Here is a 72,089-nt window from a genome sequence, read left to right on the forward strand (position 1 = left end):
CTAGAAAAATTTCGGCATGACCTCCCCGTAAATAGGACATCCCGAAAAACTCAAGCAGCAATTTATATCAAAATATACTCCCACTAGAGTAATTAAAACAAAACCGAAATTAAACAATATATAGCCGCACTGGCCAGGACTAAACAGAAATTAAAACTTACCAAATACTCACCAGATCATAAACATCACATAGTCGACTCAAAACATCACAGAACAACCAAATACTACTACAGATACACGGGGCATCTCCCCGGCAAATAAACTACAATACAAGACTGAAACAAACCCAAGACATACATATAGACTAACTGGAAGACTCCACTGAACAGAACCAAGCAATCCAACCTCAATCCCGAGCTCCACTGGCGGAACCTCGGCCTGATGCTGCAAAACGACTCGGGAGATCTACCATGGTGCTCAATAGCAACCACAGTAACCCCCCCAGTAAACAACTGAGGTTAGGATTCTGGTATGACACAATCCAACAATAACAATAATAACATAAAATCATGCATAATCATATAATGAAATGTGATATGCAATGCATGAAAGGCTCAACGAATAAGCGGGATAACATGAGCCAACAAACGGTACGATAACAACTGGAATAATGCTCGAGCAACAACACAGGAGAGCTACATCGTCATGCGGCTAAACCGCCCTGCCAAGTATGCGAGGTATGCCAAGCTGTGCTGAAATAACACCCCTGACTCGACCTCCATACATCTGATACGATATAACAGGATGACACAACATAACGAACTAGATGACACAACCCCAGCGCTCACCTCAAAAGGCTGCACTAACCACGGGATTGTTCAATCACATCTACGGTCTCATGTGTATAGGCCTATCAGCCACACAATGATCCCGAGATAAACAACAGTGCCAGATAACAACGGATATCAACAATGGCTAACAAGAACGATAGGGCTCAACATGAATGTCATAACTGTATGCCCGATGCTAAATGCCAATAATATGTCATAATAATAAACATAGATCACAACGAAGACATTTAACAATTTACAACAGTCAACAAATCATAAACACGATCCATGTAACACAGAATGACAATTAAACATAATTTATGTTTTACCGTCGTATATTACCGAGCGGTAACATACCTATACCACGAAAATGATCTTCAAGAATAATCAACTGAACTCTCTTAGCCTAGAATAATAAAATATTCCGAATAAATCCACAACTCATCATTATTTACATTCCAACCATTATCAACTCGATAATCCTTAGATTAATTCCAATGATAACAACCATACTATAACATCTTTATAAAACAACAATTCGACTAATTAATAGGCTCGCCAAAATATACCTCGAAGATTTCCAATGACCGAACCTACAATAATTATCCAATAAATATGTCAATAAAACGCTATTCGAATGACGAAAACAATTTAAATCGAAATGGGTAAAAATCCAAATTTCAGCAGCCTACGATCACGCTTAGAAGCTGAAATTTTGGACTAGGAACTCACAAGGTCGAAGTTTATTCTAGTCGCTAGCGGTCTCGAGGCGATAACCCACCGGAAACTCGTCGGAGTTACTGTTCACGAGCTGAAAATTCAGAAAACTAGCTGGAAAAATTCAGAAAGCGAGCTGGAGTTAAAGGGAAATCACAAGGCTTAGAACCCACTCCAACACACAATAAAATTCAAAGGAACTAAACGTAAATCTCACCTAAACCGAGCCAACAGCAGCAGCCACGAACAGGCCTCGATTTGAGCTGAAATGAGCATCAAAAGTAGCGATTCATGGTTAAAACGAAGCTACCGAAGTAAGGAAGAAAACCCCTCTAACCGTTCGGGATTTCGACGTCGGACGGGAAAGTTATGGCTTCTCAAATTTGAAGGTGTTGAAAGTGACGGGAATTGGGTTGAGGGAAATGGGTTTTCTTCTTCTCTCTTTCCTTTTTCCTTCTTTTAAAGGTAAGTTGTGTGTGTATGTATATGTGTATATATATATATATATATATATTGTGTATTTGGTTACTAAAATAGTAACTCAAGCCCATCTATCCTGGTCTGTATTTATTTTGATCTAGTGTGTTATTTAAACTCTATATGTATTTTATATCGTTAAATTCTCCGATATTCTAAAATACATATTTCTAACAAACTTCTCGAATTTATTTGGCATAAATAATTATTTTAATTTACAACTCAATAATTATTCTAATTATGCCAAAATTACCGGATAATTAATTTCAGGACCTTACAAAAACCGTCGCTAATAGCGACAGTGTATGACTAATCGTCGCTAATCGCGACGATTTAATCAAAAAGTGTCGCAACTTGTCTATAAATACCCGCGTTTTCAATCCATTTTTCTCAACACCACTTTATAACGCTTAAAATTTTTCTCCTAGACGATTTTAGTTTCGATTTAGGGTAAATTTTTTCGCTTCAATTTATTGTAAATTTTTAGGTATTAGTTAAAATCATGAATGTTGTTAGCATAGTCAGATTGTAAATTTTTTTTTTAGATTTATTAAATTATTAAAAGTAATTTGATTTTTATTTTATTGAAAAAATTAGTGACGGACATCATGACAAACTGTCGATAACGGACGCTATGGAAAATAGCGACGGTTTATTTAAGCGTCGCTAATTGTCAAGTTTTCCGTCGCTAATTTTAGCGACGGTTTGTCATAAACCGTCACTAATTAGCGACGGTTAAATCCATCGCTAATGTCAAAATTCCGTCGCTAATGTTAGCATTGACAACAGTTTTAAACCGTTGTCGTTGAACGCACTTTCAAAAACACCCTCAGTTACAACAGTTTTTAAATGGCCTACGACAAAGATAAAATCCGTTGTCGTTTTGTGTTTTTGTTGTAGTGTAATGATAAGATTTATCGATCAAGTTTTCTATCAACACAACACGACACATATGATGAATCAAGACTCCTCTACACAAGATACAACACAATAAATTACGTGGTTCGGCGATGAAAACGCTTACATCCACGGGAGAAAAAGTCAAAACTCTTTTATTGATGGACTTCACAATCAATTTTTCATGTGCACAAACAATAGCCAAAAAATGAATCACAATTGATCTCTTATTACTCAAATGCTCTCAATATTTCCTCCCTATCAGTGCACTCTCTTGTGGTTTCTTTCTGTGAAGTTATGATCCCTCTCTTGTGCCTTTAATCAAGCTATATATGCTTGTCAACAAGAGATAACTACCGGTAGATCTTTCCCAAGCCTCTGTCAGTTGTCCAACTGAACCCCTACTCCAAGCCTTTAAGTAACTGAATTACGGTTATGACATTAACCATCAGATAAGTTTATCCTTGGTGTATACTAACAATTAACTAACTTGTGAGTCATCTTATATTCTAAAAATCTCCACCTTGGCTTCAAGGTTGGCTGCCTCCTCCCTGTTACCAGCTCAGTTCCAAGCTACTACCTTTACCAAGTTCATGCAATGCACAAACATGCTCTGTGTCAGTGACTTGGTCATCATATTTGCTAAGTTATCCTTCGTATCAATCTTCTCCACTTGGACATCTCCTTTGGATATGATATCCTTTACAAAGTGTAGTTTCACCTCCATGTGTTTGGACCTTTCATGGTACACTTGATGTTTAGAGAGATGTATTGAGCTTTGGTTGTCGCAGTGCACCACAACCTTATCATGTCTTACCCCCAACTCAGACACCATTTCTTTCAGCCAAAGTTCTTCCTTAATTCATTCAGAAAGGGCTATGTGATTGGATTCTGTGATTGACAAGGCTACCACTGATTGTGAAGTTGCTTTCCAACTAACCGTTGTACCATACATAGTGAACGTGAAAACTGAAAGGGATTTTCGTGTGTCTATGTTTCCAGCAAAGTCTGAATCCACATACCCAGCTATGGGATTCTCCAGACTATTCTGCTTTTCAAACATTAATCCAAAATTTGCAGACCCCTTTAAGTATTTGAACACTCCCTTTAATGCATGTCAATGAGTTTCGCCCGGATTAGACATGTATCTAGACACAACACTCATGCTATAAGATAAATCGGGTCTACTGCAGACCATTCCATACATTAAACTTCGAACTCCACTGGCGTATGGGATGTGTAACATACTCCTTTTGTCTTCCTCATTAGCAGGAGATTGATCCTGAGACAGTTTAAGGTATTGTGGCAGAGGTATACTAACTGGTTTGGACTCATGCATGTTAAACCTTCGGAGTACTTTGCAAATGTATGAGTTTTGGCACAAGAATAATCTGTTACTTGGCCTATTTCTCACAATTTCCATATCCAGAATCCGTTTGTCTTCTCCTAATTGCTTCATATTAAACTCTGAACCCAAGAGTTGTTTCACAGCTTTCCATGTTGATCTTACTTGTGCTGGCAACTATCATATCATCTACATACAATAGGAGATAAGTTTTAATCTCATTTTCTTGCTTGTAGATATTCACACAGTTGTCGTAGCTACATCGTTTGAAGTTGTTGTTCAACATGAACTCATCAAACCTTTTATACCATTGCCTTGGGCTTTTCTTAAGTCCGTAAAAGGGACTTTGTAAGTAGGCACACTTTATCACTTGCTTCTGGAGTGACATAGCATTTATGTTGATTCATATAGATGGTTTTCTCTAGTTCTCAATGCAAGAAAGAAGTCTTTACATCAAGCTGCTCAAGTTCAAGGTTTAATTGTGCTTGTCAATGCCTAGGATCATTCGAATGGATAAGTGTTTGACCACGGGGGAGAATATTTCATTGAAATCTATTCCTTGTTGTTGAGAGAAGTCTTTTGCTACTGGCTGTGCTTTGTATCTAGTTCTTTCTTCACCGGGCATTCTTTCTTTAACTCTGTATATCCATTTACATCCAACCACCCTCTGATTCTTAGGCCTGTCCACTAATTTCCAAGTTTTATTTTTATACAGGGAGGTTATTTATTCATCCATGGCTTTGATCCACCTTTGTTTATCTTTCCCTGAAATAGTTTCCTTATATGAGTTGGGTTCATCATGTTCCAGATGTTCTACTACTGACAGTGCATAGTAGATCATATCAGCTTGACCAAACTTATCAGCGGGGTCTGATTTCTCTTCTTTGTCTGTCTCTTGCTAGCTTGTAGGATCTCAAATCATGATCGGTCTCGAAGATTTGGTCTTCTTGTTCTGAATTTTATTCATGGCTAGCCTCATTGTCAAGAGTTGAGGTGTCTTTGGGCGGCTCCACCTTGACTAGTATATCATCTGTAGTCAGTTCATTGCCTCCAGGTTTGGTAGCTTTCTGTTGGTATCCCATTTTGGATTCATCGAAGGTTATATCTCTAGTATAGAAACACTTAGGACCCGTGCTTTCTAAGTTCTAGACTTTGTATCCTTTAACTCCTTCAGGATAGCCTATGAAGATGCATCTTCTAGCTCTTGGTTCCAACTTGTTTTGCTTAATGTGGGCATAGGCTAGACACCCAAACACTCTTAGCTTTGAGTAATCTGCTGGTCTTTTATTCCAGAGTTCCATTGGAGTTTTAATGTTGATAGCACTAGATGGGCATCTATTTATTAAGTGGACCGCAGTGGTAATTGTTTCTCCCCAGAAGAACTTTGGGTGTCCAGAATTTAGCATCATGCATCTCACTCGTTCAAGGAGTGTACTGTTCATCCTTTCGGCCAAGCCATTTTGTTGAGGGGTACCACTCACTGTTAGGTTTCTTGTGATCCCCTTTGATTTGAACAGGTCTTTGAATTGTTGTGACAAGTATTCTAGTCCATTTTCGGTCCTCAGGTACTTTAGCTTCATGTCTTGTTTATTCTCTGTCACGGTGAGCCACTCTTTAAACTTGGTCAGTGCCTCATCTTTAGTCTTAAGCACAAACAGCCAGAATATTTGTGAAAAATCATCAATAATGGACATAAAATACCTTCCTCCTGCATATGTTGGATTTCTCGAGGGACCCCATAGGTCTGAGTGTACATACTCAAATGATCTGGTTGTGTTGTGGATTCCCTTTGTGAACTTTACTCTTTTAGCTTTTCCAAGAATGCAATATTCACATAGGTCTAGTCCAAGGATTTGGTCACCACACAACAAATTTTGCTTATATAGGTGAATTAATCCTTGCTGACTTACGTGTCCTAATCTGAGGTGCCACAACTTTGTTGCATCAGTGGTGGTTTGAGCCATGGCAGACCTATCTATTATTGTGGTACCTTGTAGTATGTACATGGCATTTCTTTTGTGTCCCTTCATGACCACTAATGAAACCTTTTGAATCATGAGCATGCCATTTTCAGACTTGAACTTATAACCATTCGAGTCAAGTGTCCCTAAGGAGATCAATTTTCTTTTAAGATCAGGGACAAATCTTACTTCAGTTAGCACTCTCTCCATTCGATCATGCATTTTGAGTCTTATTGTACCCATGCCCTTCACTCTGCAAGATAAGTCATTTCCCAGCAGTACTAATCCTTCTTCTACTTCGTTGAATGTTTCAAACCAAGATCTGATGGGGCACATGTGGAAAGAACACCCCGAATCAAGAATCCTATCATTGCAAGGGCTTTGTTCTGAGATTGCCAGTACATCTGCAGAGTCATAGCCATCGGATGCCACCGCAGCCTCAGCACTTTCTTTCGGTTTGTCTTGCCAATGCTTCCTCCTTTCAGGGCAATTTCTTTTGTAATTTCCCTCCTTGTGACATTGGAAGCATTTAAATTTATTTTTGTTTTTGGATCTTGAGTGGTTTCTTTCGTTTCTTGAGGTTCTCTTCTCATTTCTCCCACGGATTGCAAGGCTTTCACCTTGCATGTACCTTGTAGATTTAATCTTCTTTTGTAATTCTTTGGCTTGTACAGCTGATTGAACTTCTTCGAGGGAGATAGTTTGTTCTCTGCCATATAACATTGCATCTCGTAGATTTTTGTATGAACTTGGGAGGGATTTTAACAGTATCAGAGCATTGTCTTCATCCTCTAACTTCACATCTATATTCTCAAGATCATCGAAGATTTTGGCAAATTCATCTATTTGTGTTGAGATCTTTTTATCGTTTGTGATCTTGAAAGAGTGTAATATTTGCTTCATATACAATCTGTTGGCAAGGGACTTTGTCTTGTATAGATTTTCCAGCTTGTTCCACATAGCAGCTGCAGACGTTTCCTTCGAAACTTCCCTGAGAGGTTTGTCACCGAGGCATAGTAATAACACTTTGTGCTTTGGCAAGGATTTGTATCTTCTCCTTTGAATCATCAGGGAACGCATCTTCTCCCATGAGTGCTTCTGCAGCCCCTATTGAATTAATATGGCTTTCATCTTTGTTCATCCAAAGCCCGAATTCATTGCTGCCAGAGAACTTCTCGATATCATATTTCATCGAGCTAATCTTCTTGATTTTCGTGGTCGTGGCTTCGTTTCCATCCCACGGACGGCGCCAATTTGGTAAGATTTATCAATCAAGTTTGCTATCAACACAACACGACAAATATGATGAATCAAGACTCCTCTACACAATATACAAAACAATCTGTAATGTTCCGAAAAATTTGAAGGTTCACGTAAACCACATGTATGCAAGTTATTAAATTTCTTTGGTATTTTATTAAATTGTTTTAAAGCATTGAATGCATGTTTATTTCATTAATTATGTGTTCAATTATTTTTATGCATAATTCATGCATGATAGGATTTAATTCATGAAATTTTAAAAGTTCATGCATTAGGGTTTCTAGGTGCATTTCACGTTCGAACGAGGATCGGAGACCGGAGAATTTTCAGAAAAATTATTTTATTTCACGATTTTTTTTATAAATTAAGTTGAAGCGTTTTAAGTGTATTTTTCAAAAATTGGGAATTTTTGGGTATTTTAACCCGCATGATTTTAATTTTTATCGGTACGCAAATTTTATCGAATCGGGGGACGTTTTGAGATTTTGGCTAATATTTTCAAAACCTTTTCAACACGATATATTTTTCGAGAGTACGTTTGGATTTAACGGGCCAACTTTTAAGCTTGTTGGGCTTAAAACCCTTTTCATACCCTTAATTATCATATTAGGCCCATTAATTATTTGTTTAACCATTTAATTATTATATATTAACCCTTAACCTAAACCTAATCCACTCCCCATCAGCCGACACCCCATTCTGATTTTAGTGCCCTCGGTTTCAGAGAGAAACACCAGCTGAAGGCACGGTTTTGGCTTGTTCTTGCTAAGAAACTCCCTCCGGCTTCCACCTCGAGTCCCTCGTGTTTGTGCGTCATTACAAGCATGCTTTGTATCCTCTTTTGCTGCATCATTCACGTATATATATATAACAGATGTGTGTATGATGCATGAAACTATTCGATCGGTCTAGGAGCAGGAAGGATTCTTTCGATTTTCATCCATGCCATGCATTTTTTTTAATTGTGACTCACGTTTTCCTTCAGTTTGTGCAAGGGGCCTGCTGTAGGGTGTGTTCGAAGGCTGTTATCAGCGTAGGGAGTGGAATGGTAGGCTGGAAACGAGATCAGCACAACACTTTGTAAGAATGGTCTCGGTTCATGTTTATTGGTTCGGTAATGGGTTTGGTTGATGTAGGGAGGATTCGGCTGTGCATGGACCCTAACTTAGCCATGTTTCAGACCTTGTAGACGCTAGTGAGATGTTAGGAAGCAGCCATGGGTGTTTGGTTGAGGGAGAAGCCGATCCTCGGAAGCATGGCGTGAATCGAGGGGGATGTGATAGTTTCGGCTGGTTTTATACGTTTGGCTGTGCAGCGGCTTTTGCTTGGATTTGGCTTAGTTTAGAAGGATAGTTAGGTTCCTAATGGTGAGTTTAATGGTTGGACAGGTGGTTGTAGAAGGGAGGACCGAAAGAATTATGGTTTGGGGGCCATGTGTTGTAATGGGATTTTAGGAAAGGGGTTGGTCGAGAGTTTGTGAGGTTCTGAAATTTTCATCTGTGAGTTCAGGGGATTGGTTACCTTGATTTAGGAGCTTTAAGTGTTTGTAAGATATTGTAAAAAGTTGGGAAAAATTTCGGTTTAGTTTCGAATCGATTCAGGTTAAAACCGAGACTTTGGTCCAGGTTTTTAAAACGAATCGGTTAAGTTGTGATTTGGGCTCGAGTTACGTCTAGAAAATGTTTTTAAATATGTTTTAGGACATTTTAAGGAGTTTGGTAAGCTTCGGGTCAATTTTAAAGGTTTAGGGGTGAACGGTAATTTTTGGGTTTCCAGGGGCAAAATAGTCATTTTGCATCCAGAGTGAGATTTTGATCCTGGCAGCGTCCTGAGCATAAATTCATGATATTTTAAATGTTTATGCATCATGTTTACGATTTTTACGCAATTATGATAAATACGTCGCATGCTTGGTTTTAAGAAAAATGTTACGTATATGCATGTTTTTATTAAGTGGTGAATATGATGTTATTTTTGAAGGATGAGATTTGGTTGTGACTGACGATGTATATGTATACGATGACATGAGATATGATGAGCTGAGGCTCGGGCTCAGTGGGCAGGTAATGCTGTGCTGATGTCCCCTACCGCCGGGTACCACGGTTTATAGATGGATCCATCGAATAGAGCTGATACGAAAGTCACAACTAATGAAATGAATTCAATTAAAAAGGAAACGTACACGTTTACGTTTACGAATATGATGACATGAGATGACATGCTTTAATGCGATATGATTTTACACGACAGGTTTACGAATATAATGACATGAGATGACATGCTTTGACGCGATATGATTTTACACAACACGTTTACGTTATGCTTTTAAGTTCATGAAATATATTTTGAGTATGATATTTTTCACTGCTGTATGCTATGTATATGTACTTTTTATTACTGGTACAGGTGTGTTGAGTCTTTAGACTCACTAGGCGTGTGTGATGCAGGTGAATTCGATATCGAGGAGACTGGAGGTGCTGGACTCTGAGTCAGCGCACCAGGTGGGCGACACAATCTGAGGAGCTATGATTTTTCCGCACATTATGATTTTTGTTATTGGAGAGGATACGATGATTTTACACGCTGTTTTTTTTACAGTTGATGTCATGATTTTACTCATCTTTATTCCGTCTTATTTTATTGGTAATTACTCGTGATAATTTTTAAATGATGTTTCTAAGTAGGGTTGTATGCATGCGATTTATTTAAATGTTATTTTTAAATTGAGAGTTTTTAAAAAATATATATTTTTCGCATGTTAAAACGAGTAGTTACAGTTGGTATCAGAGAAAGGATCCAGTATAGGGTTGTGCCACCACCAGCTTCTGTCGCTCAGTCTTCAAACCTCAAGTTTGTAAGTTGTATGATTTTACATGTTTTAAATGTTTTAATGCTATTACATGCATGTTTACATGATATATGCTTACAATACATGTTTATCGGTCGCTATGTTTTGAGATTTAATGTTTTAAAATTTTTTATGCATATTAGGACATGAAACGAGAAATTATATGATTTTCATGCATGTGCGGGCCTTGTGGCGGAATTGGACATGAATAAGAATTTTTCTAATGGGCATTAAGAAAGGATTGGAAATGATTTGACTATATTAATTTTTGGTTAGTAGTATCGATGTTCTACTTATGGGTCGTAAGTTAATCTTGAAGATTATGAATGTTTTTGAGACTTGTAGATTTTCTAAGAAATTACTGATGGTTCGTGATTGCTAGTTGAGTTAATTTTTGAGGATTTCTTGTAAGGATTAATGATTCGAAGACTATGAAGATCTTTGAAATTATAAAAACGTAGAATTCATTTAGGATGCATGCTCTACCTAGTTGGATTTAAGGATTGGATTGCATGAATTGAGAATTTTAAGGATCTAATTGCAAAAACCGATAATTTGAGGACCTAAGTGCAAAAATAAAATTCTATTTTCGAATTTTAAGGTTTATTGAGGCTAAAATCAAAAAATTTTATGGAGACAAATATGCAAATTTCGAAGAGTTGTAGAGCAAAAAATGTAATTTTCGAAAACTTTAAGGGCCAAGTTGCAAATTCTGAAATTTTTGAGAATTAAATTTGAACTTTTGAGGAACACTTGGGTTAAATTAGTAATTTTTCGAGGTAATGAGAATTGATTTTGAGTCTGATAAGCTTAAAATCATTGAACTTTATGTTACGAGAAACCTATAAAATGAGATTAAGAACGCCAAGAACTTATGAGTAATTGTTTGATTCTCGAGATTAAAGACGAATTTGGATAATATTCAAGGAAAGTAAGAACTAATTTTGCAATTTTTAAGAAATTTGGGGATTTGTTTAGCAGTAAGTGAGAAGCAAATGGTTTAAATGATCGAAATTTCTGATGATTTAGATTTGAAGGGATATTTGGAACCTTGAGATATTTGGATTATAATGTTATAAGATGTAGAGGCCCGAAATTCGTATTTAAGAATTTGCGGAAGAATTTAAAATTTTCTCTTTAAATAAAAAAATGTCTCATTCATGAAATAAACTGATAAAAAGTTTAATGTTCAAAATAGCAGCGGAAGTAATTATTGTTTGCAAAATAACCATTTAAAATAATCCAACAAAAGAAAAAATGTTTGGGCATAAAAATGGTAAATGCTGAAAATGAGGTCCTCGGGTTCCACTACTGACGACCCAAGATGGCTCACTGGTCCTCGCCCTCGATCCCGACCTCATCAGTACCTACAACAATCAAGTCTAGTGAGTCTAAAGACTCAGCATACATATATCATAAGTAACAAGTAATAATAATAAAATTTCATGCAAGGTAAAAATATCATGAGTCTGGCGTAACATAAAAATATCATGTCATGAGTAATTATAATACATGCATAACTGAACTGAAAATCATAAGTGAAATGTTTGTTCCATCGACCCCTGTCATAAAATAACATGTCATAAATTTTCTGTTGAGAATATATATGTTCTACGCTAGTGGCCCCTGAACTGAACTGAACTGAACTGAATCGCCTGATCAGACTAATCCACAGTATAATGGGCGGTAGAGATCTACCAATACATGAACATTAACTGAGCCGGTCAGTGACCACCGGATGAAGTAATAATCCCATGATAAGCTGCTATCCCATGAAGTGAGGTGGCCAGAAGCAATATCGCATATATCTCAAAAATAAACTTTTATATATTTTTGCAAGTACTAAATTAAATAACATAATTAAATATCCTGTATTATTTTACCAAATGGGTTGGATCGTTCCGAGGCTCGCTGCGACCTAGTTCTAACATGAAAAATATGCAAATGATTTAACTTGACCAAAACTTGTAATTGAATCCAAAAACGAGACAATTACGCCCAACAACTTATTATTTAATCATGACTCTGTGCCAAACCGAACCAACACCAAACCATCATTTAGTCATGATTAAAATACCCCAAAAATGATGAAATAATGCCCCTAAAATTACCGTACTCGAAATTTTGGTAAATGGAGGCCAAAACATGAAACGCTCTTTCGAGAGTCACTTTGGTTCATTGCACCGTAAATTCTCGTACGACCTCTAAACTTAACCGAATCACGAATGGCCAAAAACCTGACCTTTCTAACTCAATGAGCCACTGTCCAGTTTGAGTCCATAGGCTAAATGCCAACCAAGAACTCAAACGAGCCTCTAAACCGAAGCACAACTTGCTGTCACAAAAATACAGCAGCAGCGCTTGCGTTCCTTTGCGTTGTTTGCGAGGCTAATGGCCATTGGGGCTTGAACCACCAACCAGAGCCTCTTCCCAACATCTTAATGTGGCTTGAACCATGGCTAAGGGCCCTAGGCCAGCCACAATCCAAGCAACACCATGGATCACATGAAACTCCCACCCGAGAGGCGAATCTGCGCGCATGGGGAGAGTTGCTTCGTTTGCTGTCATGGACCATTCCAGTGGCCATTTGATTGACCATGGCATGATCTAGACATCAAGGGGTATAATATGAACCGTGGCTAAGGGCTAAGAAGCCAACCAAGATCCACACCAACCCACCAAAACCGAGAGTACACATGCAGAAATTGAAAAAGGGGTCGAAGGGGGTGCTTGTCTTGTTTTATTTTGAAAAACCGATGTAGCCATGGAACAAGTCTTGAAAGGCCGACTTGGTCTCGTCTTCGACGTAACAAGGAGATGTTCTAACCATGGCTATAGCCCCTAGGGCAGCCAAGATCAGAAACATCACCCTTGACAGCAAACTGAAAAATTCGAGACTCATTGTGACACTAGGGAAGAGTTGCTGTCATTTCTGATTTGCAGCATGCATGGGGCTTGAACTAATGGACCAACATGGTCTTGACACACCCTAGTACGTGTCTAGGTGCAGCCTGTGGAGCCTAGGGTTGAGCCACCCACCTGAAATCATCAAAACAGCCGAAACCGTGAAGAGCACAAGGAAGACAAGAAAATCTGTACAAGTTTCAAAGAAATGCCTTGAACAATTTCGGTTTTTGCTTCATAAAAATCATGATCATGAAATGTTTAAAAATCATATTATGACTTGATTGAAGAGTGAAAGAAAATATAAACTTTCCTGGATTTGTTTTGAACGAAAAACAAATGAAAACAACGACTACGCGGCGCGGAGGAGGCGGAGTGCTCTTCACTTTCTCACTCGATTTTCTCTCTTGTTTTCTCAAGGCCTTCTCACGATTTTTCCTCTCTGAAACCTACTGGATTTCGGTGATATGGTGAGGGAGAAATGTCTAGGAAGAAATGAGGGAAGGTTGCTAGATGAATGGGACTTAAATGGCAAGATAAATCTTTCTATCCTAGAATTTGTTAGATGGTTTGATATCAAAAGATTTGAAGGGTATCGAGGAGTGCACTTGGTCGATTTTTTAGTCTAGGAACAAGGGAGAAAAATTATTTGATCATTTATTTGTTGGTGATTTAAAAGTGGGGGAATTATCTAACAAGAAAAGGATTAGGAAAGAATCAAAGGAATGGGTTGTCAAATATTTTTGATCTAGAAAATGAGGGGGCCAATTTTTATCAACTAAGGTAGGGTAGGAAATTGCTTAATTATTAATTAAATGAAGATTTAAAATGAGAGGATTATCTATGCCATGAAAGGATATTTAAAGAAAAATATCAAAATGGAGAGTTGGCAATTAATTAAATCCTTAAAAGTGAAATGGCCGAAAATTTGAATACAATGTAGGGGAAAATATTTCTTAAATATTGTATTTTAAATCTTTAGTGTTTTATCTACTCATTAAATATTTTAGTGAATTAAGAAATTAATTATGGAATATCATTATCTTGCATGCATGGTTAAACATTTAAATTACTTAAATAATTCCTTAAACATTCTTTTACATTAAATTAACTTATTATTTATCTAAAATAAATTCTGAGAATGTTTTCTTAATATTAAATTTTATCTCAAAACTCCAACTCCAGTCCGGCCTCACTTAAATAACTAAAAAGGTAATAACTAAACTACTGCATAAGATAATTAAATTCAAAGGAAAGAACTTAAATCTTCATGCATAAAAATTATTAAATTTAAATACTAGAAATTATGCATGGCTTATACGTAGTCTGATTTACGGGTTCTACAACTCTCCCCCCTTAAAAGAAATTTCGTTCTCGAAACTAAAACTTACCGAATAACTCGGGGTACCGACTCCTCATCTCTGGCTCAGACTCCCACGTAGCTTCCTCCTCTGAATGATTAAGCCATTTGACTTTCACTCGCTTAACCAGCTTGTTCCGAAACTTCTTTTCTTGTCTGTCTAAGATCTGCACTGGTCTTTCTTCATAGGACAGGTTCGGAGTAAGCTGCAACGGCTCGAAATTCAAGACATGCGAAGGATTCGCCATATACTTTCTCAGCATAAGACGTGGAACACATTGTGTACTCCGGCCAGATTCCGCGGAAGAGCAACACGATAAGCTAGCGTCCCAACTCTGTCGAGGATCTCAAATGGTCCAATGAATCTCGGACTGAGCTTCCCTTTCTTCCCAAATTGCATGACACCTTTCATAGGTGCCATCTTCACGAAAACATGGTCGCCAACGGCAAACTCTAGATCTCTCCTCCTCTGATCCGCGTAGCTCTTCTGTCGGCTCTGAGCAGTCCTCATCCTATTCCGGATCTTGACTACTAAATCGGCAGCCTGCTGAATAATATCCGGACCCAATTCTACTCTTTCCCCTACTTCATCCCAATGAATAAAAGATCTACACTTACGATCATACAGTGCTTCAAACGGAGCCATACCTATAGACGCCTGGAAACTGTTGTTATAGGTGAACTCTACTAATGGCAAGTTCGACTCCCAGCTCCCAGAGAAATCCATAATACAAGCACGGAGAAGATCCTCCAAAATTTGAATAACTCGCTTTGACTGCCCATCTGTCTGAGGGTGGAAAGCTGTGCTAAACAACAACTTCGTACCCATAGTCGAATGCGAACTCTTCCAAAATGAGGAAGTGAATCTGGGGTCTCTGTCAGATACGATAGAAATAGGAATACCATGAAGTCGGACGATCTCCCGGATATATAACTCTGCATACTGAATCATGGTGAAAGTCGTTTTGATAGGCAAGAAGTGCGCTGACTTGGTAAGACGATCAACAATCACTCAGATAGCATTTGATCCTCTGGCTAACTTCGGCAAACCGGTAACAAAGTCCATGGTAACATTCTCCCACTTCCACTCGGGAATAGGAAGAGGCTTGAGCATACCTGCTGGTCTCTGATGCTCTGCTTTCACAAGCTAACATGTCAGACACTCGGATACAAACTGTCTGACGTCTTTCTTCATACCAGGCCACCAATACAATAACTGCAGGTCTTTGTACATCTTTGTACTCCCAGGATGAATAGAGTACGGTGACATATGGGCCTCTGATAGAATATCCTCTCGGATAGAATCACTGCTAGGAACCCACATTCTGTCGCGATATCTCACAGTACCGTCACTAACTGTATACAAGACACTGCCCTTGGCCTCATCTCTCTGCTTCCACTTTGCCAACTGCTCATCTGCTGACTGCCCACTACGAATACGGTCTAGAAGAGAGGACTGAATCGTCAAAGTAGATAAACGGGGAACTCTACCTCGAGGATAAGTCTCTAGATCAAACCTCTGCATCTCAGACTGAAGAGGTCTCTGAATCGTCAAATGAGCCATCACTGCGACCTTCCTGCTCAATGCATCCGCAACTACATTAGCTTTGTCCGGGTGGTAGCTAATGTCACAGTTGTAATCCTTCACTAACTCCAACCAACGCCTCTGACGCATATTCAGCTCTTTCTGCGTAAAGAAGTACTTGAGGCTCTTGTGGTCGGTAAAGATCTGGCACTTCTCTCCATACAAATAATGCCTCCAAATCTTCAAGGCAAAGACCACGGCTGCCAACTCTAGATCATGGGTAGGGTAGTTCTTCTCATGGATTTTCAGCTAACGAGAAGCATACGCTATCACCTTCCCATGCTGCATCAATACTGCGCCTAGACCGAGCTTCGAAGCATCGGTATATAGAACAAACTCGCCGGGCCCTGACGGCATGGCCAAAACTGGTTCTGAGATAAGAGCTTGCTTCAAAGTATCGAAGCTCTTCTGAAACTCCTCGCTCCACACAAATTTAACATTCTTCTTGGTCAATGATGTGAGTGGAACTGCGATGGAGGAGAATCCCCGAATAAACTTCCGATAATATCCTGCTAGCCCAAGGAAACTGCGGATCTCTGATGCATTCTGCGGCACAACCCAATCTTTGACTTCTGCAAATTTCGCTGGGTCTACCTCAATCCCGCTACTGGAAACAATGTGGCCTAAGAACGCCACTTTCTCTAACCAGAACTCTCACTTACTGAACTTGGCGAATAACTTATGCTTCTGCAAGGTCTGTAAAACTGTGGTCAGATGTCTGCTATGATCCTCCTGATTCTTCGAGTAGACGAGAATGTCGTCTATGAACATTTTTACAAACTGGTCAAGATACGGCTGAAATACGCGATTCATGAGATCCATGAAGATCGCTGGCGCATTCGTCAAATCGAACGGCATCACAGGGAACTCATAGTGGCCATATCGAGTCCTAAAAGCAGTCTTGGAAACATCAGTGTCTTTCACCCTCAACTGGTGATAACCAGAACGCAGATCAATCTTGGAGAATACCGAAGCTCCCTGCAACTGATCAAATAAATCCTCAATCTGTGGAAGTGGGTACTTGTTCTTCACTGTAACCCGGTTCAACTTCTGGTAGTCAATGCAAAGCCTCATAGAACCATCCTTCTTCTTCACAAACAAGACTGGCACGCCCCATGGAGAAAAACTCGGGCGAATGAACTCCTTGTCCAGAAGTTCCTGAATCTGTTTCTTAAGTTCTGCCATCTCTGTCGGTGCTAGTCGGTACAGTGCTTTTGAGATCGGAACTGTACCTGGCATAAGCTCCATGGAAAACTCCACCTCTCTCTTGGGTGACATACCAGAGACGTCCTCAGGAAAAACTTCTAAGAAGTCTCTAACAATCGGAACATCTGAAGCTGACTGACTGGGTGCCTCGGGGACAGAAATAAAAATTGCTAAAAACGCCCGACACCCTCTATGCATGAGCTTCCTAGCCTGGACACAAGGTATAATGCGCGGTAAAGGAAAGTACCTGTCTGGTTTGAATAAGAAATGTGTCATCCCAGGTGGTCGGACTAGAACAGATCTCCGCTGGAAGTCAATCAAAACTCTGTTCCGCAATAGCCAGTCCATCCCTAGAATGAAGTCAAACTCTGGCATCGGCAGTACGATAAGATCCGCATAAGCAAGATTGCCATGAAACTCGAGGTCTATGTCTCGGATCACATTGGTAGCTGTCATCTCCTCTCCAGAAGGCAGTACTACTGAATACGCCACATCTAACCCAACGGTCTTGACCTTGAGGAAGTTAGCAAAGACCTCCGAAATAAACGAGTGAGTAACCCCTGAATCTATCAAGGCTTTTATAGCGGAACCGGATATAAAAATTCTCCCAGAAAGGTTGGAACATCAAGCTGAACCCAATAATTACTAGAACTAACTTATAGACAGGCGAAGGTCAAAATTCTTCTAACCTAATTCCCGAAAATAATACTGAGTAGAGCACGCAATCCTATCGCAATTTTAAGTTCAAAATATTAACCCAGATTCCCAAAACATCGAATTTCAAATATAAACTTAAAGCTGTAAGATACCTTTCATAAGCATGGTCTCCGGGTTCGTCTCTATCGCATGAAGGGCAAAACTCTGCCTTGGGTAGGCAAACTCTCACGAGGGCACTGCAGAAGTAAGTGGTCTGGACTACCACACTTATAACACTTCCCTGAGCTATACATACATGCTCCAGGATGGCGGCGTGAGCACTTGGCAACCCCTCTCAAACTTACGGACGAACTCCGTAACAGTCAGATCTCCTTGTCTCAGGGTCATGAACTCCCTGGTCAACCTGGAACGCACCTCATCAGTAAAATATTTGGAGTAGAATACCTCCGTGAAGCGCGTCCAACTCAGTGTAGCCAAGTTCAGGGCTACTGATGCTCCTTCCCACCATAAGCGTGCATCTCCTCCGAATAGATAGGTGGCACAACGAACTCTGTCTGCATCTCAAAGCTCCATGAACTCGAAGATAACCTCGAGGGACTTAATTCAGCCCTCGGCAATCATGGGATCTGTCGCCCCTAAAAACTCCTTCGGCCGCATCTTTATAAACCTCTTATAAGTAGCCTCGGGCCCTGTCGGCCTGGCTGCCACAGCATTGTTCCCCGCAAACTGTGCGAAGAACTGAGTCATCCCAGCTAGCATCTGGGCATTCATGTCAGGTGGAGGGGGTGGAGGTTCGTTCCTCTCCTGTCTCTGATCCTCCCTGTCCTCCTGGTGAGGCTCATCATCTCTCGTACGCTCAAGAATGCGTCTAGGGGGCATACTGTTCCATATATAACCCATACGTAACTAACATGCATAATTTCTATTATTTCTTTAAATTTAAATAAATACTGCGTAATCATAATCTGATCATAAAATATTTCATAAGAACATGCTGTTAAAATATTTCATGCTTTAAACAAAGTGCGTAAACGTAAAACTTACAGACCGAAGACGTGACTTCGTGAGCTTCTCGAGGTCAGTAGTAGTACAACCCTCTACAAGAACATAGGCTCTGATACCAGGTGTAGAGGCCCGAAATTCGTATTTAAGAATTTGCGGAAGAATTTAAAATTTTCTCTTTAAATAAATAAAATGTCTCATTCATGAAATAAACTGATAAAAAGTTTAATGTTCAAAATAGCAGCGGAAGTAATTATTGTTTGCAAAATAACAATTTAAAATAATCCAACAAAAGATAAAATGTTTGGGCATAAAAATGGTAAATGCTGAAAATGAGGTCTCGGGTTCCACTACTGCCAACCCAAGATGGCTCACTTGTCCCCGCCCTCGATCCCAACCTCATCAGTACCTACAACAATCAAATCTAGTGAGTCTAAAGACTCAGCATGCATATATCATAAATAACAATTAATAATAATAAAATTTCAAGCAAGATAAAAATATCATGAGTCTGGCGTAACGTAAAAATATCATGTCATGAGTAATTATAATACGTGCATAACTGAACTGAAAATCATAAGTGAAATGTTTGCTCAATCGAGCCCTGTCATAAAATAACATGTCATAAATTTTCTGTTGAGAATATGTTCTACGCTAGTGACCCCTGAACTGAACTGAACTGAATCGTCTGATCAGACTAATCCACAGTATATTGGGCGGCAGAGATCTACCAATACATGAACATGAACTGAACCGGTCAGTGACAACAGGATGAAGTAATAATCCCATGATAAGCTGCTATCCCATGAAGTGAGGTGGCCACAAGCAATATCGCACATATCTCAAAAATAAACTTTTATATATTTTTGCTGGGTTGGATCGTTCCCAGGCTCGCTGCGACCTAATTCTAACATGAAAAATATGCAAATGATTTAACTTGACCAAAACTTGTAATTGAATCCAAAAATGAGACAATTACGCCCAACAACTTATTATTTAATCATGACTCCGTGCCAACCCAAACCAACACCGAACCATCATTTAGTCATGATTAAAATACCCCTAAAATGATGAAATAATGCCCCTAAAATTACAGTACTCGAAATTTTGGTGAATGGAGGCCAAAACATGAAAAAATCTTTCGAGAGTCACTTTGGCGCATTGCACCGTAAATTCTCGTACGACCTTGAAACTTAACCGAATCACAAACGGCCAAGAACCATGACCTTCCTAACTTGATGTGGCACTGTCCAGTTCGAGGCCATAGGCTAAATGCCAATCAAGAACTCAAACGAGCCTCTGAACCGAAGCACAACTTGCTGTCACAAAAATACAGCAGCAGCGCTTGCGTTCCTTTGCGTTGTTTGCGAGGCTAATGGCCATTGGGGCTTGAACCACCAACCAGAGCCTCTTCCCAACATCTTAAGGTGTGGCTTCAACCATGGCTAAGGGCCCTAGGCCAGCCACAATCCAAGCAACACCATGGATCACACAAAACTCCCACCCGAGAGGCGAATCTGCGCGCATGGGGAGAGTTGCTTCGTTTGCTGTCATGGACCATTCCAGTGGCCATTTGATTGACCATGGCATGATCTAGACATCAAGGGGTATAATATGAACCGTGGCTAAGGGCTAAGAAGCCAACCAAGATCCACACCAACCCACCAAAACCGAGAGTACACATGCATAAATTGAAAAAGGGGTCGAAGGGGGTGCTTGTCTTGTTTTATTTTGAAAAACCGATGTAGCCATGGACCAAGTCTTGAAAGGCCAACTTGGTCTCGTCTTAGACATAACAAGGAGATGTTCTAACCATGGTTATAGCCCGTAGGGCAGCCAAGATCAGAAACATCACCCTTGACAGCAAACTGAAAAATTCGAGACTCATTGTGACACTAGAGAAGAGTTGCTGTCATTTCTGATTTCCAGCATGTGCAGTCTTTGGAGCCTAGGGTCAAGCCACCCACCTGAAATCATCAAAACAGCCGAAACCGTGAAGAGCACAAGGAAGACAAGAAAATCTGTACATGTTTCAAAGAAATGCCTTGAACAATTTTTTTTTTTTTGCTTCATAAAAATCATGATCATGAAATGTTTAAAAATCATATTATGACTTGATTGAAGAGTGAAAGAAAATATAAACATGCCTGGATTTGTTTTGAACGAAAAACAAATGAAAACAACGACTACGCGGCGCGGAGGAGGCGGAGTGCTCTTCAATTTCTCACTCGATAAATATTTTAAATCTTTAGTGTTTTATCTATTGTATTTTAAATCTTTAGTGTTTTATATACTCATTAAATATTTTAGTGAATTAAAAAATTAATTATGGAATAACATTATCTTGGATGCATGGCTAAACATTTAAATTACTTAAATAATTCCTTAAACATTCTTTTACATTAAATTAACTTATTATTTATCTAAAATAAATTCTGAGAATGTTTTCTTAATATTAAATTTTATCTCAAAACTCCAACTCCAGTCCGGCCTCACTTAAATAACTAAAAAGGTAATAACTAAACTACTGCATAAAATAATTAAATTCAAAGGAAAGAATTTAAATCCTCATGCATAAAAATTATTAAATTTAAATACTAGAAATTATGCATGGCTTATACGTAGTCTGATTTACGGGTTCTACATAAGAAATGGTAATCAAGGACATTGTAGGATGAATCAATCTTGGGCTTAAAAATTTAAGTGTTAGTGAAATAATGTTATGGCAAATTAACAATTTAAAGTGATGACAATTTAAGGTGAAGTTGAACAGTTAGCTAAGTTATAAGAATAGACATGGAGCTAACAAAATTTTGGGAACTTAAGTTTGATGTATCATAATTTTTAATCGTGATCTTAAGAGTTAAAATTATAATTTTTTTGAAATTTAAGTTTTCTAGAAAGTTGGGTGTGATTGATGGTTAGGATATTTGATATACGCATGTAAGAGGTGAGGTAGACACCTTGTCTTGAGAAATTTTGAAAGTCATTAAAAAACATGGAACTAAGCGGATATGTGTATTGGAATTATTTTATCCAAAGCTATTTGGATTAGGTAAGTTTGAATTTCAAATTTATGAGATATTTTTTCATACGAAAATTTTGGATGAAATAAAGACAAAAGGGTAATTAATTGTGTTCGACATAAGTTATTGATGAATAAATATTAAGATTTTTACCAAGTAAGAAAGCTAAAATCGTGATATGGGGATTCTAGAACTCTAGAGGCTATAAGCGAAGTTGATTTATTAGAGTTAGTCTAAGGCTACCATGGGATAACTTATTAAGTCTTAGGCCTCAACTATATTGTAATTGGGAAGGGAATAATTTAAGCATGCAACTGATGCAAGACGGGTTTTACTAATTAGGTAGAAGATCATTATTATATAATTGGGTTTTATGGATTAATGTTATTTGATGTTTAAGATTTGCAACAATTTTACATCCGTAATGTACTTGTAAATAGTAAGTTATGTAGGTTTGGTGCCGTAAGATAAAGATTCGATTCAAGGATCTTAGGCTAATATTATTATGGGGTTGAGATAATTTTTTACTTTTAAGTCTATTATCGAGGACAGGAATCGATCAGTAAATTTTGGTGCTAAGGTTTCTTAGGGTGAACTGCATAAATACAAATGTAATAGATCAATGAACATCCTGGGTATAGTATAAATAAAAAAAATTAAGAGGCAATAAAATTCGGACTGCCATTTCTAATATTGGGAAGTTTAAAAAAAGTTGAAATTTGAGGTTACAGAAAATTGAAACTAGGTTATCATGGGTCGTTATAAGTTGAGTTCCGCAAATGAGGATTTAGAAGGTAGAATTTATTAGAATTGAGGAGACGTAATGACAACTTAACACTTATTTTATCAGAGTAGCGCAGCAAAAACGTGAATTATTGGAATATTAGAATTAAGAGTCTAAACTTTTTTTTTATCAAGGATAAGCGAATTTCGGGGACGAAATTCAATTTAAGGGGGGTAGATTGTAACGTTCCGAAAAATTTGAAGGTTCACGTAAACCACATGCATGCAAGTTATTAAATTTTTTTGGTATTTTATTAAATTGTTTTAAAGCATTAAATGTATGTTTATTTCATTAATTATGTGTTTAATAATTTTTATGCATTTTATGCATAATTCATGTATGATAGGATTTAATTCATGAAATTTTAAAAGTTCACGCACTAGGGTTTCTAGGTGCATTTCACGTTCGAACGAGGATCGGAAACCGGAGAATTTTCAGAAAAATTATTTTATTTCACGATTTATTTTTATAAATTAAGTTGAAGCGTTTTAAGTGTATTTTTCAAAAAATGTGAATTTTTGGGTATTTTTACCCGCATGATTTTAATTTTTATCGGTATACAAATTTTACCGAATCGGGAGACGTTTTGAGGTTTCGGCTAATATTTTCAAAACCATTTCAACACGATATATTTTTCGGGAGTGCGTTTGGATTTAATGGATTATTTTTAATCTTGTTGGGCTTAAAAACCTTTTCAAACCCGTAATTATCATATTAGGCCCATTAATTATTTGTTTAACCATTTAATTATTATATATTAACCCTTAACCTAAACCTAATCCCCTCCCCATCAGCCGACACCCCATTCTGATTTTAGTGCCCTCGGTTTCAGAGAGAAACACCAGCTGAAGGCACGGTTTTGGCTTGTTCTTGCTAAGAAACTCCCTCCGGCTTCCACCTCGAGTCCCTCGTGTTTTTGCGTCATTACAAACATGCTTTGTATCCTCTTTTGCTGCATCATTCACGTATATATATATATAACAGATGTGTGTATGATGCATGAAAATATTCGGTCGGTCTAGGAGCAGGAAGGATTCTTTCGATTTTCATCCATACCATGTGATGTAATCTCGCTGAAATGGGTGAGCCGGGTAAGGAGCTCCAACGGATCAGATCAACAATTTATAATGTTTGGGAATTTTGAGTGAGAATAATGGTTGTGGTAGCACCTGCAAATAATGAAAAGAACTCGTGAATGGGCGCCGGAGGGGTATCCGGCGTAGCCACTCCTATGCTAAAGTCAGCAGGTTGAAGATGAACACAAGCAATATTTGAGAGAAAATATGTGTAATGCTTTTAGAGTTCAAAGATTTCAAGATCATTAAATGACATTAATACCTGCTATTTATAGTAGAAAATGGGGTAGGTACCTCGATTCTCGTGCCATCTACTAAGTATGGCAAGTCGGCTGCCCATACTTGTAGCTTCTGATGGCTTCTAGGACACTCCAAGCCCAAGTTGTTCTGACAGATTAGATTGCCTGTATCAATCATACTCGAGTGTGGTTCAATTCTCGAGGTGACCGGGTAGTTGGTTACCCGGATACTTGCATGAGGGCCCGGGAAGAGGAGAAGTGTCCGGGAGATTGAGTGGGAGACCGGGCTGCTTGGTGTTCACTCGGGAAACCTCGTTGTACTCGGGTTCTTGATGGTACCCGGGTCATCAATGACCCGGATCCTTATGAGGGTATCACCACCCATCTCTAAAATAGTCGGGCTAGAGTTTTTACTCGCTGTCCCGATTAGTCATAGTCGTACATTTGTTGAATTTCTAAGTGTGTTGAGAGCATCGGGGTCTTCAAATATCCCGGACTCTGAATAAGGTACCGGGGCCTCCTCTCTCCCGGGCTCTGCAATTCTTGTCGTTTAGTATTCTCGATCAGTCCAAGGGGTGTCATAATGACGTGTGTTTTAGCATTTACACCGCCTAAAATCCTTTCACATTTTGAGGCAATAATGAGCCTATTTCCTCGATATCCGTACACGCCCTTTCACATGTCTGTGCAATTTCCTAGATTCGTCTTGTTCGTCCGATTTGATTAAGATAAACGGCGGAGATTGATTCCTTCTTTTATATATAGTAATCCACCTATTTTTCAATCATATTAGCAAATTATTATCCGAAAAGTATAATGGCAGGTTCAAGTAGCTCGAAGACTCCTGATATGGCGGAGGAGTTCATGAACGCAACTTTTGAAAAGCGGAAAGCTGAAATGGTATATGAAGTCTTTCAAAAGATCCTTCGCTACTGGGAGGAGATGCAAGGACTGCAGTTTCTTTACGAATGTGGAGAAGCTACCACTCCTCGACTGGTGGCAAAGCTGGAGAAATATCGGGAACGCCTGCACGTTGCCGAGACAGTGAATCTCTTTGAATATGACTACGTCTGCCAGCTGATGCTTTACAAGGAGAGGAAGATTCTAACGAACATCACCGACTCCGATAGTTTCCTCAAGACGTCCACTGGAGAAGTAAAAAAATGGATGACCATGTGGATGGCTTTTGTAGAGGAGGAGTATTTCAATGTAATCCACAAAAATTTCTTTAAATAAATAAAATGCTTATCTAGTTTATCTTTGTTTTTTACTTTGCTGCAAAAATTTAATTTCATCAGTTGATATATATATCATGAACTGAACAAAATAACTGACATAAGACTAGCTGACAATAACTGATAAATGACGAACTGAAATGCCAGGACTTAATATCCCCCGAGTTTGAAATAAAGTGTCGAGGCCTCATATCTCCCGGGATTAAAATAGAATGCCGGGGCCTCATATCTCTCGGGATTAAAATAGAATGCCGGGGCCTCATATCTTCCGGGCTTAGAATAAAGTGCAGGGGCCTCATACCTCCCGGGCTTAAAATAATGTGTCGGGGCCTCATATCTCCCGGGCTTAGAATAAAGTGCCGGGGCCTCATACCTTCCGGGCTTAAAATAAAGTGTCGGGGCCTCATATATCCCGGGCTTAGAATAAAGTGTCGGGGTCTCATATCTCCCGGGCTTAGAATAGAGCACCGTTTTATATTCTCGGGCAACTAATATGGTGTCATAATGGTGCATGCTTTAGCATTAAACTCTCGCCGAAAATCGTTTCGCATTCCGAGAATCCGATAAATCTGACACATTTATAATTGTCCATGTCCCTTCATATGCCCGGTACAATTTTCAAGGCTCATCACGATCGTCCACGTGTTCTTAGATCAACGGGTGAGATCTTCCCCCACCGCCTATATATACTAGGCCTCCTATTTTGAAAAAAACACTTTCAAATTCACAAACTCGGCGAAGCTCTTGCAAAATTTTTTCTCGAAGTCTTCTCTGCGCAAACTCCCTCTTCTCCGGTGAACTTCCGCCGCTGCCACCACCCATCTCTCTTTGAAATCGTAAGTTCTTTCTCCCAACCATGTATAATTCTACTTCCTCTACTTCTGGAGCCAATGCGCGGGGCTCTCCCAGTGATGAGTCCACCGCGCTGCGCTCAAACTCCTCCTCATCTCCCCCTCGCGGTCGCCTTCTTTCCCAGACTTCTCAAAAATAAAAAACTCTTCAAACCAAACCCTCCTCTTCGGGCACCTCCCGTGTCTCTAAAAAGGACAAGGGTAAGGGCAAAGCCCGGGCTTCTGGCCACCCTTCTACGGAGACCCCGGGAGTTCCTTGGTTCTCCTCAATGAGCAGCTCTCTGCGCTCGGGGGCGGACGAGGAACTCAGAACTCTGGGGTTTATTCCTTTGTCCTATTCTATCATAATCCTCGGGGCCTCTGATAGGGCAAACAACCCTCCCCCGGGTTATACCACCTTTTTCCGGGACCAAGTAAGAAATGGTCTTCGTTTTCCCCTCCCTCTTTTTTATATTCAGGTCGCCAAGTTTTTTGGTGTGCCTTTCAACCAATTCCATCCCAATTCCTTTCGTATCATGGCTTCGGCCTATATTCTCTTTAAAATGAATAATCTTCTTATCATCCCCCTTGTTCTTCACTATTATTTTTCTTGCCGGCTTGGGGATAATGCATTTTCCTTGACCGCCCGGCAAAATGCCCAATTCCTTGATGACATCCCTTCCTCACAGAAAGGGTGGAAAGGAAGATATTTCTTTATTCAACTCCCCGGTCCTCTCCCTTGTCTGACCGGGTTTCTCCCTTCTCTCCCCACGCAACCCGCCCTTCCCCAGGCTTATAAATTTGAGGAACCTTTCCTCGCAAGTCAAACCCTGGTGGAGGGCCACAAATATTCATCCTCCGTTCTCAACTCCAACGAGAATCTGGTGGCTTATGGGTTGAGTACCTGGGCAGAGGACCCTTTGGACAGGGTGATCGACGAGGCTGCTGGCTCGGGTGCTCAACCTGGTACATATCGTTTCATACCCGTCTTTTAATATTTCTTATGCAAATTTGCAATTTGTACTGACGTTTCTTTTCCCTATTTATTTAGATAACTCGAGAATTCAGGAGGTTTATGCCAAGAAATGGGCGGCCGAGAAGGTGGCCAAAGAAAAGAAGCTGGCAGCCAGGAAAGCTGCTTTGGAGAAGAAACAGGCCAAGGAGGCGGCCCAACGAGCACAACGGGCTCGGCCGAGGCCCACCGGGAGGAGGAGGCCACCCATGATGAATCCCGGGATGACTCTGAAGATCACGTCCCTCTGACCCAGAGGAAGCGAAAGGCTATCACAAGCCCGGAGCATATTTTGGCCAAGGACGGCCGGGAGGTGGGTCAAAGCTCCTCTCCTGTGACCCGGTCAACCACCCCTCCCCTCCAACAATCTGACCAACAGCCTCGCCTCCTCGAGCTCGAGCAGCAACCCAATCAACAACCTCCTCTCCTCGAGCAGCCTCCCCGAATAAATATTCTTGAGGAGGGGCCTTCGGCACGGGGGATGAAGATTTTCAAACAGCTTCTCACTCCTGACGAGGAGGCTCGTTTGAAGAATGCTCGTGCTTCTGCCAAAATTTTTGAGGGCTCGAACAAGCTTTTGTCGGTAAGTTTTTTGTTAGTCCCCATAATCTTTTCTTACTCTGATCACTGTTGATTCTTATTGAACTTGTTTTTGAACAGGCAGCTCACCTGCTGATCTCGGCTTTTGAGGAGGTTGCAGGGGCTGCCACTATCTCTGGCAAGCAAGCCCGGTCTTTCCAAGATGCTCAGGAGAGGCTGCAAGAGGAGCTAGCCCGTGCTCGAGCCACCCATGAGGAAGAAGTGGCTGAGTGCGACAAGGCCCAAGAGGACATTACTGAAGGCCTTGTCCGAGAGGAACGTCTGCAAGGCTCTCTGTCTGTCTCGGAATCGAGCCTCCATGCCATTTCAAAACAGGCAGAGTTTCAATTGCATCGGGCTAAGCGAGCAGAGAGTGCCCTGGCCCTGGCTGAATATAACAAAGACAAGTGGCAAGCTTCCTTCCTTCAATCTCCCGAGTTGAAGAAGGCCGTGGTGGATAAGGCCTATCCTCTCTTTCAGACCGGTTTTGAAAAATTCCGGGAGCAATTTGAGGAAGCTGGACTCCTACCTCCAGATAGGGAAAACTTTCCCGATTTTGGTCTGGCCATTGCTTCCCTTCCGATAGGAAAATAAGAATGAAAATACAATCCTAATCTATATCTACATGTTCAGGCCCGGGCTGCAAGGTGAGGAGGAGAAGGAAGCATCCCGAGAAGAGCAGCCCGGGCCTGAACATGTAGATATAGATTAGGATTGTATTTTCATTCGTATTTTCCTGTCTTGTAATCTTTTGGCCTTCGAGCTTTTATTAATGAAAATCTTCATTTCCCCTTATCTTCTCTGCAATCATATTCCGATATGTCTTCAATAACTCGGATGATATAACTGTTTGTATGTCAATAACCTAAAAATCTTCTAAGTGCTTTGGATTAACCGGCGACTTTAAATAAGTACCCGGGATTTCTATCCCCGCAATGAATAAAATGCCTCACATTTCGTAAATGAACTGGATGTAAGCAACCTTAAACACGGATATAAAACCTTAGCGCGTATAACAAGTAGAAAAGTTGGGTAAGAGCATATTTCAGGGTTAAGGTACGGAGCCTTGGGCCGGGGAGCAGGTCCCGAGACTTGGGAGTCGTCGAGGTGTGGTTCCCCGAGCTAGGGTGTAGTGCCATGGGCTTATAAGAACCAAGGTACGGAGCTTTGGGCCGGGGAGCAGGTCCCGGGACTTGGGAGTGGTCGAGGTGTGGTTCCCCGAGCCAGGGTGTAATGCCCTGGGCATTTAAGAACCAAGGTATCGCGCCTTGGGCTGGGGAGCAGGTCCCGGGAGTTGGGAGTGGTCGAGGTGTGGTTCCCCGAGCCAAAGTGTAGTGCCCTGGGCTTTTAAGAACCAAGGTACGGAGCCTTGGACCAAGGAGCAGGTCCCGGAACTTGGGAGTGGTCGAGGTGTGGTTCCCCGAGCCAGGGTGTAGTGCCCTGGGCTTTTAAGAACCAAGGTACGGAGCCTTGGGCCGTGGAGCAGGTCCCGGGACTTGCGAGTGGTCGAGGTGTGGTTCCCCGAGCCAGGGTGTAGTGCCCTGGGCTTTAAAGAACCAAGGAACGGAGCCTTGGGCCGGGGAGCAGGTCCCGGGACTTGGGAGTGGTCGAGGTGTGGTTCTCCGAGCCAGGGTGTAGTGCCCTGAGCTTTTAAGAACCAAGGTACGGAGCCTTGGGCCGGTGAGCAGGTCCCGGGACTTGGGAGTTGTCGAAGTATGGTTCCCCGAGCCAGTGTGTAGTGCCCTGGGCTTTTAAGAACCCAGGTACGGAGCTTTGGGCGGAGGAGCAGGTCCCAGGACTTGGGAGTGGTCGAAGTGTGGTTCCCCGAGCCAGGGTGTAGTGTCCTGGGCTTTTAAGAACCAAGGTACGGAGCCTTGGACCGAGGAGCAGGTCCCGGAACTTGGGAGTGGTCGAGGTGTGGTTCCCCGAGCCAGGGTGTAGTGCCCTGGGCTTTTAAGAACCAAGGTACGGAGCCTTGGGCCGGGGAGCAGGTCCCGGGACTTGCGAGTGGTCGAGGTGTGGTTCCCCGAGCCAGGGTGTAGTGCCCTGGGCTTTAAAGAACCAAGGAACGGAGCCTTGGGCCGGGGAGCAGGTCCCGGGACTTGGGAGTGGTCGAGGTGTGGTTCTCCGAGCCAGGGTGTAGTGCCCTGGGCTTTTAAGAACCAAGGTACGGAGCCTTGGGCCGGTGAGCAGGTCCCGGGACTTGGGAGTTGTCGAAGTATGGTTCCCCGAGCCAGTGTGTAGTGCCCTGGGCTTTTAAGAACCCAGGTACGGAGCTTTGGGCGGAGGAGCAGGTCCCAGGACTTGGGAGTGGTCGAAGTGTGGTTCCCCGAGCCAGGGTGTAGTGTCCTGGGCTTTTAAGAACCAAGGTACGGAGCCTTGGGCCGGGGAACAGGTCCCGGGACTTGGGAGTGGTCGAGGTGTGGTTCCCCGAGCCAGGATGTAGTACCCTAGGCTTTTAAACTGGTACTTCCCGAGTTAAGATGCAAGAAATATAACACCTCTTTTTTGAGAAAAATATAACCTTCATTATATCTTCAATCAATCAATTACATCTGTTAGGCATAATATTGCTTTAAATTAAATACTTTCCGAGGCCTCTTGAGAGAGCGTCCTTGCGTATCCTCTAGATAAAAAGATCCCGATCTGACCCTCCGGATAATTTTATAAGGTCCTTCCCACCGAGCTTCCAGCTTCCCAACATCCACAGCAGGTTTGACTTTCTTCATGACTAGATTCCCTACTTGGAAGTCTCGGATTCAGACCTTTGTTTTATATGATCTCATAACTCGGCTCCTGTATGCCTTCATGCGTATGAATGCCCGATCTCTTTTTTCTTCCACCAAATCCAACTTCATAGCCCGGGCCTGATCATTGTTGTCCGGGTAAGATTCTACCCGGGAAGAAGTTTGCCCGATCTCAACTGGAAGGACTGCTTCAGAACCATATACCAGATTGAAAGGAGTTTCTTGAGTAGGTGCCTGGGGAGTAGCTCTGTAAGCCCAAAGAACACTGGGTAATTCTTCCACCCAATCCTTTCCTTTGCCTTGTAGCCTTGTCTTCAGTGCTTGTACAATAATTCTATTGACAACTTCTGTCTGGCTATTAGCTTTAGGATATGCAACATAGGTAAAAGATTGAGTGATCTTCATTTCCTTGCACCATGACGTAATTACTTTGCCCTGAAACTGTCTCCCATTGTCCGAGATCAATCTTCTAGGCACTCCAAACCGGCATACAATATTTTTCCATAGAAATTTCAATACCTCCTGCTCAGTGATTTTTGCCAAGGGCTTAGCTTCTATCCACTTGAAAAAATAATCAACAGCTACTAACAAGAGTTTTTTCTGAGCCCGGGCAATCGGGAAAGGAACCACAATATCCATGCCCCATTGTTCAAAAGGGAAAGATGCCCAAATGGGCTTCATGAGAGTGGCCGGGCTGTGCTTAAAATTCAAATGATGTTGACAGCCCCCACAAGCTTGGACCACTCGAGCAGCATCTTGACTTAAAGTTGGCCACCAGAAACGAGCAAGCATTGCTTTCCGGGCCAAAGACATTTCTTCGAGGTGCTCGGCACAACATCTTTCATGAATCTCTCGGAGGACATAATCCACCTCTTTTTCAGGTAAGCATTTTAAAAAAGGTCCCTGGAACGATCTCCTGTAAAAAATATTATTTAAGAGAACAAACCTGGGAGCTTGTCTCTTAGTTTTCTGAGCTCGGGCTCTGTCCTCGGGTAATTCATTATTTACGATGAACTTGATCAGAGGTGTCATCCAGGAGTCCTCGGGTTCTGGTAACATTCTTCCTCAGTAGAAAGGATCAGCCGAGATGCATGCAAGATTTCCCGGGTACTAACTTCTGACAAAAAAGCAACCATTTTTGCCACAGCATCTGCCTCGCTATTCTCCTACCCGGGGTATTTGTTCAATACCCCAATCCGTAAAAACTTCTGCTCGGGCTTTGATGAGCTGTAAACACTTTAGCATCCTGTCATCCTTAGCTTCATACACGCCCTTTATCTGCTGAGTAATGAGTTGCGAATCAGAATATAGAATAATTCGGGAAGCCCCAACTTCTCGGGCAGCTTGAATACCAGCTAGGACAGCTTCATACTCGGCCTCATTGTTGGTTACCCAGGAGTCAATCCTCAGTGCTAGTTTAATCTTTTCTCCCGGGGGAGATATTATCACAACCCCTACTCCACACCCGGCAAGGCTAGACGCCCCATCCACGAATATTCTCCATACTTCCTCCTCATTGGGTTGGACCATCTCGGATAAAAAATATGACAGAGCTTGTGCTTTGATGGCAACCCGGGGTTTTTATTCAATGTCATACTCCCCTAACTCTACTGTCCACTTGATCATTCGCCTGGATACTTCAGAGTGAGTTATGATCCTACCGAGAGGACTATTGGTAAAAACAATGATTTGATGTGACAGGAAATAGGGCCTTAGCTTCCGGGCGGTCATGATCAAGGCCAAAGCCATTTTCTCCACTCCACTGTATCGGAGCTCGGGTCCTCCTAGAGAATGGCTGACATAATAGACAGGTTTTTGATCAGAGCCTTCTTCTTTTATCAGAACTGAGCTGACAGCATACTCTGTAGTGGACAGATGAACACATAATTTCTCTCCGGGCTCCGACTTCACCAATACAGGGAGCTCTACAAGATGAATCTTCAAGTCCTGGAAGGCCTGTTCACATTTATCATCCCATCCAAATTGCTGGGCCTTCCTCAAGACTTGAAAGAAAGATAACTTATGTGCGCTGATCGGGAAATAAATCGAGAGAGGGAAGCAATCCTCCCGGTCAGCTTTTATACTTCTTTGACAGATCGGGGAGATGACATGCACAACACAGATTTGACTTTCTCGTGATTCACCTCGATCCCCCGATCTATCACTATGAATCCCAAGAATTTGCCACTCTTTACGCCAAAGATGCACTTGGCAGGGTTAAGCTTGATCCCGTACCGCATGAGAGTGGCAAAAGTTTCTTTCAGATCAACAATAAAGCTTGCAACCTCCCGGGTCTTGCCCAGAATATCATCCACATAGACTTCCACATTTCACCCCAGCTGCTTCTCGAAGACTTTGTTCATTAGACGCTGGTAAGTAGCCCTTGCATTATTCAACCCGAAAGGCATTACAATATAACAAAATGTACCTCCCGAGGTGATGAAGCTGGCTTTATCTTGATCACTCTTGGCCAGGAGGATTTGATGATACCCCTGGTATGCATCCATGAAGCTCAGCAATTCGATGCCCGATGTAGAATCCATCAATTGATCAATACGGGGCAGAGGATAATGATCCTTGGGACAGGCCTTATTAAGATCGCGGAAGTCTACACACATGCGCCACTTCCCGGTAGATTTGGGCACCAATACCACATTCGAGAGCCATGTAGGGAATTGAATTTCCCGAATGTGGCCGGCCTTCAGGAGTTCTTTCATCTGCTCATCAATGACTTTGTCCTTTTCAGGACCAAAGTGTCTCTTCTTTTGCTTTATCGGGTGAGATCCCGGGAGAATGTTCAGTTGGTGCTCCGATATTAAGGAAAAATCCCTGTCAGCTCCTGTTGGGACCAGGCAAACACATGGATATTAGCTTTTAAACAGTTAATTAAACTAACCCGGTTGGATGTACTGAGATCCCGAGCCACCCGGATTTGTTGGCCTGGTCCGACTTCTACTATCTCCTACTCTTCTTCTGCTACAAAATGCACTTCCCCTTTCTCCACCACTCTTCCTCCTGCTACATCCCCTGGCTCCCACAGGAAACTTTATCTTTTGGTGGTAGGTAGATGCCACAGCCCTCAGCTCATTCACGACCAGCCTCCCTAGAATGATGTTATAAGATGATGGGGAGTCCACCACGGTGAAAGAAGTCATCACCATTTTCTTGAGATCCTGGGAGCCCAAGGTTAGTGGTAATACAATCTCCCCTTCCGGGTAGACCACATGGCCAGCAAAGCCAAAGAGGGCAGTTTTCACAGTTTCCAAGTGATAGTCCTGCAATCCATCTGCACAAAGGCATCTTTAAAAATTACATTTACAGAGCTGTCTGAGTCAATAAAGACTCTCAGAATGTCATAATTTGCCACCCGGGCTTGGATCACCAAGGCATCATTGTGGGGTAGATTCACTCCCTTTAAATCCTCGGGGCCAAAACTGATGACCGCCTCGCTCCTCCTCATTCCTTCTACCTCCATACACTCCCTCCTACTCCTCGACTTCCTCGCCCAGTTGGAGTCTCCGTCAGTAGAGTCTCCTGATATCATTTTTATCAGCCCCGTAGCAAGGGGTGAATTCTTTTTTCTCTCAAGCTCGGGCTCTCTTCTTCTCCCGGGCTCTCCTCTCGGACTATTCCTCATACTTCCTCCCCGGGCGTTGGACCCTGGCTGCCGAGATGTCCAAGGTAGCAATCTCGGCTCTCTGTTGTTGTGACTGGGTCCGGGGATGGAAGATGGGACATAATTTTCCTTTAATGTTTTGTAATCTTTAGTGTTACGGTAACACTTTTTGTGGAAAGTGCAAAATCATCTCTTTTTCTGGCAAGGATAATTAATGGTCCGGGGCCATGTCTCTACTGCATTCTTGTACTTCCCTTTCCCGGGCAATCTTCAGAGGCACGTGCTGAGAAAAATGCCCTGGATTACCCCTCTTCCGCCCCCTCTCCTCGGGCTTAGACACCCGATCTCCTCTCTCCTTCTTAACAGCCTCCCTTCTTCTGCTTCTGAGCCTCTTCTATGTTAATATACTTCTCTGCCCGGGACAATAAGTCCTCAAAATCCCTGGGCACCTTCTTAGTCAATGATTTGAAAAACTCACCCTCTCTCAGGCCCTGGGTGAATGCGGTAGTCTTTGTTTCAGTGGCACAAGTTGGAACGTCCAGAGCCACTCTGTTGAATCTTCGAATATAAGCCCTCAGACTATCCTCCGGGCTCTGCTTGACTTCGAAAAGACTAAAAGCAGTCTTCTTGTACTTTCTGCTGCTACTGAAATGGTGTGAGAACAACTTTTGGAAGTCTCTGAAAGAACTAATACTTTGAGGGGCCAAACCTTCGAACCACCTTTGAGCCGAATCCACCAATGATGTCAGGAACACCTTACACTTGATTCTATCAGTGTAACAGTGTAGCATGGACATGTTCTCGAATCTGGCCAAATGTTCCTCTGGGTCTGCGTTGCCATCATAATCCTTTATTTTGGCTGATTTAAAGTTCCCGGGAAGAGGTTCCCGGACAATGATCTCAGCAAACGGGCATCCCTTAGAGACTGCCCGAGAAGTGCCCTGATTTTCCTACTGTCCTTCCAGCACCTTCATCTTCTGTCTCAACATTAACAACTCTTCTGTCACGGTAGGAGATTTGGACCCGGCGCTGGATTCCTCGTCTTCTCCTCCCATCTCATCCTCCTTCATCTCCTGCTCCTGCTCATGCCTCTGTCTGTCCCCGGGTGGTGTAACATGATGAGACTTCTTTTCTGGCCATAGCTTGCTTTATGGCATCGGATACAATCTTTTGTAACTCCTCTGGGCTTAAAGTAATGAGATTTGGTCCAGTGTTATTAACACCGACTTGTCTTGAAGTCTGCCCTCAATCATCCTGGGCGCGAGAATTATCTTGGTTGGTTCTTCTTGTACGAGCCATATCAACGTCTTGAACTCAAGTTTCCCACAGACGGCGCCAATTATGTAATCTCGCTGAAATGGGTGAGCCGGGTAAGGGGCTCCAACGGATCAGATCAACAATTTATAATGTTTGGGAATTTTGAGTGAGAATAATGGCTGTGGTAGCACCTGCAAATAATGAAAAGAACTCGTGAATAGGCGCCGGAGAGGTATCCGGCGTAGCCACTCCGATGCTAAAGTCAGCAGGTTGAAGATGAACACAAGCAATATTTGAGAGAAAATATGTGTAATGCTTTTAGAGTTCAAAGATTTTAAGATCATTAAATGACATTAATAACTGCTATTTATAGTAGAAAATGGGGTAGGTACCTCGATTCTCGTGCCACCTACTAAGTATGGCAATTCGGCTGCCCATACTTGTAGCTTTTGATGGCTTCTAGGACATTCCAAGCCCAAGTTGTTCTGACAGATTAGACTGCCTGTATCAATCATACTCGAGTGTGGTTCAATTCTCGAGGTGACCGGGTAGTTGGTTACCCGGGTACTTGCATGAGGGCCCGGGAAGAGGAGAAGTGTCTGGGAGATTGAGTGGGAGACCGGGCTGCTTGGTGTTCACTCGGGAAACCTCGTGGTACTCGGGTTCTTGATGGTACCCGGGTCATCAATGACCCGGATCATTATGGGGGTATCACCATGCATTTTTTTTAATTGTGACTCACGTTTTCCTTCAGTTGTGCAAGGGGCCTGCTGTAGGGTGTGTTCGAAGGATGTTATCAGCGTAGGGAGTGGAATGGTAGGGTGGAAACGAGATCAGCACACCACTTTGTAAGGGTGGTCTCGGCTCATGTTTATTGGTTCGGTAATGGGTTTGGTTGATGTAGGGAGGATTCGGCTGTGCATGGACTCTAACCTAGCCATGTTTCAGACCTTGTAGACACTAGTGAGATGTTAGGAAGCAGTCATGGGTGTTTGGTTGAGGGAGAAGCCGATCCTCGGAAGCATGGCGTGAATCGAGGGGGATGTGATAGTTTCGGCTGGTTTTATCGCGTGGCTGTACAGCGGCTTTTGCTTGGATTTGGCTTAGTTTAGAAGGATAGTTAGGTTCCTAATGGTGATTTTAATGGTTGGACAGGTGGTTGTAGAAGGGAGGACCGAAATAATTATGGTTTGGGGGCCATGTGTTGTAATGGGATTTTAGTAAAGGGGTTGGCCGAGAGTTTGTGAGGTTCTGAAATTTTCATCTGTGAGTTCAGGGGATTGGTTACCTTGGTTTAGGAGCTTTAAGTGTTTGTAAAATATTGTAAAAAGTTGGGAAAATTTTCGGTTTAGTTTCGAGTCGATTCGGGTTAAAACCGGGACCTTGATCCAAGTTTTTAAAACGAATCGGTTAAGTTGTGATTTGGGCTCGAGTTACGTCTAGGAAATGCTTTTAAATATGTTTTAGGATATTTTAAGGAGTTTGGTAAGCTTCGAGTCAACTTTAAATGTCCAGGGATGAAACGGTATTTTTTGGGTTTCCAGGGGCAAAATGGTCATTTTGCACCCTGAGTGAGATTTTTGTACTGACAGCGTCCTGAGCGCAAATTCATGATATTTTAAATGTTTAGGCATCATGTTTATTATTTTTACGCAATTATGATAAATACGTCGCATGCTTGGTTTTAAGAAAAATGTTACGTATATGCATGTTTTTATTAAGTGGTGAATATGATGTTATTTTTGAAGGATGAAATTTGGTTGTAACTAACGATGTATATGTATACGTTGACATTAGATATGATGAGCTGAGGCACGAGCTCAGTGGGCAGGTAATGCTGTCACTGATGTCCCCTGCCGCCGGATACCACGGTTTATAGATGGATCCATCGAATAGAGCTGATACGATAGAGCTGATACGAAAATCACAACTAATGAACTGAATTCAATTAAAAAGGAAATGTACACGTTTACGAATATGATGACATGCTTTAATACGATATGATTTTACACGACACGTTTACGTTATGCTTTTAAGTTCATGAAATATATGTTGAGTATGATATTTTTCACTGTTGTGTGCTATGTATATGTTATTACTGGTTCAGGTGTGTTGAGTCTTTAGACTCACTAGGCGTGTGTGATACAGGTGAGTTCGATGTCGAGGAGACTGGAGGTGCTGGACTTTAAGTCAGCGGACCTGATGGGCGACACGATCCGATGACCTATGATTTTTTCGCACATTATGATTTTTGTTTTTGGAGAGGATACGATGATTTTACACGCAGTTTTATTTTACAGTTGATGTCATGATTTTACTCGTCTTTACTCCGTCTTATTTTATTGGTAATTACTTGTGATAATTTTTAAATGATGTTTCTAAGTAGGGTTGTATACATGCGATTTATTTAAATGTTATTTTTAAATTGAAAGTTTTAAAAAAATATATATTCCGCATTTTAAAACGAGGAGACGTTACACAATCAATTACGTGGTTCGGCGAATGAAAACGCCTACATCCACGGAAGAACAAGCAAAACTCTTTTATTGATGGACTTCATAATCAAGTTTACAGGTGCACAAACAATAGTCAAAAAATGAATCACAATTGATCTCTTCTTACTCAAATGCTCTCAATCTTTCCTCCCTATCAGTGCACTCTTTTGTGGTTTCTTTTTGTGAAGTTACGATCCCTCTCTTGTGCCTTTAACCAAGCTATATATCCTTGTCAACAAGAGATAACTACCTGTTGATCTTTCCCAAGCCTCTGTCAGCTGTCCAACTGAACCCCTACTCCAAGCCTTTAACTAACTGAATTACGGTTATGGCCATTAACCATTAGAAAAGTTTTATGCTTGGTGTTTTACTAACAATTAACCAACTTGTGAGTCACCTTATATTCTAAAACTGTAATGCCTCAGATTCGACGAATGTCCTCATTGTATCAAGACGAGTCTTTCCAGCGTGCTTATGTCCTCACTCACACGCACCCTAGGAAACTTCCCAAGAGGTCACCCATCCCAAAATTGTCCCAAGTCAAGCACGTTTAACTTTTGAGTTCTTATGTGATGAGCTACCGAAAAGAAGATGCACATTCGTGATATGAGTAGTACAAATCAAATCTTTTAAGACCTCTTCAACTGTACAGCCCATTTACATTGAACAGTCTCGGAATCCCTTTCATTCCCGTGTGGGTTGGTTCATTCATGTTCCCTCCACCTAGAAGCCTGCCAGGAGCCGCTCATTGTCCGTGCAACTGATGGCATCGGCGATCACCCCCCGCCCTCTTCGGCCCCGGGCCTCACATGCCCACCAGCTTCCGCTTGGTTCGTCCCCGAACCACACCGTACTAAGAGAGGTCGGCTTTGATACCAACTTTAACGCCCCAAATTCGACGAATGTCCTCACTGTATCAAGACGAGTCTTTCCAGCGTGCTTATGTCCTCACTCACACGCACCCTTCCCAGGGGGTCACCCATCCCAAAATTGCCCCAAGTCAAGCACGCTTAACTTTTGAGTTCTTATGTGATGAGCTACCGAAAAAAAGATGCACCTTCGTGATATGAGTAGTACAAATCAAATCTTTTAAGCCCTCTTCAACTGTATAGTCCATTACATTGAACAGTCTCGGAATCCCTCTCATTCCCGTGTGGGTCGGTTCATTCATGTTCCCTTCACCTAGAAGCCTGCCAGGAGCCGCTCATTGTCCGTGCAACTGATGGCACCGGCGATCACCCCCCGCCCTCTTCGGCCCCGGGCCTCACAAAAACATAACATAGACATCCTTTCCAAAAATGCACAAGGTTGGTATCTTCATTTACCAAAATCAACCAAAATTGTTTAAACCTGATGGTAAAAACCTCCAATATGGGTTCTTGATAAATTTCACCCACAAAAAATTAAAAGAAAGCTAGAAAGAAATAAAAATTTTAGCATTCGTTTCGAGCGCATCATTCACTGAAAACAAAAATAGAAAGGAAAAGAGAAGATCAGCCATGCATATCGCTCAGTTTTTTAACATGACCTAGTTGACTCCCCCCATTTTCCAAACTCAGTCAACTAAACTCACTATAAAAAGATTTGATTCAACCTGTATTATATCTCCAAGGATCCATCTCCTTTCATTTGAGAGCTTTTTTCCCGGAAATTTCTTTTTTGGATTCAAGATTTCTTTAGTTTTCACATTCAATCCGATCGAAAAGGCTCAAGACAAAAGTTGTAAAAAAATGGCCCAGTTGAAACAACAATACCAGATTAATAGAGGAGTTTACGCTGCTTCATCAAAGAAAAATGTGGGAGGCTTCACAAGGAATTGCGAATCTTTGGTCAAAGAACAACGAACTTGGAAGATCTTTTGATGCGAAGCCTCTCCTGGGGCTAGACCCAACCACAGTTTTATGAAACTATCTTTCAAAATCTGAAACCAAATAACTTTTTGATTTCGGTTCAAAATTGGAAACAGAACTTACGAATCAATTTTGTTTGCAGATTCTCCGAACAAAGAAGAGTTCCGATAAAAAACAGTGGGTTGAAAAAACACAAGCAATCTTGATTTTAATTATAACAAAACTTTTTATTGAATTTCTAACATATTTACTCAAAGTGTTAAGTTGATATATAAAGTTGGAAGCTGAAACTCGAAATCAACCAAACTGAAAATCTAATGAGCTGCAATATTTAGATGATATCCTACAACTCAATGGTGCAAATGACAATACACCAAAAACACTGAATAAATTTATCTAGGCAAAATATTAATTGCAAGATTGAGCTGATGGAAACAGAAACAACAATCAACTTGAATGATACAGTTCTTGTATTTTTGTCATATCGTTCGACTCACTTATTCAAATAGAATGATTCAATATGAATTATAAAGCTAAGATATCGATAAACAAACCATTTTCATGAGTCAAAGTCTTAATTGGGGTAGAGGAAGCTGATAAATCACGATGAAATTGTTAGTTCTGCATTAAAATGAAGAACAAGTTTCAGATTACTAATAGCCTGATCTGTCAAGCACATCTTTCTCATATGAACTTGGAATTGAGTAATTCTTGATTCCATAGAACTCTAAGAGAAAGATCCTACAATTTTCATGTTTTTTACTTTACCCCAAAATCGAAAAATCAAGAGCTACAACAAAGCAAATCCACCAACTCGACTTGTACTAACTTGACAATAGCTCACTTGGAACAGCTTAGATCAAGCCAACAGCTCAAGCTCATAACATACCAGATTAGACAACCAGATCAGCCCAGCTTGATCTGATAACAGCTCAGTTTCAGAAAATGGCCAGAAACGCGAATTTGACTGTCGCAGTGTTAGAATCCGTACACAACCTTCCAAGCAGTCATTTTCTTGTGTCTAACATATATATCAATATTGGAGTCTATGTATAAAACATATTAAAGATTAAATACAAGTTTTGCAAGGGGATTCAAAGCATGATAGCTTATAAGAAGAAATTAGCTAGAATGAGAGCGAGCCCAATTATGATGATACATTTGATATATACATACACTATAAAAAATAATTTTACACACAATCACTCACATACATACATGAAAGTTGAGCTTCAAAGTTTAGTTGAATTGGTCTTCAGACAATGACATTAAAGATTGTGTTTGTAGTATTGGCATAATAGACATTTAACATTATGATGATTGTGAGATTTCAGCTTGCAATCAAGTGTATTAGGAGTTTCAATTAGGCAATCGATAAGTCTTAAGTTGAAATAGGTTTATACAAGTAGTCGCATAAATCAAAGTTTTCTAGTAGATCCTTCTTAGGTGGAAGAAGGGATGACATAGGATCGGAGTTCTTAATCTCCGAACATCCATAAACAAATATGTGTCTATTTATTTATTGTATTTAATTATTGCTATTGTTTTTTAAGATGCATTGTCGAAAAATTTTATATATTCTTCAAATACCAAAATATTACATACAAAATGTTTGATAAAATGCTCCAATCAAAACAATTTTACACATTCAAATTGCATATTTTTGAAAATTTTTTCAAAATATTTAATAGATTTTTACGAAAGATTATTTTGAACTGTCTTTCGATTGGTTTTGAAAACTTAACTCGATTTAATTCATCGGTGTTCAATATTTCAATAACTATGTTATTGTAGCTCAACGATTATCCTCAAATCGATCCTATCACATAAGACCCTAAATCCATACGAAAATCCCAAAAAAAAAAAAAAAACTGGAAATCGAATTAAAAATTCAGAATCATATGAGCAAACAAAGAATTCCCTGTATTGCAATTCTCAAAAGAGTTAAGCCGCGATAACGTACGTGAAGTCGTGAATAGCCCACCCAAGTTTCAATTTGACCCAATTAATAAAGTTCCGATCAATCTTTGACCAGATAATTTTTTAATTGGGTTGACCTATTAATTAAAGTTGTTATATTATATAACTTTTAATTGATTCGGTAAAATTTTATTTAAAATTATAATTACACTTTAATTATAATTTTTTTAATTTTCTTATATAGCCTTATTTTTTAAATGTTTCAATTATATTTTTATTTTTATTTTTAATTTAAAATTTTTAAATAAATATATTATTTTTAATAAAAAAATATAGAAAAATAATTAATTTGAAAATAACAAAATATTTACATTGTTGTGTATGTTAGAGTAGATGCCCTGCAAGCCAACGGTTGACTAGGGATTTTATTGACTCAGTTGTAATAAACAATCTTTATTTTAATATAATTTAACTTTTTATGGTCTTGTTATACTTTATCTGTATACCCATGCAAACAACATAGATAAAGTCCTTGATTATGCTTTAATACAAATGAATCATAATTCGATGTTGAAACTCATTTGTAAACACTGCATATTCTAAATTCCTTCCTAGTCGATTCAGCCGCCTAAAACAGGGATAAAGGCCGCTTGAGCTCGAGACTAGCATATGTGATGTTGTGTACTGCGTTTCTTGGTAAGGGCATGGAGATGTCCAAACATGCAGATGGGTAGTCATATGATGATTATACCGAACAACCCTCCCTCGGACTTTCCAAGTGGTTATCATTCATCGAGAGGATAAGTCCGTGGTTATGATTGTACACCATTAGTCCTTACGACCCGGGACAACACTGCGGCTCTATATGCTAGAGCTGTGCTTTGACTCGTTTACCGGCTCCAGGAGAGTCATCAGGTGGCGAGGTTGGGTACAGTTGCGACACATATAGGAGCCAGTGCATTGTAGTCGGGGATTCACCGCTCACCTACGGGTGTGGATATCCTATGTGATCTAATGTAATAATAGTGCATGGAATTCTGTGGCCAGAGTATGAGATGTACGTTGGAGAAGGAGTTCTCCAATAGTACATGCGATGCCACTATTATAGTTATCACATAGTTATCGAATTATTATGCAACCCTCGATGAACCAATGGTTGCAGATTCGATTGGGATATATGAGATGAAGGGACCGTACTGTACGTTAATCATAATCGACTGATTCTTGCAGGCACTATCAGTGATACCTAGGGGATCATAGGGCGATGCTACTAGACGGTCTTACCATGATCCGATGGGTGCAATCAGAAATGAGTTCTGACATTCTTAATCAAGGTGTTGATGAAAAGAATGAGGCTAACTAGGGTAAGCCCGAATAAAGAATTTTGTCCTGAATCACAATGAGTTGTGAACCCACGGCTAGCTGTATCCCTGAACCATTGATGGTCACACAAGCACTGGATCGTTTGTTCCCGTTGAGAGAATAAATTCAAAGAGTTGAATTTATAGTAAATTCAAGTAGTTGAATTTATGATAATTAAATTTTGAGAAAATAAATTCAAGGAGTTGAATTTATAAGATAGTAAATTCAAGAGTTGAATTTATGAAATTTGGAGATAATAAATTCAAGGAGTTGAATTTATAAAATTTGAGAATTTAACTTTATTAAACTCAAATGTTGGGTTTATTAAATATTAAATTTTGGATGTGATAGGAATTCAAGTAGTTGAATTTATAATTTAAATAATAAATTCAAATGTTGAATTTATAATGTATTTAATTTATTAAGCTCAAGAGTTGAGTTGATTAATTAATAAATTAAATATGGTGGATAATATGTTTAATGGGCTTGTAGGAGTACAAGTCCAACATATTAAATAATTAAAGTTATTAATGGGCCTTGATTAATGGATTAAACTAGTGTGAACTAGCCCAATTAATTAATCGAGCCCATTAAGGTTAATTATGGAATTTAGGTCAAGATTATTGTGTTTAAGGAAATAAATATATATTGACCTAGCCTCCACCAATTCAATGGGGATTCACGAGAGGCACACAAAAATTCCTCCATAATATTTTGGCCACTTTTTCAAGAAAAATAATTTTGAGTCCTCTCTCAATATTTTGATCTCAACGTAAAAACTTCTTTCAAATATTCTAGTGCTATTTGAAAGAGGAATAAATCTTCTGGTCGTGGACCTGATTAGAAGAAAGGAGTCTTTTGAAGAAAGTTCGTAGGGATTCATCAAGAGCTAGATCCGTCATACCGGATCAGTTGGTGCCATGTGATTTATTCACAAAAGATATAACTTTTAAACGCCCTATGTATGTTTAAGTTAAAATCATACGAACGTCCAAACATATTTTGATTGTCAAAATAAAATAAAATTTTTAAACTTCCGCTGCGTTTGGGCGTGTAGAAAACCGAGATCCAACAGTGTAAACACTTAACCCATGCAAAAAGACATTAGTTTGATTTAAACATATGAAGCAAATATTGTTTCTCCAACACTGAAGGGTAATTTCATTAATATGTTTCAGAAATGGGAAGTGCATAAAGAGCGCAATACACACACATGGGAGACATAAATTACAAAAGTTCTCACCACAAAATTGATGAAAACTAATCAGCGTGGGCTGCTTATTGCTTGGATCAAAGGGGAAGTCCCCGTATGCTGCATTGTGTAAGGCCCAGTGCTAGGCTCCGGACTTATGGTCACAGTGTACAAGTCTGTTGCTTCTTCCTCGTTCATCAATCCCACAACTTCTTCCTCTACCTCTTGCTGAATCCATGGATGGTTCGAAAACTTCCGGAAACCTTCCAGTTCCATCACCACTTCTCTCATCGTCGGCCTATCCTCACTGTGTAGCTTTAGGCATCTCTTTATGAGCTCTGCAACGGCCTGGAGTTGCTCTAAACTCCCTTCCCTACGTACTCGGGGATCCAAGATTTGGAACAAGCGGTTGGTTTTTAAGGACATCAAGAAAAACGTGGACAGGCTCTTTTCATCATCTGTTTTAGTGTTGGAGAGTGGCTTTCTCCCTGTCATTAGCTCCGCAAGAACGACTCCAAAGCTGTAGACGTCACTTTTGTCAGTTAACTGGCCTGTGTGGAAGTACTCAGGGTCTAAGTATCCCAATGTCCCTTGGACTAGAGTACTCACTTGTGTTTGATCGATGGGAACTAACCTTGAAGCCCCAAAATCTGATATCTTTGCGTTGTAGTATTCGTCTAAGAGTATGTTTGGCGACTTTACATCTCTATGGATTACCGGCATTGCTGCTGAAGAATGAAGATAGGACAATGCACTAGCAGACTCAATGGCTATTCTCAGACGATTATCCCAAGAGAACCAAGGCATCCCCCCGCTGTTATGGATGTGATGAAACAAAGTCCCGTTTGAGACATATTCGTATACTAATAAAGGGACCTCTGTCTCCAAACAACAACCCAAAAGTTTCACCACGTTTCGATGGTTGACTTCGGTCAAGATAATCACCTCGTTTATGAACTGTTCGATCTGGTTCTGATCCATTACCCGAGACTTTTTGATAGCCACGATTTGTTGTGGATCTGTTAAGATTCCTTTGTAGACTGTGCCATAGCCTCCCCGGCCTAGGATTCTGTCTTCTGCATAATTGTTGGTCGCCTTTTCGAGTTCTTGAGCAGTAAAGATCTTGGTCGATTTCATGCTAACCTCGTTTGAAGAAAGCTGCTGTTTCAACAGCAATCCGCCATTCTGCTGGAAGAATTTCTCCCTTAGTTTCATTAGCTTCCTGCCTTTGATACCGAAGTATAGCCAAGTCGCAGCAATTATTAAGCCTAAGAAGCCGAAACTCATGCCTGGGTTCAAATTGAGAAAGATCAAGCAAAGGTGAGTTGTTTTGCCTCGTTGATGAAACGATCCAATATAGTTGTCAACATATTTGAAATAATGCATCTTTTGAATAAATTCCTACTTTCGAATTCGAAATAAAAAAACTGGCAAAACGATTGGAGATTTGATTGAAGATTCTGTGGAAAAAAATATGGAGAATAAAAAATGAGTACCTAATGCAAACTTGAGAACTGGAAACTCAGAGTTCTTGCAATGCATCTGCGTCCATCGCCTTTTCCATCATTAACGTATCCCTTCGCGCAAGAGCAAATATAACTGCCGAGAGTGTTGATACAAGTCGCATGAGCGTCGCATGGATTACTTGCGCATTCATTTACATCTGCCAATGAAAATTACATGTAATTCATCAGTTCATTTGTAGACAGCTCGGGGAGACCTTTAAATGTTAGAGATACTAAGAGAGAATATTTTACCTGTGCAGCCTGAACTAAGATATGGATTCCCCTCAAATCCTTTCGAACAGTTGCATCGATATCCTTGACGACCAATATTCGCCAAATCAACGCAATAACTATTCTGATGGCAGGCATAATCATCAGACCTCTGAGCTTCACTGCAGTTTTGAGAGTACCCAATGCCCCAGTCAAGAATCACCGGAACTTCGTCTGTGACTCTTTCCCAGAAACTCAAGTCGTCAAGGTTTGCTGCGCTGAATCTAAACCTGTCGGAATCTCCAAGAAAGGCATATCCACAAGGGCTAAATGACGAAACATTTTTATGACTATAGATAGTAATCAATCTTGTTTCAATGTACTGTAAACCCCTCGGAATCTCAGTTTGGCAGCATCCGATTCCACTACATTCCCCTTCGATGACATCCTTGGGACTGGAGCACATCGAGACACATCCGCTGCTGAAATTGCGAGGTTCTGATCCTTCTATCAGTGCGAAATCATCACACCCCACGATCGTGAACCTATTCGAATCAGAAAAGGTGAAAGGGCTCCCTGTCACATTGATGGACATGGTGTAATTCACAAGTCCATTAGGGACGTAGCATTTTCGGCTGACCCAGTTCTTGACGCTCATCGTGCCATCCGTGATGTCTAAAATCTCCATGTTTCCTCTGTTTATAAAGGGCCTTGGAGGATCGAATGAAGTGTTGCAGTTAACATTGAACCGTGGGCCAAAAGAACAGCCGGTTTCAAGGCCAACTCCAAACGGGTAAGGAACTGTTACGTTCCCACAGCTTCTTTGGCAATTAGGCTTGGTGATTGTGTCACCTTGTGCGATAAATCTTGAATCCGTTCTTGCTAGAGCCAGTGGGAGGCATAATAAAAGATGGAAGAAAATGGATTCCAACGACATGGTTGTGTTTATTACAGCAATTAACGACCGATTCGATCAAATATATGTTCTCTTCTGGATTGAATTAGTGGAATATAATATGGAGGATACATTTTCAGTTTCTGGGAAATTCAGAGCCAATAGTTTTCGAAGAGTCAACTCTTTCAAAGTAAACTCGTTAATTTCATATTTGTACGCAGGGTAGACTGACTGGCGGCAAGCACGTTACATTGAATTGCCATGTTATGTGGAGGTCACTGTGCCCCATACAATTTAGTCAACTGTCGATATTTTTATTACCAATAATTGTGTCTATCGAAATAAATAAATAAATAATAATAATAAAAATTGTTTACCAGGGAATTAATCGTTAATTAATAATTAGAGACTTAAATGTTTTAGACACTTTAATTTTTATTTTATTTTTACACGTTTCAGATTGATTCAATCTTGTCAATTACATTATATTCTGGTTCTATTAAAATGGCATGCTAATATACGAAAATACTTCAATGAGAACAAGTTGGATTAGAATATAATTGGGAAGTTGACTTGGATCATTCTGTGTTAACATCCAAAACAAAAAAAATACGAGGAATCCGATTTGTCCAATATCACAGCTAATTATATTCCTTTGACTTGGTAATTTATATTGAAGAAAAAAAATGCTTTACTCCGTAATAAACCTTTTGGTGTCACGCCCCAGGATGGGGTTGGTCGACACCGACGTTGCTTGATCGAGCAAAACTTGCACTGTGGAATCCTTAATAAAAATATGATTTTGTATGCTCGAAAATTAATCGCAAGTGCACGATGTCAAGTAATAGTATAATGTACGCGAGTACGAGTATCGTTCCACTGGAGACTGTATTTTGCAATTATTATTTCCAGTTATCAAATCTTTAGCAACGAAATTTGGATAGTTGTTTATGACTACTAAAATTAAATAAAACTCAAAGATAAAACTCAAGAATTAAATAATGAGATATAGAATCTAGACCAATTAATTAAATTTCAATGAGAAATGAATTTGTTGGGAATTTCAGTTCACCTACCTATCGTTAATTAATTAATTCGTTCGACAGTGATTTATGCTTCCGATATGATTTCCTATTCAATTGAACACGCCTTCTCAATCTATGTCAAACTAATTCTACTCAGTAAAGTAATTAAATGTCTTTAATTATTTATCAAGAGTGAATAGCATATCGATCTATGAAATCCCCTAGTTTTCGACCCTTAGGACTATAACTATCGACATGTATCCAATTTAATATTTCTATGTAAATTGTAGATCCATGGACTATACTACTCGATCCTATCACAAGCTATTCTCTCGAACTCACTCACGATATGAGACTATTATTAAATTTAGCTATGCTTTAATAATTGTAATAAAAACAGTAGTATACTCAAGAACAAATCAACAATTGAAATACGAATTAACTAAATCAGTTTTAGGGTAGGATCCCCTTAAATTCTAACAAATATTGTAGTTTAGCTACTCGAATTCATAGTAAAAATAAACAACACAATGTTTAAACGATAAATACTAAATAAGAAATACTAGACAAGACGAGATCTGCGAAGAATTGTGCCCGAAAATCTTCGAATCTTCAACTCCAAGCAATTCCTCGAAGCTTGTCTCGTTCTCTAGATTCCTTGGCTGCTGAATGAATGATCATTTTCGTGTCTAGGGTTCTTCCTTCTTTAGCATTCCACCTTCCAAGTTGAATAAAATCCAAATAGGAAATTTTCCTTTTTTGATTCGCGCTGGGGCGGTCAAGTTTTGTCGCCCCAGCGCGCGATCTTCTATACATACGGTTTCGTCCGCAGCCTCTCGCGCTGGGGCGACGAAGTTTGACTGCCCTAGCGCGAGGAGTCCTGATTGGCACTCGTTTTATTTGCTGCACTCGTGCTGGGGCGGTCAAGCGCGACATCTTCTGTCCCCAGTCTTCTCTTTCAGTTGATTTTTCTCCATTTTTCTGCACATTAACATAACTTCAGTGAAGCGGTGATCAAATGCAATAAAATAGGAAGAAATAGACAGAATGCAGACTCCATATAACCCAGAATGATGCAAACTACGACTCACACAATGCATTGAAACGCGTAAAAATATTACCTCTATCAACCCCCCATACTAACCTCGAGGGCGAAATAGGTTGCAAGATAGAACAACATCGAGAAGTTTTTTATCTACCAATCTATTAACACAAGACACTAGTTCCAAATTTCACTATAGAGCTTCAACATTACAATCTTTTATGGAATTTTTTTTTTAAAAAAAAAAAACGTGTGTGTGCGCAATGTTGGCTCAAGCCTCATGCATTTCCACAGTTAAATTTTCAACGTCGTCAGAGACTTCAATCAACACGTCAATGTAACATCCCTTTCTCACATCCCTCTTCACTAGGTTACCGATTCGTAGCATAGATAATTAGGACTCGATATGCAAGAATCAGTGCAGGGTAGGGGTGTGTCGACTAGGCTGGAACGGATAATGAGGGAGGTACATTGGTGTAATATTTTTGCACATCCAGACTTTGCGTCTGATTTCCTTCAACTCCATACATCTTCATTCTTTTAGCCTAGGAATAGAATTTCATTCCTTTACTTGGCTCCCCCACACTTTACATCTCCATTGTTTCTCTTTTTTTTTTGTGCAACATATTTTTGTTGAATTCTTCTGCCCTCCCTCAGATAGGAACAAGTAATATGGGCGTATGGCCAGGTTCAATGAATTGGTCTAGCAAAGATGGGCCTAACTCATTCTCGTCCCGCTGGGCAGTTGTGGGGACCCGAACCTAATTCGTCTTCTTAATCCTCATTAGGATCAATTAATTAATCTGGGTCTAAAATATTTTTTTTAATACATAAGTGCGGAACATAAGATAATCAATCTGATATAAACATCAAATATAAAGTACAAGTATTGTACATCATACATTCATATCAAACTAAGGTTCAACAACTACATCAAGTACTGAAAACCAATCTACTCTTAAATCCGGATCTCCACGCTAATCTTGAATCTCTCATCCTCTTCGTGACCCTAATCCTGTCCCACCTGTTGTTATGCACACATACAAACACAACAATAGCCGGATAACTCCGGTGAGAATGTAATCCCAGTATAAACAATGTATACATGCAATCATATATACAGATATAAAAGCATGAAACAGATATCAATAACATGTATCAAATCTGAAAAACATGAATCGATATAAAACGGTAAATAAAATCTGGACTCATAATCTCAGACTCGACTCATCTCTAATCTAGGGATCCCAGTTCCCGGACGTTGGCACAATATATCGAATCTCCGCAATAGAAGCCGATCTGCTCCTACGCAACATCAATATAGACCAAACATCCAATGTCTTGGCACCTCTGCCCAAGACTTGGCACCTCTGCCAATGACTCGTTCTCAATATCTATCTTCTTTTCTCTGCTATTCTATAAGTCAATAGAATAAGCATATACATTCAAGTAATACAAGGTAGTAAAACAATAACAACCAAGTATGTGATTTAGGGAAACTCAAGTCAAATCTAACTCGAGTCGTATCTTCCTGGATCGACATTGTTTATACCTTTCTCTTGTCGATCTGACGAAGTCGAAGTCTCGAATTCGAAGCCTATCAATACTCAATCTGGCAATGACAATGTCGAGGAATATAATATCAATATAGAACCCAATCAATACTGGATATAATCAGAACTCAATCTAATTCTGTTTCAACGACATAAATGCACAATCTCAATATACACAGCAATACAATATCAATCAAATATCAATCTCAACAATTCATAATCGATAACAACACAAATCTGATATCAAATCTGTATAATCTCAATCAATTCAATTCTGAAAATGATAACAGTTTCATACGGTATCCGTTCTTCGATCCGGTTTCGATTATACAACGATAATAATCTCAAGAACAGATAATAACAGTCATATCATGATTTCTCTCATATCAGATTTTCAACTCATATCTAAACATAAGAAAACTTACTTCCAGTTGAAGCTCTTGTCTATAGGAACACAGTTTCCGTAAATCACAAATCTCAATTTCAAATGACTTGAAGCCTTCTCGGGAGGATGCTCGTTCTTTCTTCTTGCTAATTCAAGGAATGAGTACAATTATATATATATCTTGCATGTCCAAGGCTAGGTGGCTTTCAATATGCACAACACGTCTCGCGCATATGCACGACTCTCCTCGGCACATATGCGCGAGACATTCTGTCTCGGCACTTGTCTTCTCGGCAGCTCGCGCATATGCGCGCCATCTCCCGGCGCATATGCGCGAGGTTCTCTGCCAATCTCGCGCATATGCACGTGTCATGTCGCGCATATGCGCAGAGTTCTCTGCCTACTCCGCCAATATGCGCTCGGCTTGGTTGCGCATATGCGCGAGCCTCATTCCTCGCACATAATTCAAGTATTCTTTCTGTCTTCCCCGGTCCGATCCTTTCCGTCTATAATCACATCAATTATCAACAAATCATTTCAGATTACAATAACAAAATTCTCGGGCATTACATTTCTCCCGCCCTAAAATCTTATTTCGTCCCCGAAATCACAGGCAATCAAATCAGATATCAAATCAGATACAATAACGAATGGAGAATAGAAGCTAAATACGAAAACTCACATCAGTGAAATAACTCTGGGAATTTCTGTCTCATATCTGATTCTGTCTCCCAGGTAGCTTCTTCAATGCCATGACAACTCCACTGAACTTTCACAAGCGGAATAGTCATCATTCTGAGCTGCTTTTCTTTACGATCAAGAATCTGAGTCGGCTTCTCGAAGTAACTCAGTGTCTCATCCAGTTCGGCCTCGTCTGGCTGAATAATATGAGATGCATCAGGACGATATTTCCGCAATAAAGATACATGAAAGACATCATGTATTCCAGATAGAGAAGGCGGTAAGGCGAGTCGATAGGCACGATCTCCTATCTTTTCAAGAATCTCATAAGGACCAATGTATCGTGGAGACAAAAAGACTATTATTCACATATAACACACTGTCACGAACCTGATATTCGGATCGATGCCCTGCTGTGACCATCGATATCGAATTCTGTACATTCTGATCAACTTTATGAGCTGCTTTAATTCTCAAAATCAGCTCTGATTCAACTTGAATAGCATAAATTCTTAACGGTCTACAATCTGTTTCAAATTCTAATCCAGATAAACAGCAATCTTCAATGAAATTCGAAACACCAATCGTCGATAAGGATAAAGAACATACCTTTCGACTCAGTGCATCAGCTGCTGCATTAGATTTCCCCGGATAGTATTTGATTTCACAATCGAAATCTTTCAATAAATCAAGCCATCTTCATTGTCTCATATTCAGTTCAGATTGTGAAAACAGATATTTCAGACTCTTGTGATCAGAATAAATCTCAAACTTCTCACCGTATAGGTAGTGTCACCAAATCTTCAGTGCAAAGACGATGGCTGCCAATTCAAGATCATGAATTGGGTAGCGAGACTCATGTGGTTTCAGTTGTCTCGAGGCATAAGCAATCACATGTCCCCGCTACATCAAAACACAACCCAATCCTCTGTGAGAAGCATCAAAATAAACAACAAAATCACCAGTACCTGACGGGATAGTCAACACCGGAGCACTGGTCAATCTCTTCTTCAACTCATGGAAACTGGATTCACACTCTTCAGACCATACAAATGGAGCATTCTTCTGAGTCAACTGAGTAATAGGTTTAGCAATACTCAAGAAATCTTTAATAAATCGACGGTAATAGCCTGCTAAACCCATAAAACTACGTATCTCTGGCAGAGATGTCGATCTAGGCCAACTGATCACGGCCTCAACTTTGCTGGGATCAACAGAAATACTGTTTCCAGATATAATATGCCCCAAAAATACAACCTGTCTCAGCCAAAACTCACATTTCGACAATCTTTGCATACAATTTCTCTTTTCTCAGAATTCTCAATACAGTTCTCAAATGCTCAGCATGATCAATCATATTCTTCGAATAAATAAGAATATCATCAATAAATATAATCATGAAATCATCGAGATACTTTTGAAATACACGGTTCATCAATCCCATAAATACAGCTGGAGCATTAGTCAACCCAAACGGCATGACAATAAATTCATAATGGCCATACCTGGTTCTGAAATCTGTCTTCGAGATATCAGAATCCCTGACTCTCAGCTGATGATATCCAGATCTCAGATCGATCTTGGAATACACCAAAGAACCCTGCAACTGATCAAATAAATCATCTATACGAGGCAAAGGGTATTTGTTCTTTACCGTAGCCTTGTTCAGTTGCCGGTAATCAATAGAGAGTCTCATTGAACCGTCCTTCTTTATCACAAACAGTACTGGAGCACCCCAAGGAGAAACACTCGGTCTGATGTAACCCTTGGCCAGTAAATCTTCCAGCTGATCTTTCAATTCTTTTAGTTCAATCGGTGCCATTCTGTACGGAGCTCTAGAAATCGAAACTGTACCTGGTACCAATTCAATGCTGAAGTCTATTTCTCTGATCGGAGGCAAACCTGGAATCTCATCTAGGAAGACATCAGCAAACTCACATACCACTGGCAAATCAGCCAATGATGGGCTCGATTTCAGTAAATCAACTGAATACACAAGGAATCCCTCTGCTCCTTTCTGTAATAATCGAGTCATAGACATAGCAGATATCAAAGGAATTCTAGATCTAGAAACCTTACCGTAAAATTTCCATTCTTCAGCCATCTCAGGTCTGAATCTCACAATCTTCTGGAAACAATCTACGGTAGCTCTGTACTTGGTCAGCATATCAATACCAATAATGCAGTCAAAATCAGACAACCCAAGTACAATACAGTCTAACTCAATCTCATGCCCATCATACTGTAGCATGCAATGTTTCACAGAATTCACTGATATAAGACCTCTCCACAAAGGTGAAGAGACAGATACTACATCAGATAATGACTCAACAGGCAATGCATGAATCAATTCAAATCGCTCAGAAATAAATGTATGGGATGTATCCGTATCAATCAATACGTAAGTAGGATAACCACATAAAGAACAGTTACCTGCAACAACATCATCTGGTGCTTCCTGTGTCTGTTCTTCAGTCAAAGCAAATACTCTGGCCTGCTGTCTCGAAGGCTGGATAACTGTCTGGCTTCCTCCTGGCCTGGGCTGTGACTGAGTAGGTGCTGGCTGGAAAGAGTGAACAGCCGATGATCGTCTATCAGTCTGAGCCACTGATCCAGATGATTATGCTCCCTGGAATATTTGGGAACCTCTCTGTGGACAAACTCTGGCAAAATGTCCCTGTTGTCTGCAGATATTGCAACTACCCAACACTCCTTGTCATTGCTCTGTGGGATGTCTCCCTCCGAGAGTTCTGCAATAAACCCTTGCACTACTCTGGCTTGGTCGAGAACCACCGGAGTTAGATGAACTGCTCCCTGACTTCTTAAACTGTTTTCCTCTGGCTTTCAAATAGTCTTTCCTCCTACTACGGCTACTGCCACTCTCAAATCTGAGAGGGGGTTGTTGGGATGGAGTAGAAGTTTGTTGCTGTGGTCTCGGTGCTGGAAGAACATACGAAGCTCCTCTGTGCCTAATTAGGCCCGCTTCAGCTCCCTTGGCTCTATTCAGGGCATCAGCAAAGTTATTCGGTCGCCCGGTGTTTACCAATGTAAAAAACTCAGGATTTAGCCCATTGATAAATTGGTCAGCAACAGCTTCGTCATTCTCAGCAACATGTGGAGCAAAACGCAACAAAGTAGAGAACTTGGCCACATACTCTTCTATATTCAACTGACCATGTCTCAAATTTGCAAACTCTGCACCCTTGTCTTTTCTATACGACACTGGGAAAAATCTTTGATAAAATTCAGTCTTAAAGATATTCTAAGTAATAGTCGTACCTCGATGCTCCAATGCTCTCTTGGTCGTAAGCCACCAATTCTTTGCAACGTCATGCAACTGGTGCCCGATCAGTCTAACGCGGCGCTCATCTGTGTAATCTAATGAATCAAACAACATCTCTATATCATCTAACCAACTCTCACACTCAACAAAATTCTCTGTGCCCTTCAAAGTCGGCGGTTTAAATGACTGAAATCTCTTCAGTAGCGTTTCCATCGGTGTTGCTGTCACATCCATCGGATTAGCAGAAGTACTACCCTGTTCTGGTACTCTTCGAGGAGGCATATCTGATTATCAAAAGGGTTAGCAATCAAATACAAAAAACCTGTTTCAGTCCTCCTCTTATCATCTTACTGCTAATCAAGAATCGGTTCTGATTCATTCTCAATAACACATGTTTCCAATCAATCAGATATTCAGGTAAACATGCATTTCAAAGCAGTAAAACATACAACATAATGCCATGCTTGCATGTAGAAGCAGGAAAGAAAACTCAATCTACCCCGCTCACTAGCTTCTATCTCTATCTAAGGAACCTACTGCTCTGATACCACCTGCTGTGGGGACCCGAACCTAATTCATCTTCTTAATCCTCATTAGAATCAATTAATTAATCTGGGTCTAATTTTTTTTTAAAATACATAAGTGTGGAACATAAGATAATCAATCTGATATAAGCATCAAATATAAAGTACATGTCTTGTACATCATACATTCATATCAAACTAAGGTTCAACAACTACATCAAGTACTGAAAACCAATCTACTCTTAAATCCGGATCTCCACACTAATCTTGAATCTCTCATCTTCTTCGTGACCCTGATCATGTCCCACCTGTTGTTATGCACACATACATACACAACAATAGCCGGATAACTCCGGTGAGAATGTAATCCAAGTATAAACAATGTATACATGCAATCATAGATACATATATAAAAACATGAAACAGATATCAATAACATGTATCAAATCTGAAAGACATGAATCGATATAAAACTGTAAATAAACTCTAGACTCGTCATCTCAGACTCGACTCATCTCTAATCTAGGGATCCCGATTCCCGGACGTTGGCACAATATATCGAATCTCCGCAATAGAAGCCGATATGCTCCTACGCAACATCAATATAGACCAGACATCCAATGTCTAGGCACCTTTGCCCAATACTTGGCACCTCTGCCAATGACTCGTTCTAAATATCTATCTTCTTTTCTCTGCTATTCTATAAGTCAATAGAATAAGTATATACATTCAAGTAATACAAGGTAGTAAAACAATAACAACCAAGGATGTGATTTAGGGAAACTCAAGTCAAATCTAACTCGAGTCGTATCTTCCCGGTTCGACATTGATTTATACCTTTCTCTTGTCGATCTGACGAAGTCGAAGTCTCGAATTCGAAGCCTATCAATACTCAATCTGGCAATGACAATGTCGAGGAATATAATATCAATATAGAACCCAATCAATACTGGATATAATCAGAACTCAATCTAATTCTGTTTCAACGACATAAATGCACAATCTCAATATACACAGCAATACAATATCAATCAAATATCAATCTCAACAATTCATAATCGATAACTACACAAATCTCATATCAAATCTGTATAATCTCAATCAATTCAATTCTGAAAATGATAACAGTTTCATACGGTATCCGTTCTTCGATCCGGTTTCGATTATACAACGATAATAATCTCAAGAACAGATAATAACAGTCATATCATGATTTCTCTCATATCAGATTTTCAACTCATATCTAAACATAAGAAAACTTACTTCCAGTTGAAGCTCTTGTCTATAGGAACACAGTACTGAAGTCGGATTAAAAATCAGGCGGACAGATCTTCCGTAAATCACAAATCTCAATTTCAAATGACTTGAAGCCTTCTCGGGAGGATGCTCGTTCTTTCTTCTTGCTAATTCAAGGAATGAGTACAATTATATATATATCTTGCATGTCCAAGGCTAGGTGGCTTTCTCTATGCACAACACGTCTCGCGCATATGCACGACTCTCCTCGGCGCATATGCGCGAGACATTCTGTCCCGGCACTTGTCTTCTCGGCAGCTCGCGCATATGCGCGCCCTCTCCCGACGCATATGCGCGAGGTTCTCTGCCAATCTCGCGCATATGCACGTGTCATGTCGCGCATATGCGCGAGATTCTCTGCCTACTCCGCGCATATGCGCCCGGCTTGGTCGCGCATATGCGCGAGGCTCATTCGTCGCACATAATTCAAGTATTCTTTCTGTCTTCTCCGGTCTGATCCTTTCCGTCTATAATCACATCCATTATCAACAAATCATTTCAGATTACAATAACAAAATTCTCGGGCATTACAGCAGTGTTCATGTCAAGGGATGCGTTCAAGTTCAAGTCACCTAGTGCATTTCAAATTCCCCACAGACAATGTCCAAGTTCACTATGTCATGCATTTTTCTTTAGCCAACATTCGTGCCGAAGATTTCATTATCCAATTCAGATTTTCATGTGTCAACTCCTCGTGTGTTCTAAACTAGCGCCATGACAAAAATGGGCCTGCGTGTGTGTGACTCATACAACATCATCATTGGCTACCGCTCACCAATCTAACACCACTACAAACCACTTCTCAAGTGACAACCCCAATAACACGAGACAAATGCAATACCAAAAATGAAACTGAACAGATAACCACATTAAACACCCACCCCCAAATATAAACGTGCAATGTCCTCAGTGCACAACAATACTAAAACAAGTAGACAAACGAACAGAGTAAAAAAAATGGTGAATGCTAAACAAAATGCAAACATAATGAAATATGTAAACAAATGCAAAGAGAAGGGAACAAGAAGACTCCCCTGATCACTGATCGTCCTCCTCGTCCTCGGGTGGCACAACTCCAAGCTCCTGATCGTCGGCCTGAGGATAAGCATTCTGGAATGGGAATGGACGCGAGAATGCCGATGGTGATGGGTAAGTTGCGGTGTCAAGGCCCATGTTCGATGCCATCCCGCGTACCAGAGACTCCATCGATGCCATGTGTGCGCTATTGACAGTGTTATACTGATCTTGATGGACCGCAAAGGCACACAACTCGTCAACTTTATCAATAATGGACCGTCGGCGGGGCTGTGGGGGTAGTGGTGGGTGGTTGGCGGCTGCCTACTCCTCGGGTACCTCTGGGAAGTCGATGGCACGCTTGCCTCTCTTCGTCTTCACCCACGAGTCATCTATGGGCTTCATTGGTTGTAACCATTCCTCCTCCACATTGACAACTACCTTGGTTCGCACACACAGCTCGGTAATAATAGTAGGAAAGAATAGGGCGGTACTCGAGCTGTGTATGGACTGCTGTATCTAAGAAAAGATCACCCGGCCCACATTAATGGGAATGCCCTCCATCAGTGCGTAGACTAGGATGGCACGGTCTTTCTGAACGTCACTGGTATGTGACACCGGCATCAATCATTTTGATAGGAACGCATACCACCTCGCGGGCCTGAACAACAAATATTTTTCCAGAAAACAACTCGGCGTCTTCCATCTATCCCCCGGGTAACGTATGGTTTGCATAATGAACTCGAAATTCGGATTGGCGATTAGTGCCTCTAAATCAAACTCATCAACTACAGGGGTAGCCAATAATGCATTTAGTGTGGTTGAGTCGAAAGAGACTAACCTACCCCGTACCATAGCCGCTCCATCAGTCCTCTCGGCGATGTTGGCGTAAAATTCACGCACAAGCAAAACCACCGTGGCCTTAGGTGGAGCACAAAAAGATTCACTTCCCCGGTTCGCAATAGCACACACCAAATCTAAGGATCTAGAGGATAAATCAAACCCCTGCTTCCGGAATGGGACGCCTATTAACTTTGGCATGTTCATATCTATTTCGGGCTTCTTCATTGACAAATTTACCTCTAGTACCAGACGATGAGGAAGAAGAGACGTGTGTTACCTTTGATTTCTTCGGAGCCATGTAATAATGTGGGTGTGGAGAGATGCCAAGGCCAATCCGTGTAGCTTTTCAACGGAGTCACCGACGGCTTGAGTGCTGTGGGAGTGTATGAACTCGAGTGCCTACAAATCAAGAGGGGAAGCTTGAAGGTGAGGGGCGAATTTATCAGAGATTTTCGGCGGTGTGGGGAGAAATGTTGGGCGCGCCTAATGAAAAGGAGAAGGGAAGGGGACGGTTTTATAACAGCAGCGCGCTGAGGCGGTAAAGTTTTACCGCCCTAGCGCGCTGCGTTCTGGTGAAAATCAAATGGGTCGCGCTGGGGCGGTATAGTTTTACAGCCTTAGCGCGATGCCCACTGTCCCCAGCGTGCCAGGGAGTCGCGCTGGGGCAGTAGTGTAGAACCCGTAAATCAGACTACGTAGAAGCCATGCATAATTCTAGTATTTAAATTAAAATGATTTTATTTCATGAGTATTTAAATTCTTTTCTTTAAATTTATTTATTTCATGCAGTAGTTTAGTTTCTGTCTTTTCAGTTAAATAAGTGAGGCCGGACCGGAGTTGGAGTATTGAGATAAAATTTAATATTAAGAAATTATTCCTAGAATTTTATTTAAGATAAAGAATAATTTATTTCAAGATAAAAGAAAGTTTAAGGATTTATTTAATTAACTTGAGATAAGTAGTAAATAAATTCTTTATGTCCAATAATTTAATTAAAAGCCTAAATTAAAATATGTGACCAATTGAGATAAGTTAATCTAAGCTTATTTTAATTAAGAAATTTCAACTTAACATGTTAGCAATTTAATTTAAAGATTTAGCCATGCATGCAAGATAATGTTATTCCATAATTAATTTATTAATTCACTAAAATGTTTAATGGGTAGATAAAACTCTAAAGAATTAAAATACAAGATTTAAGAAATATTTTCCTCCATTTTTATTCTAATTTTCGGCCACCCCATTTCTAAAAGATTTAGTTTTTGATTTGCAACTCAACTTTGATTCATTTCCATATCCATTTCATGGTAGATAATTCCTTAATTTTAAATCCTCATTTAATTAATAATTAATCAATTTCTTACCCTACTTTATCTAATAAAATCGGCCATCACCTTTAATTAATTTAAAAATATTTGACAACCCATTTCTTTAATATCTTTCCTTACCTTTTCTTGTAAAATAATTCCCTAAATTTTATTCACCACTAATTAATTATTTAAGCAATATTCTACCATGTTTATCTAGCAATATTTCCCTCCTTTATTTTTAAAGATTTTAATTAGTTGGACAACTCATTCTTTATTATCTTACCCTTAGTCTTTTTCTAGGTAGATATTCCCCCCACTTTTAAATCACCATCAAATAATTAATTAAGCAATATTTCTCCCTTGTTCCTAGACCCCATGATCGACCAAATACACCCTAGACATATCGGTCAAAAATCTTTTGATATCAACCATCTAACAAACTAGAAGATAGAAAGATTTATCTTGCCATTTTAATTCCCATTCATCTAGCAATCTCCCATTTATCTTCCTAGACTTTCCTCCCCTCCCCATTTTCGAAATTTCAGAGTAAAAACCTTCACAAAAAACGTGAGAAGCTAGGGAGAAATAAGAGAGAAAACACAAGAAAAATAAAAGAGAAAACAAGAGAAGAGAACTCCGCCTCCGCCGCGCCGTGTCGTCGTATTAATTCGTTTTCTTTTCAAACGAAATCCAGGCATGTGTATATTTTCCCTTGCTCTTCAATCAAGTCATAATATGATTTTTAAAACATTACATGATCATGATTTATAGCCAAGAACCGAAATTTTTCAGCAACATGATCACAGAATTCTGCACAGTTTTTTTTGGGGGTTCTTCATGCTTCACGGTTTTGGCTGTTTTGATGGTTTCAGGCGGTTGGCTCGTGTCCAGGCTCCCAAGGCTGCATCTAGACACGCACTAAGACATGTTAGGATCATATTGGTCCGTTCGTTCAAGCCCCATACCCGCTGGAAATTCAGAAATGACAGCAACTGCCCTCTAGTGTCATATTGTGCTTTGATTTTTCGGTTTTGCTGTCAAGGTTGATGGTTCTGATCTTGGCTGCCCTATGGGCTATAGCCATGGTTAGAACATCTCCTTGTTATGTCTAAGACATGACCAAGTCACCCTTTTGAGGCTTGGTCCATGACGGAATCGGTTTTCAAATAAAAACACAAGAACAGCCCCTTCGACCCTTTCCCCTTTTCTGCATGTGTACTTTTTGGTTTTGATGGTTGGGGTGAATCTCAGTTGGCCTCTGGCCCTTAGCCCTGGTTCGCTCCATACCTCCGGATGTCTAGATCGTGCCATGGTCAATCAAATGGCCACTGGAATGGTCCATGACAGAAAGAACGATTGCAACAGCCCACGTGCAGGTTTGGCTCTCGGTGGGGAAGTTTCGGTCGATTCATGGTGTGGTTTGGATTGTGGCTGGACTAGGGCCCTTAGACATGGTTCAAACCATTCCCTAGGATGTTGGTGAGAGGTTCTGGTCGGTGGTTCAAGCCCCAATGGCCATTAGCCTTGCAAACAACGCAAGGAAACGCAAACACCGCTGCTGTAATTTTTGACAGCAAGTGTGCTGTGGTTCAGGGGTGTGTTTCGAGTTCTTGTTGGGCTTTTAGCCTATGGCCTTGGACTGGACAGTACCTCATTGAGTTAGGAAGGTCATGTTTTTGGCCTATTTGTGATTTGGTCAAGTTTAGAGGTCGTACGAGAATTTACGGTGCAATGTGCCAAAGTGACTCTCGAAAGAGCGTTTCATGTTTTTGGCCTCCATTCACTAAATTTCGAGTACTGTAAATTTAGGAGCATTATTTCATCATTTTAGGCGTATTTCAATCATGACTATATGATGGTTCAGTGTTGGTTCGGGTTGGTACGGAGTCATGATTAAATACGAAGTCGTTGGGCGTAATTGCCGCGTTTTCGGATTTAATTGCATAGTTTGGTCAAATAAATCTTTTTGCATATTTTTCATGTTAGATTTAAGTCGCAGCGAGCCTGGGAACGATCCAACCCATGTGGTAAAATTATTACAGAATATTTAATTACGCCATTTAATTATATTACGAGCATAAAAATATAAAATATTCATTTTGAGAATTATGCGATATTGCTTGTGGCCATTTCACTATCATGGGATTATTATTTCACCCGGTCGCCTAGTTACCGGCCAGTTCAGTTGTACCACCCAGTATACTGTGGCATTAGTCTGATCAGACATTCATTACTTCACCCGGTCGTCAGTTACCGGTCCCTGTCGTCAGTTACCGGTCAGTTCAGTTCAGTTCAGTGCAGGGGCCACTTGCGTAGACTATAATCTCACCAGAAAATTATTACAAGCTATTTTATTACAGGGCTCCAAGGAGCAAACATTTTCACTTATGATTTTCAGTTCAGTTATGCACGTATTATAATTAATCAGGACACAATATTTTACGTTATGCCTCATGACAAGATATTTTCACTTACATGCGATTTTATTATTTATTTACTAGTTATTTACGATATATGCATGTTGAGTCTTTAGACTCACTAGACTTGATTGTTGTAGGTACTGATGATGTCGGGATCGAGGGCGGGGACCAGTGAGCCAGCTCGAGTCGGCTGTAGTGGGACCTGAGGACCTCATTTTTTCAGCATTTACTATTTTATGATCAAACATTTTTCACGTTGCTGGATTATTTTAAATTATTATTTTTACAAACAAACATTTACTTCTGCTGCCATTTCGAACATAAAACTTTATTTATCAGTTTATTTTATGAACGAGGCATTTTAATCATTTAAAGAGAAAATTTTTAATTTTTCCGCAAATTTTCAAACACAAATTTTCGGGCCATTATAAGTAGAGTAATATCGCCCTAGCGCAAGCTCCTCGGGTTTTTTAATTTTATTTTTTAAAATTAGGTAAAATAAATAAATAAAATAACAAAATCAAATTAAGTGCAAGATAAAGGGAAGAGAAGTAAGTTCTCAATTTATAGTCGAGAGCTTGACTCTCGGTCAGTTTTAGTTTGGATTGTCTTGGAACCGGGTGATTCCAAGTTGTGGCTCAATTGTGCCACCCATGTAGTGCTTCAGTCGCTGGGCATTGAACTTAAATGTCTCATCCTTTCCATCTTGCAGTTCCACAGCTCCCGATGGGTAAACTTTAGAAATAACGAATGGACTAGACCATCGCGACTTCAATTTTCCGGGAAATAGTCACAACCGGGAGTTGTAGAGCAGGACATTTTCACCTTCCTTGAATTTCCTTTCGATGATTCGCCTGTCATGAGCCCTCTTTGTCTTCTCCTTGTATGATAATGCGAGATCATATGCCAGATTTCGGAATTCTTCCAACTGATCCAATTGAAGTAGACATCGTTCACCTGCATCAGTAAAGTTAAAGTTTAGTGCTTTTGTTGCCCAATATGCCTGATGCTCTAACTCTACAGGTAGATGATATGCTTTACCAAACAATAACCTATATGGTGTAGTGCCTATAGGTGTTTTGAAAGCAGTCTTATATGCCCAAAGAGCATCATCTAATCTCACTGACCAGTCTTTCCGACTGACGCCTACCACTTTTTCCAAAATCCGCTTGATCTCTCGGTTTGACACTTCCACTTGACCATTCGTCTGGGGGTGATAGGGGTTAGAAATCTTATCTGTGACACCGTATTTGCTCAAAAGTTTTTCAAAGAGGTTTGTTGCAAAAATGGGTGCCACCATCACTAATGATTGCTCATGGTGTCCCAAACCTATTAAAAATATTTTTCTTTAGAAATTTCAGGACCACTTGAGCATCATTAGTGGCATATGCTTCTGCCTCTACCCACTTAGACACATAGTCAACCGCCACCAAAATATACTTTCTCGTGAACGAACTCGAAAACGGTCCCATGAAGTCTATCCCCCACACATCAAAAACCTCACACTCAAGAATATTATTTAATGGCATTTCATGACAGTTAGAGATGTTACCTGTCTGCTGGCATTTATCACTGGTAAGCACATAAGAACGAGCATCTTTAAATAGAGTTGGCCAATAAAAGGCACATTCAAGTACCTTAGATGCCGTCCTTGTTAGTCCAAAATGACCACCTACCTCACGGTCATGGCAATGGTTGAGAATTTGACCAAACTCCTCCTCTGCAACACATCTTCTTATCATGGAATCTGCACAAATCTTAAACAAAAATGGTTCCTCCCAAATATAATGTTTCACGTTAGAGAAGAATTTATTTCGTTGGTGAAACTATAGATTTGGTGGTGGTGTGCATGTGACAAGGAAGTTAGCAAAATTTCCATACCAAGGACAGTGTTTCACCTCAAATAGCTGTTCATCAGGAAACCAATCATTACTAGCATGATCGACACAGTCATTACTGATAAATTCTAATCTAGACAAGTGATCCGCTACTACATTCTCAACACCCTTCTTATCCTTTATTTGTAGATCAAATTCTTGTAACAATAAAATCCACCTAAGTAGGCGTGGCTTTGCATCTTTCTTAACAAGTAAATATTTCAGTGCAGAGTGGTCTGTGTAAACAATGAGTTTGGACAAAAGAAGATATGAATGAAATTTATCAAGCGCGAATACTACTGCAAGTAATTCATTTCAGTGGCTGCATAAATTACTTGAGCCTCATCTAAGGTTTTACTTTCATAGTATATCGTATGAAATACCTTGTTTTGCCGCTGGCCATGAACAGCACCAACCGCAGTATCACTGGCATCGCACATGACCTCGAATGGTAGATCCCAATCCAGTGCCACTTAAAACATGAGCCGTCACCAAGCGCTCCTTTAAATCCTCATATGCCTGTAGATACTAAGAGTTAAACTCAAACGGAACATCTTTCATGAGTAAAAAAGATAGAGGTTTGTCAATTTTTGAAAAATCTTTAATAAAACGCCGATAAAAATCGGCGTGGCCTAGAAAACTTCTAACTCCCTTTATGGATGTCGGAGGTGGTAAGTTCTTGATAACTTCTAATTTTGCCTTATCCACCTCTATTCCATGCTCTGATATTTTTTGCCCCAATACTATGCCTTCTTGTACCATAAAATGACACTTTTCCCAATTCAGCACCAATTTTGTCTCCTCACATCTAATCAAAACCACATTCAAATTCTGCAAACATTCATCAAAAGAAGATCCAAATATCGAGAAGGTCATCCATTATATCTCAAGGAAAGTTTCTATCATGTCATGAAATATAGCGGTCATGCATCGCTGAAAAGTAGCAGGGGCATTACACAAACCAAAGGGAATCCGTCTAAAATCAAAAGTGCCATAAGTACAAGTGAAAGTGGTTTCTCTTGGTCCTCGAGCGCAATCATGATTTGGTTATACCGTGAATACCCATCCAAAAAACAATAAAACTCATGACCCGCTAACCTCTCAAGCATTTGATCAATGAAGGGCAGTGGAAAGTGATCTTTACGGGTAGCGTCATTTAATTTTCTATAATCAATGCACACACGCCATCCCCTAACTGTCCTAGTGGGTATTAATTCATTTTGTTCATTTGTGATAACAGTAATCCCACCCTTCTTCGGCACATATTGAACAGGACGTACCCATGCACTATCAGATATAGGATAGATAATACCTGTATCAAGGAGTTTGATAGTTTTTGCTTTTACTACCTCTTGCATCTTTGGATTCAATCTTCTCTGAGGTTGCACAAGGGGTGAGTACTTTTCTTCCATTAATATCTTGTGTATACAGACTGATGGATTGATCCCTTTGATATCCATCACTTTCCATTCAAATGCACTCTTGTGCACTTTCAAGACTTTCAGCAGTTTGTCCTCCATCACATCTGTCAAATAGAAAGAAATAATCACAGGAAGTTTATTATTCTCACCTAGATAGATGTATTTCAGATGTGGAGGTAATGGCTTGAACTCCAGTGTTGGTGGATCCTCTAGGCTTGACTTCGGAGGGATCAAGTCTCTTCGATCCCCCAAGTCCTCTAATCTCATCCTTATCGGCATCTTCCATTGCTGGTTGGCATTGAGGTATGCCATTATTTCGGCTTTCTCTACATCCAATTCATCTTCTCTTAATTCAGTAGTGAGAGTGGCTTCCAAAGGATCCCTAAGAGCATTCTGCACATAGTTAGACACAAGAGAATCAAAAACATCAATTCTATAACCACTATCAGAATGCAGTGTATGCTTAAGTGCATTAAAAACATCAAAATTAATCTCCTCTTCTCCAACTTTTAATCTCAACTTCCCTTCTTGCACATCAATTAGAGCCTTGCCAGTTGCAAGGAACGGTCTCCCCAAAATCAAAGGCATCTCCATATTCTCCTCCATGTCGAGCACCACGAAATCTGCAGGAAAAATGAATTTGTCCACTTTCACTAGCACATCCTCAATAACTCCCCGTGGGTACTTGACAGATATGTCTGCCAGCTGTAAAGACATCCTCGTTGGCTTAGGTTCTCCCAATCCAAGTTTCCTAAACACAGACAAAGGCATAAGATTAATACTCGCACCCAGATCACACAAAGCTTTATGAAAAACAACATCACCAATCGTGCAAGGAATAGAAAAACTCCCCGGGTCTTTAAGTTTCGGTGGGATTTTGTTTTGCACCAAAGCGAAGCAATTTTAGATTGATTGTCATGTGACCCTCCAATTTTCTCTTGTTCGCTAAGAATCCTTCAAAAATTTATCATAACTAGGCATTTGCATCAAAGCATCGGCATGAGGAATATTGATATGCAATTTTTTAAACACCTCAAGAAACTTACCGAATTGCGCATCAAGTTTTGCTTTTTTCAATGCTGCAGGGAAAGGAGGAGGTATAACAATTTTTGATTGTGTAGTGGGTGCTGGTGTAGTGTTTGAAGACTTACCTTTGGATGTCTCAGTCTGTTCATCAAGTACTTGACTTCTTTCCTTTTCCTTGGATTCTAAGATTTTTCTACTCTTCAACTCGATGGCCTTAACTTGCTCTTTAGGATTGGTCTCTTGTGTTACTTGGCAAGGTGCCCGGCTCTCTACTTGCTATCATATTTGCTAACTGTCCAATCTGATTCTCGAGCCTCTTTATCGATGCATCTTGATTTTGGAGTCTAGTTTCGGTAGATGAGATGAACTTAGACATCATCTGCTCCAAATTGGACTTTTCTTCTCTAGAAGGTTCATATATGTACATTGGTTGTTTCCCATATGGTTGTCCTCCCTGTGATCGATTCTGACTGTTTTGGCCACCCCATGAGAAGTTGGGATGTTGCCTCCATCCAGGATTGTATGTGTTCGAATACAGGATAATTCCTTGGGACGATTTTGGACTCCCACTTGATTCACTAGTGCCCCTTCTTGCACATAGAAGGGATTGCCATCTTGACAGTCCATCACAAAGTGTTCACCTCCACACTTATCACACAATATCTCTTGGAGACGCATAGCCGTGTCACCCATATTCAAGCCGTCCAATTTCCTATTCAAGACATCAAATTGTGCATTAATAGCAGAAAGTTCAGTTACCTGGTGAACTCCTGCACTTCTCCGCTGATTGTTCCTTTCAGATTGAGGATGATAGCTGCTAGCAGCCATCTCCTCCAATAACTCATATCCTTCCTCAGCAGTTTTTCTCAGTAGGTTTCCACAAGCAGCAACATCTATCATAGTACGATTATGAGTGAGTAAGCCATAGTAAAAGGTTTGAATGACTAACCCAAGTGGCAATTCGTGATGAGGACATCTTCGTAATAGATCTTTGAAACGCTCACATGCCTCATATAAAGATTCCTGCTCGAATTGAGCAAATGTGGTTATGTCTGCCCGCAGCTTTATGGTTTTAGATGGTGGAAAGTATTTAATGAGAAACGCTTTCGCCATGTCATCCCATGTGGTGATCGAACCTACAGGCAAACAATTTAACCATGCTTTAACTTTGTCATGTAAGGAGAAAGGAAATAAATGCAACCTAACAGCGTCATCAGAAACTCCATTAAATTTTAAAAGTATCGCAAATTTCAAGGAAATCTGCGATGTGCTTGTTTGGGTCATCTACTGCAGATCCTGCAAATTGGACTGTATTATGAATCATCGGAATTATGGCTGGCTTGATTTCGAAGTGGTTTGCCCGCACAATAGGCCTCACAATGCTGGGGCGTGCATCATCCAAAGAAGGTTGGGCATACTCTAGCATCGGTATGCGGCGTGGCATCTCAACATGTCTATCTTCATGGTGTTCCTCCTCATACTCGTGCCTCTCCATCATTTTTTTTAGTCTCTGCTGCTGTCTTTTTCTGCGGAAAGTTCTTTCAATTTCCGGGTCAAACTGCTCAAGCTCCACGTCAAGTGACTTTGGCATGCACAGGAAAAGATATCTGGAATAGAATATGGAGTGTTAGCTCAAGTTAAATAAAACAATGCTAAAGAAAATAACTAAAAATAAAACTGTGAATTAACAGTCCCCGGCAACGGCGCCAAAAACTTGATCGAGCAAAACTTGCACTGTGGAATCCTTAATAAAAATATGATTTTTTATGCTCGAAAATTAATCGCAAGTGCACGATGTCAAGTAATAGTATAATGTACGCGAGTACGAGTATCGTTCCACTGGAGACTGTATTTTGCAATTATTATTTCCAGTTATCAAATCTTTAGCAACGAAATTTGGATGATTGTTTATGACTACTAAAATTAAATAAAACTCAAAGATAAAACTCAAGAATTAAATAATGAGATATAGAATCTAGACCAATTAATTAAATTTCAATGAGAAATGAATTTGTTAGGAATTTCAGTTCACCTACCCCTCGTTAATTAATTAATACGTTCGACAGTGATTTATACTTCCGACAGGATTTCCTATTCAATTGAACACGCCTTCTCAAGCTATGTCAAACTAATTTTACCCAGTGAAGTAATTAAATGTCTTTAATTATTTATCAAGAGTTAATCGCATATCGATCTATGAAATCTCCCAGTTTTTGACCCTTAGGACTATAACTATCGACATGTATCCAATTTAATATTTATATGTAAATTGTAGATCCACGGACTATACTACTCGATCCTATCACAAGCTATTCTCTCGAACTCACTCACGATATGACTATTATTAAAGTTAGCTATGATTTAATAATCGTAATAAAAACAGTAGTATACTCAAGAACAAATAAACAATTGAAATACGAATTAACTAAATCAGTTTCGGGGTAGGATCCCCTTAAATCCCAACAAATATTGTAGTTTAGCTACTCAAATTCGTAGTGAAATTAATCAACACAATGTTTAAACGATAAATACTAAATATTTTCATAACAAGGGTTGCGATTGTTTCTCACGGGTCTTCTGTCCATTTCCTATAAATATGAAATTTCTTTGGTTTTCGGCAGAATAGAGACTAAACAAAGGGATCAAAATGATAGAGTAATTTCTCAAAAATTAAATATGAAACCAATGGATAGAAATAAACTTTATTGATTTCCTCGAAAGTGCAAATACAACTAAACATCGAAAATGCTAACAGAAATGTAAATAGAACAAGTGCTATTACAAAGAACTACTACTGAAGCTCTAATCTATCACTTCTCCTAATCCCAAATCCATAGGATCCTCTTCGACTTCTTCTTCTTCTTCGGGATCCTCCTCGGGTTCATCTTCATGGTTGGCTATTACTATTTCCACATGTTCAATATGACCATGGCAGAACTGCATTGTCATCGCTGAGAACTTCAACAGTGTTCTGAGCATCAGTCTGCTCACAATACTGATTATGATGGTGCACGAGTTGGTGATTTTGATCCTTAAGCACTTGTATCTTCTCAACCAAGGTGTGACGTAACTCGATTAACTCTGCAACAGTCTCTTGGGAGGTTTCGCACTCCTCTTGAGCTTTCCTATTCCTCTCTTCTGCCTCATGGAGATAGTGAGCATAACGTTGAACATAATCTATGAAGTGTTCTGATCTACGCTGTAAGTCATCTTTGTCCAACTCTAAGCTGTAGTTATGTTCCTTTAGTTTCTCCATCTTCTTCTCTAAGCTCTTAATGTAGCTACCCTGGTCAGCCATATCCTACATCCAAAATATAAGAATGAAGGTTCAGAATTGATCTCAAGAGTACAGATCGAGTTATAGACAATTACTGGAATGAACAGAATCAGTACAGCCTATACCATTTAGTAGAAGAAAATAGTTCAAAATTTTTCAGTCTTAGAATCGTGTGAAAATTTATTAAAAATCCTTCACATCATGAACATGAAACTGTACCAAATTTGGTGCAAAAATACTAAGCTGTTTGGAAATGAAAATTTCTCAAAGTTTCGAAAAATTGGAAAATTTTACGAAAATGGCGATATCACTATCTAAACGAAGGATTTTGGGGTTCGTCGGCGGTGCAAGTACAATTGAATGGTTAGGTTCTCCTCCTCAAGAGCCTTTCAACGGTATATTATAATAGTCAAATATCCTCCTGGATTAAAAGTTATGACCGTTTGAAGTTTGTGCGAAAAACATCTCAACTGCCATACCATTTGCAAGGTCTACTGCATGCGCTTGCTGAAATTTACTTTCTACTGCAATTCTGATGCTACTGTAATCAAGTCTTTTGCTTTCCAACATTGATAGAACCAGTCTGCTGCATTCAGATCTACTGATTTCCATCTGCTGGTCTGGTTCCAGACTACTGGTTTTGATGCTACTGTTTTTCGGTCATCTGCTAGTTCTGGTCTACTGATTTTGATCTACTGAAAATTTTTCTACTCATTTCAGTAGTCTATTACAGTAGTTTATTTTCAGTAGTCTATCAGAACTTATTATTTCTAGCTCTTCCTCCCCAGATTATGAAACCTGGTTTGCTCTGATACCACTTCAATGTCACGCCCCAGGGATGGGGTTGGTCGACACCGGCATTCCTCTCAAATTTACATTCGAAAACAACAAGCCTCAAAAGTACAAAATTCAGAAACAAATCTTTTTATTCATAATACTGAATATTACATTGTCTGATACAAACTCAAATATTCAAAGTTTTACATCAAAAATGTAAAACCAGACCTAACAAAGCTTTAGCAGATACCGCGGAAAACATAATTTAGGACTGAAAAACAACAGTCTTCTTTACCAGCACCAGAACTGATTCTGCTCTTCTTCTTCTAACGTTTTTTCCTCGTTCTTATCTAAGATGGGTTTGGTGGGTGAGTTATATGGTCGTCACTCCAATAAGCGGGGGCGGGAATAGCTCCCGATTTAAAAAAACATTTTTAACTGACACAGTAATACAAATAATATACAAAACTCTTACTTTCAGAACATGAATCAGTATTCGGGAATAGAAGGATAAAGAACAGAAATCTGAAGTTAAAATTTTTAGCAAGTAAGCACTGAGCACGTTTGTGAATTTCATGGCTAAAATGATATCAGTCCCCTATATGTTCTCTCCTCTAAGGGGTGAGGCCAGTAATCAGTAATAAGGATTCAGGAATCAATAATGTTAAGAATATATACTCCTACCATTAGTTCACTAGGTTTCAATGCTTCAAAAAATCAGAAATCAGAAACAAAATACATATACTTCTCTTCAAAACAGAAATTATCAAACTTGTTTCAAGATATTTATACATAAGCCCACTTACTGTAATTTGCTAGAAAGCTTCGGTGGAAGTCTGAAAATCTGCTTGCTCTCGCTACTGGATTTTACTGCTTGAACAAAGGCACTCTCTTAACTCGAATTTTCAAGTGATAACTCAAGATTTGTGTAACATCAATTCAGAGATTTGAGGGTGTTATTTATAGGCAAAATTCTGACTGTTAACCTCTCAATTAATGGCCATAATATGCCATTTGTGCTATTAACAGTCTTTATCCCATGTTAAATTCTTCAGTTAAAAGTCATAAGAAGAATCAATAGCTGTATGTTGGAATCTCGTGCTACTGAAATCTTCTACTGCTGGATTCTAAATGCGGAAAAAATACCAGCTTCTAAAATATTAGTTGTTGCTGGAATTATTAACTTCTGCTGAACTTTTTGCATTGTTGCTGAGTATTGCTGGCTGCTGAAAAATGCTAGCTACTGCTGGAAATTTGGGTTCTCACATATGGCATTTAAGAAAGCGTAGACATATAAAAGTTTGTTGGGAAATCATTTTTCTCGTGTCCAAAATATAACGGAAATTTTTTAAAAATTTATTTGACATTCAAATAATGTCTTTGGACACTCGTATTTTTTAAACAAAATTTAATCATTCATAAGGTGTTTATTAACATACCTTTAGTAAAATAATCACTTGACACCAACTATTACGGGATTGGGGGAAATAACTCTTGTAGTATTCTCTACGAA

The 72,089-nt window shown here is 40.1% G+C and overlaps 1 protein-coding gene, 2 long non-coding RNA genes, 1 other non-coding gene and 1 pseudogene across 5 annotated transcripts; 2 read left to right on the forward strand and 3 right to left on the reverse strand.

Annotated features, from left to right (window-relative positions):
• Nucleotides 1-547: 547 nt before the first annotated feature.
• Nucleotides 548-1,945, reverse strand: LOC142505486 (uncharacterized). 2 transcript variants are annotated; one of them, XR_012804435.1, is made up of 3 exons: nucleotides 1,705-1,945; nucleotides 1,503-1,601; nucleotides 548-1,363 (listed from the first exon to the last, which is right to left on the reverse strand). It is a non-coding gene; the product is annotated as an uncharacterized LOC142505486 (long non-coding RNA). The 2 variants fall into 2 exon arrangements; XR_012804434.1 differs by having other exon boundaries at nucleotides 549-1,363; nucleotides 1,503-1,581.
• A 6,122-nt stretch (nucleotides 1,946-8,067) lies between these two features.
• On the forward strand, nucleotides 8,068-37,775 carry LOC142504805 (uncharacterized). The gene is made up of 4 exons (XR_012804350.1): nucleotides 8,068-8,238; nucleotides 9,878-9,931; nucleotides 10,202-10,284; nucleotides 37,542-37,775. It is a non-coding gene; the product is annotated as an uncharacterized LOC142504805 (long non-coding RNA).
• A 6,379-nt stretch (nucleotides 37,776-44,154) lies between these two features.
• On the reverse strand, nucleotides 44,155-46,988 carry LOC142505903 (wall-associated receptor kinase 2-like; annotated as a pseudogene).
• Nucleotides 46,989-62,988: 16,000 nt separating this feature from the next.
• Nucleotides 62,989-66,267, reverse strand: LOC142504991 (uncharacterized). The gene is made up of 6 exons (XM_075617819.1): nucleotides 65,646-66,267; nucleotides 65,425-65,600; nucleotides 64,724-64,906; nucleotides 64,519-64,603; nucleotides 63,751-63,945; nucleotides 62,989-63,434 (listed from the first exon to the last, which is right to left on the reverse strand). Exons 1-6 carry the CDS (start codon nucleotides 66,265-66,267, stop codon nucleotides 62,989-62,991), a joined length of 1,707 nt encoding a protein of 568 aa, XP_075473934.1.
• A 1,213-nt stretch (nucleotides 66,268-67,480) lies between these two features.
• Nucleotides 67,481-67,586, forward strand: LOC142512995 (small nucleolar RNA R71). Its single transcript, XR_012808965.1, has one exon. It is a non-coding gene; the product is annotated as a small nucleolar RNA R71 (small nucleolar RNA).
• Nucleotides 67,587-72,089: the final 4,503 nt, after the last annotated feature.

The sequence above is a fragment of the Primulina tabacum genome, chromosome 10 (genome assembly GCF_025594145.1).
Source record: "Primulina tabacum isolate GXHZ01 chromosome 10, ASM2559414v2, whole genome shotgun sequence".
Classification (NCBI taxonomy): domain Eukaryota; kingdom Viridiplantae; phylum Streptophyta; class Magnoliopsida; order Lamiales; family Gesneriaceae; genus Primulina; species Primulina tabacum.

Coding starts and splice junctions, on each gene's coding strand:
- LOC142504991 (XM_075617819.1), bottom strand. CDS start 66,267: ATGCCTTTGTCTGTGTTTAGGAAACTTGGATTGGGAGAACCTAAGCCA. Junction 63,946..64,518: donor ATTGGGATCTACCATTCGAG/GTCATGTGCGAT, acceptor AGATTTGTGCAG/ATTCCATGATAAGAAGATGT. Junction 63,435..63,750: donor TGATAAATGCCAGCAGACAG/GTAACATCTCTA, acceptor ACGGTGTCACAG/ATAAGATTTCTAACCCCTAT.